We start from the raw sequence: 60,948 nt of genomic DNA, 5'->3' as shown, positions 1-60,948 counted from the left end.
CCAGTTAACCGGCTGAGCATCCCTGTCATGTGAATGGGGCCTAACTAAAATAGACAAAACTAAAAAACACTTAGGCTGGATTCACACAGCGTTTTGCTGTGTTTTTGTGCATTTTTTGTGTTTTTTTAATGGCGTTTTTTTAATTAGATTGTTAGTGCAGCCAGATGTTACATTAAAGTCTATAGTAAAATATAAAATGCACTACATATAACTGCGTTTTTGGTTTATGGCGTTTTTGAGGCAATTTTGTGGTCAGTGGAATTTTTTTCCAAAGCAACATGCTCTAAGTAAGGCTTCTTTCAAGCGTTTTTCCCATAGGCTTCACTGTAGGACTTAAAAAACGGCAGAAACATGTACAAAATGACACAACATAAAAGATCTCTAAAAACGCCACTAAGGACGCATTAAAAAAATGCATGTTTCATTTAATAAAGCTAGCATTTTTAGAATCTTTTTTTGATGCAGTTTAAAACGCCAGAAAAAATCTGTGTTAAAGAGAACCTTTCACCCGCCCATACATGTGCGGCTGAGTGTACCATGTAATAGGCATTGCTTATACAAACCCTGTCTCACTATAATAGTTTTTTTTATTTTTCTTTATTTACATAGGGTCGGTGCCGTTGTATTTGGCGCCCAATATTTAAAAACCCCCCTGAACTGTCAATGGGCGTGTAATTGGCAAGGGGTGTATAACATCGCTGTGACACTGTCCAATCAGCTACGGACAGTGTCACTCAGTTGCACATGTATGGGCAGGTGAAAGGTTCTCCTTAAGGAGGCCTCAGGCCGGATTTAGACACAAAGCATTTACCTCGTATTGCCTTCCACACAGAATAATGTCAAATAGCTGCCCCCACACATTATATTGCCCCCATATCTTCCCCATACAGTATAATGCCCACAGATACCCCCATACAGTATTAAGCCAACACAGATGCCCCTATACAGTATAATGCGCACACAGATTACCTCACATAGTATAATGCCCACACAGATGGCTCATACAGTATAATGCCCCATAGATGCCCCCATACAGTATAAAGCCAACACAGATGCCTATACAGTATAATGCCCACACAGATGACCTCATATAGTATCAGGCCCACACAGCTTCCACCATTTCTGCCCCCATAGCTGCTCCCATACAGTATAATGCACACACAGATGCCACCATACAGTATAATTCCCACACAGATGCCTTATACAGTATAATGCCCCCATAGCTGCCCCTATACAGTATAATGCCCCATAGCTGCCCCATACCGCATAATATCCCCATAGCTGCTCCATACAGTATAATGCCACCATAGCTGCCCCATACAGTATAATGTCCCATAGCTGCCACATAGAGTATAATGCCCCCCACAGCTACCCCATACAGTATAATGCCCCCCACAGCTGCCCCATACAGCATAAAACCCCTATAGCTGCCCTCATACAGTATAATGCCCCATAGCTGCCTCATACAGTATTATGCCCCCTTAGCTGCCACCATAAAGTATAAAGCCCCCTTAGCTGCCCCCATACAGTATAATTCCCAGTGGGCCAGTGCCCACATATAAAGTGCCAGTGCCTACATAGATAGTGCCACAGTGCCCATTTAGATAGTGCCAAACACAGTGCCCATGTAGATAGTGCCACGGTGTCCCCTGTAGATTGTGCCACAGTTCCCATGTAGATAGTGCCACACACCCCTTGAAGATAAAGCCCCTCCTGACGATAGCGCTACCCCCCCCCCCCCTTTTAAACAGCACCATTGGTGCTCCCTTTATGAGTGGAATTCTCAGCCAAATCATCAGCCATGTCCATATATGGACAGTGATGTCAAGGGTTTCCTTGGGGTCAGCGCTTAACCCCTTAAGGACGCAGCCTAGTTTGGGCCTTAAGGCTCAGAGCCCATTTTTGAAATCTGACATATTTCACTTTACGTGGTAATAACGTCGGAATGCTTAAACCTATCCAAGCGATTCTGAGACTCTTTTCTCGTTAAACATTGGGCTTTATGTTAGTGGTAAAATTTGATCCATATATTCAGTGTTTATTTGTGAAAAATTGCAAAATTTAGAGAACATTTTGAAAAAATAGCATTTCTCAGAAATTAAATGCATCTGCTTGTAAAACAGATAGTAATACCACCCAAAATAGTTACTAGTTCACATTTCCCATATGTCTACTTTAGATTGGCATCGTTTTTTGAACATTCTTTTATTTTTCTTGGACGTTACAAGGCTTAGAACATAAACAGCAATTTCTCATATTTTTAAGAAAATGTCAAAAGCCTTTTTTTAAGGTACCTGTTCAGTTCCGAAGTGGCTTTGATGGGCCTATGTATTAGAAACCCCCATAAAACACCCCATTTTAAAAACTAGACCCCTCAAAGTATTCAAAACAGCATTTAAAGTTTATTTAACCCTTTAGGCATTTCACAATTAAAGAAAAGTAGAGGTGAAATTTGCATTTTTCTTGCTGAATTTCAGTTTTATTTAAAAAAAATCTGTAACACAGAAGGTTTTACGAGAGAGACACTACTAAATATGTATTGTCCAGATTCTGCAGATTTTAGAAATGTCCCACATGTGTCTCTAGTGTGCTCGTGGACTAAAACACAAGCCCTAGAAGCAAAGAAGCACCTAGTGCATTTTGAGGCCTCTTTTGTTCTTAGAATATATTTTAGGCAGCATGCCAGGTTTGAAGAGGTGTTGAGGTGCCAAAACAGTAGAAATCCCCCAAAAGTGACCCCATTTTGGAAACTACACCCCTCAAAGAATGAATTTATGGTTGTTACCATTTTGACCACACAGATTTTACACAGCACGTATTTGAATTGGGCTGTGAAATTTTAAAAAATGACAAAATTTCTTATTTTCACAGGGAACAAAATACCCCATTTGTGGCGATAAACTGCTGTTTGGGCCCATGGGAAGGGAAGGAGCGCTGTGTGTTCTTTGGAGTGCAGATTTTGCTGGATTGATTTTCGGGTGCCATGTCGCATTTGCAAAGCACCAGAGGTATCAAAGCAATGGAAACCCACCAGAAGTGGCCCCATTTTGGAAACTACACCCCTCAAGGAATTCATTTATGGGTGTTGTGACAACCTAGACTCCATAGTTTTTTCACAGAACTTATTTGAATTGGGCTGGGAATTTTAAAAAAAGTAATTTTTTTTCAATAATATGTAGTTTTGGCACAATATTTCTTATTTTCACAAGAAATAAAATACCCCATTTTGTTGTCCAATTTGTCCTGAGTGCAGCAATACCCCATTTGTGGTGATAAACTGCCGTTTGGGCCCATGGGAGGGCTCAGAAGGAAAGGACCATCATTTGGCCCACTGGGGATTTTCTGGTGCGAAGTCATGTATGCAGAAGCCCCTGAGGTACCAGTACAGTTGAAACCTCCGAGAAGTGACCCCATTTTAAAAACTACACCTCTTAAGGCATTAATTTAGAGGTGTAGTGAGCATTTTGACCAGATACATACACCCCATGTAATGTGGGTTCTCACGGGTATGGCAATACCCTCAATGCGGCTGTTAACAGCTGCCTGGGCACACGGCAGGACTCAGAGGGGAAAGACGAGAGGGGATAAGCAGTGCGGAGTGCATCAGGGTAAATAAAACTGGGGTAGATTAAAAATCAAGGGATGTATGATACAGCCCTAGTTTTTTGGGACACGTGTCACATTGATATATTGTGTCCTTCCTTATCGCCCTCTTATAGCAGACTTTGCACCTCTTTTGACTTTTGCCCTTCTTGCCAGTTTGGGGAACTTCTCCTGGAGAGTGTTGCCCTGGTACGAAGCGTGTGGCATCGCTTCCAGAAGTACTGGGTGCCCCCCCTTCTTGGTCCCTAAAAATTAGTTTCTTGATAACCACCTCTTGAAGTTCCAGGAAAGTTCCCGTCTGGCCTGCACATCGACGTAGCACGTACGCATTGTACAATGCCATCTGTATGATGTGCACGGCCAGCTTCTTATACCACACAGCATGGCACTGTAGGGCTTCAGGACTTGATCTGACAAGTCCACCCCTCCCATGTACCTATTGTAGTCCAGGATGCAGTCTGGTTTCGGGGTCTCTGTACTGGTACCTCGTACAGGTACATGGGTACTGGTGTGGGCATGTATTGTTGTCAATACAAGGACATCTCTCTTGTCTTGTACTTGACACACAATATGTTGCTGTTAGAATGTGCCCTGCTCTCACCCCTTCTTGTTTGCCCAAGCAGAGTCTTAGGGAGGTTTCCCAGATTTCTTCTAGCGGTGGCGCATGCCGCAGGACTTCTGGAAGCGAAGAAGTTGAAGAGCGGGATGCTGGTATAAAAATTATCCAGGTAGGGGTGGTAACCCTGGTCCAGCAGTGGGTGCACCAAATCCCACACAATTTTTGCATTAACTCCCAGTACAGGGGGGGCATTCTGGGGGCTGAATACTGCTGTCCTTCCTTTTATATATCCTAAATTTGTAGGTATACCCTGATGCACTATCACATAGCTTATACATCTTCACGCCATACCTTGCCCTCATACTCGGTAGGTACTGGCGGGAATTGAAGCCTCCCTTTAAAATGTACCAGGGACTCATCAATAGAAATACATTTCTCAGGGGTGAATGCTTGGGAAAACCGGGCACTGAAACGGTCTAATAGGGGTCTCCGTTTATACAAACGGTCAAAACTGGGGTCATCTCAGTGTGGGCACTGCTCATTATCAGTATAATGTAAGAAGCAAAGTATAGCCTCATTTTTATTTCTTTTTAGGTTCCAGTTCAGTTCTGAAGTTGCTTTGAGGGGCCTATATATTAGAAACCCCTATCAAACACCCCATTTTTAACGATTAACGACACATACAGAGATGAAATACGGCACATACATCATCATAGAGAATGCCAACGGGAGACGTTCTATTCACTATAGCGTACGCCGTCCGTGTGTGCCGCTCCCACACAGACCAAAAGGAAGGTCTTTGGTAGAGCGACATCCGGCACCATTTTCATGTGGACCGGAAGTCGCGGCCGGACAGTAAGATGACGACTTCCGGTCGCGGCTTCCGGCCATATGTTGAAGGCAGCGCAGATGCAAGGACTAGGAGCGGAGGCGGCAGCGGCAGCAGGAGCAGGTAAGTTATGTTTGTGTATGTGATGTGTGTGTATGTTCGTGTTATATACTGTCTGATTACCACTGTATCTAATCCTCCTACACTGTGCATTCGCTCAGAAAATGGCGGCACACAGTGTAGGAGGTTTGAATATTCAACCCCCTCCTTTCTCCTGGCACAAGCCAGGATAAAGGAGGGGGGATTGTGTGAGGACACTAGAGCGAGTGTGTCTACTCCAAATTTGCAGCATAAAGCAATGAGGTTGGGAATTGCTCCCTCTAGTGACCAGCACATGGAAATTTTATAAATTAGAATCTAATTTATAATATTTCCTGACTTGTGAAAAAATGAAAAAAATTAAAACAATGCGTAATCATTTATATACTAACTGTTTAACTGAAAAAAAAATTACAAAATTTCTAGCGACACATTCCCTTTAAGGTTTTAAAGTAGTGCTGTGCACGGGGAGTCCTCGAAGAGTGGACAGTGAATGCTGAAGCAGGGAGCGGACAGTTCCTTGCTTCATCATTATTCAACTGTATGTGTCCTGAAGACGCAGATACAGTTGATACCGGGACTTACCACCAGCTGCACGGGACAGTGTGACACCGCCCGGAATCCAGGACTGTCCCGCTGAACTTGTAGCGGTTGGGATTTTACTTTGCAAAAATGGCTGCTGCAACTAATTAAAATTTGTGATTATTGGGCAGCAGGTTAGCACCTTTGCGGTAGGGTCCTGGGTTTGAATACGACCAAGGGCAGCATCTGCATGGAGTTTGTATGATCTTTCCGTACTTGCATACCTCCAGATACTCTGCTTTCCACCCACACTCCAAAAAACATACTAATAGTTGGCTTCCTATGAGGTTGGCCCTTCCTATGAAATTACCCTACCTGTATTTCTTGAGATAGGGAAATAAAATTGTGAGTCCCACATGGGACAGGAACTGATGTGAATGGTGACAATGTCTGCACAGCACTGCAGAATATGTTGGGGCTATATAAGCAATGATAATTAATAAATTAAATAATAAGCAAAAATAAAAAAACATAATTACCAAACTTTAGCTGCTGCTCTAATTTCTGATTTACTAGCATGTGACCATTTTTACACTTTGGGTAGATGTGTTGTAGAGTTCTGAAATTATATGTGACGGGTGTGATGTAGATTTCAGAAAATCCTCAACAAAGTATAATACAATGCATGTGAATGGGGTTTTTGCAAAGCACAAGGTTGCATATTATTTCCAGATTACCTTCTGTTTATAGCACATGCAGAACTTTTTTCCCCAGGTGTGAACATACCCTAGACGGTAAAACCTGGGCTCTAACTGGTATTTATGTGCAATAACCAATAAGTCCTGTATTTCTAGACCGTTTTGATAAAAACAAAAGTCCTATTAGGGCATATGGACATCATATAGAGGGTATTTGGCTCAGGATCCCTCTTTATCAGCCAGAACAGAAAGCAAAGCACTGCAAACAGCAACTCCCACTCTGACAGACTCAACATGACCTAATTGGGATAAAACAAAAGTTTGAAATCCCATTAAAAATAAAATGTTGGCTAACAAGATTTTCTCTTATAAACAGGATCAAAACTTGCGTTATTTTTGTAGGAACTACAAATTGGAGTTGATTGCAGTGAGCACACTATAGTAGTGTTTAAGTTCAGTGTACTATAGCAGTAGTGTACTCGGCACTCCATGTTCATGCTCATTGCAAACCACTACAGCAGTCCCTGTAGCCATGGTACCAAAATCATTTTATAGGGTATATTGTATGGAGTGCTCACGACAGAGAAACCCTGTTATGTTATAATCATATAATGTGAACTTATAGTATATGAGTTACATTTACGTATATGTAATGACAACCATGGCTCCTCTCTCCAGATAACATAACAAATAATTCCGCTCAGCCTCTAAATAATTGTATATCAAGCAGGGGCGTAACTAGGAAAGACTGGGCCCCATAGCAAACTTTTGACTGGGGCCCCCCTCCCCTGGGTGTCACACAACCCCCCCCCCCTTGTAGATAGTGCCTTTTTTTACAAACCCCCCTTTTGATAACGCCATACAGCCCCCCTGTAGATAACGCCATACAGCCCCCCCGTAGATAACGCCATACAGCCCCCCTGTAGATAACGCCATACAGCCCCCCTGTAGATATCTACAGAGGGGGCTGTATGGCGCTATCTACAGAGGGGCTGTATGGCGTTATCTACGGGGGGACTGTATGGCGTTCCCTACAGGGGGGACTGTATGGCGTTCCCTACAGGGGGGGACTGTATGGCGCTATCTACAGGGGGGGCTGTATGGCGCTATCTACAGGGGGGGCTGTATGGCGCTATCTACAGGGGGGGCTGTATGGCGCTATCTACTGGGGGGGCTGTATGGCACTATCTACAGGGGGGGCTGTATGGCGCTATCTACAGGGGGGCTGTATGGCGGTATCTACAGGGGGGCTGTATGGCGCTGTCTACAGGGGGAACTGTATGGCGCTATCTACAGAGGGGGCTGTATGGCGTTATCTAGAGGGGGGACTGTATGGCGTTCCCTACAGGGGGGGGACGCTGTCTGGCATTACCTACAGGGGGGGGACGACTGTATGGCATTACCTACAGGGAGTCTGTATGGCGATCCCTACAGGGGGGGTCTGTAGGGAACGCCATACAGCCCCCCCTGTAGGGAACGCCATACAGCCCCCCCTGTAGGGAACGCCACACAGTCCCCCCTGTAGATAACGCCAGACAGCCCCCTCTGTAGGGAACGCCATACAGCGTCCACCCCTGTAGGGAACGCCATACAGCGTCCCCCCCTGTAGGGAACGCCATACAGCGTCCCCCCCTGTAGGGAACGCCATACAGCCCCCCCCCCTGTAGGGAACGCCATACAGCCCCCCCCCCCTGTAGGGAACGCCATACAGCGTCCCCCCTCCCAAAAAAATGCGACCTACGGTGTGTCCTAATAAAAGACATGTATCCCCTATCCACAGGATAGGAGAGACATGTGTGATCGCTGGCAGCGATAGGGAGAACGGGGGACCGAAAGTCCCCCTGAAGTTCTCCATGACTCACCTCTGACTTCCGGCGTCTGCGCAGCTCTGTAGAAATGAATGGAGCGCTGGTCACGCATGCGCACATGCACGACCGGCGCTCCATTCATTTCTACGGAGCTGCCGACACAGACCCCGGATGTCCAAGGTTTGTGATGTAGAACTTCAGGGGACTTTCAGTCCCCCGTTCTCCCTATCGCTGCCAGTGATCAGACATGTATCCCCTGTCCTGTGGAGAAGGGATACATGTCTTTTGCTTAATGGCAGAGCGGGGAGATACCTCCCTGCTCTGCCGTACTGTTCAGTGGCGTCCCGCTGTAGCAGCCATAGCGGCTGCTAGCGGAGCCTCCGGGCATGGTGGGGGCCCGTGACGGCACCACGGGCCCCCTCATGCCACGGGCCCCGGGCCCCGTAGCAGCCGCTACTGCGGCTACAGCGGTAGTTACGCCACTGATATCAAGGTTCTATGGGCCACAAGGGCAATCCTGCTATGAGGACTATGTAGGGTGGGATAAGGTAGGCTAAAGGTCCTCTTACACACAGCTCGTTGATCGGCGCTTGTTTGCTCCTTTCATCAGGAGTTAGTATGGGGACGAGCGCTCGTTACTCCGATAACTTAACCACATACATTATTATCATGTTGGCAGCACATCATCCAGTTTACACAGGGAGGTGTGCTGCCGACAAAAATGATACGACCAGCAGATGAACGAGTGTTTTCTCGTTCATTTGCTGATCGCTGCCCTGTTTACACAGGGCAATTATCAGCAATGAGAGTTCTAAGAATGAGCGTTTGCCCGAAAATTAGCCTGTGTAAAAGGGCCTTAAAGGGGCTTTCCAGGGACAAAAGATTTTTGAACTTATACGTTCTATATGGGAAACTGACAAATATTCTATCTGAGAATTGTAGAATTTAGGAAGGGTCCATCAACAATAAGGTGGTAAGAGGGTATCTCCTTGCTGGGACCACCAGTTATCAACTGTAATGTGTGGGGCATCCTGGCAACAGAGGCATTGCAGGGGAAGCAAAGAACTACAACAGTCCCATTGATATTAATGAGCTGCCTGTAATGTATAGGCAGGGCCGCTATCAGGGCAGTACTAGTAGTACTCCCGTCAGGAGCCCGGCCACATGGCTGAAGTAAAGGGGCCCACAGGACTGTCATTGCCCCCCCCCCCCGACTGTCGGCCCCCCCTCGCAACCCTCGCAGATCCCCCCTTGCAACGCTGGCGGCCCCCTTTGCGCCACCCTCGCAATGCTCATGTTACCCCCCTCGCAATGCTCGCGGCCCTCCCCCCCCCCATGCAGACCTGTTGCTTCACGAACTGGACGGGGAAGATGCAGCATGTAAGCAGAAGCTCCGTGTGGAGATCCCGCCGCCCAACCAGCTCCTTCTCTACACCGCCGACTGGACCTGCAGACTGGTGAGTGTCCCGTCCCCCCCCCCCCCTCTGCATCCTGCTTCCCATTCCTCCTGACCCCACTTATAGAATATATAAAGTATGTTAAAATGTTTCTTGTTTTTTTTTGTTTTCCTAGCGTTTTATTTGCTATATTCTCAAAGTACGGTCAAAAAATGGGATTTGACCGTACTGTGTAACTAGACTAAGGCCTTATTCAGACAGCCGTGTTTGGTCTGTGATATAAGGAGTGTGTATCAGCCATATTTCCCAGGCCGACCACAATTCATGGAGCCGGACTCCTAGCATCACAGTTATCAACGCTGCTAGAAGTCCCTGCCTCTCCACGGGAATACTGTCCCATACTGTAATGATGCTTTCAGTGCGGGACCGGGGACAGTGTTCCCATGGGAAGGGAGGGACTCTATGATTATAGTAAAGTGTGATGCTAGAAACTATGGTCGGTCCGGGAAATATGGCCGATACACGGTCCGTATATCACAGACCGAACATGGATGTCTGAATTAGGCCACTTACTTTTCTCCTATTTTTGGTGCGGATTGCGCACTGACAATTCACTACAAATTACAATATAAGGCGATATTCAGACGAACGTGTGTGAAAAACAGACGATTTTCACCCGTGCAGGACCCGTTTTCATAGATCCCTCATAGACTTGATTCTACCCTTCAACGGTTGCTATAGCAGCCTGGGGGCCTAATGAAAACCCCCAGGTCTGCCATCTTTGAACTCCTTTGAAGCTCTGCCTCCGGCAGGGCTTCAAAGAAGACTGTCAGAATCACGATATACTGCAATACATTAGTATTGCACAGTGGCGTAACTACCGCCGTAGCTGCCGTAGTGGCTGCTACGGGGCCCGCGGCATGAGGGGGCCCGTGTCGCCCGCCGGAACGGGCCCCCACCATGGCCGGAGGCTCCGCTAGCAGCTGCTATGGCTGCTACAGCGCGACGCCACTAAACACTATGGCAGAGCAGGGAGGTATCTCCCCGCTCTGCCATTAAACAAAAGACATGTATCCCCTATCCACAGGATCTCCACAGGATAAGGGATACATGTGTGATCGCTGGCATTGATAGGGAGAACGGGGGACTGAAAGTCCTCTGAAGTTCTCAATCACAAACCTCGGACTTCCGGGGTCTGTGTCGGCAGCTCCGTAGAAATGAATGGAGCGCCGGTTGCGCTTGTGCGCATGCGTGACCAGCGCTCCTTTCATTTTTATTGAGCTGCGCAGAAGCCGAAAGTCAGAGGTTAGTCATGGAGAACTTCGGGGGATTTTCGGTCCCCCGTTCTCCCTATCGCTGCCAGCGATCACACATGTATCCCCTATCCTCACAAGCGCTTCCCCCACCCTTCCCCCTTCACATCGTGTTGTTGCCCTAAGTTTATCATGTACAGCAGGAAATCTCCTAACGTACACTATAAACAACGTAGACGATCATTCACAGGGCCCCATTATCTCCTTTTAGCCTCCGTCGGGCTGGTGGACGTCGGTTTACCTTATTTTTGAAGGATGGAATAGCAGAGTAGACTTTGCTATGCCGGAGTCCCTAGGCCGAGCATCACAAGTGCTCTACCCGTGGACTTTGTCCCTGGGAAAGCTCCTGACGTCACTGTCCATATATGTAAAGTGACATCAGGGGATTCTCCATGGCCGGAATCCCTGGCCAGTGCGTTGCCGACGCTCCGGCATTGTACTCAGGCTTTGCAAAGCTTCGGACGTCACTTTACGTATATGGACATCAGGAACAGCGCCATAGTCCCTGGGCAGAGAGCTAGTAGAAGGCTCCAGCCCTGTTCATGGACAGTGACTTCCGCAGTTTCCCCTGGGCCATTCCCCGGCGACGTATCCCACTGTATGCCATACTGTCGGATACGTTTTGGCTAAATAGATAGAAATCCAGAGCATTAAACGGTCACTACATGCTCCATGGTTTCCTTCACTGTAATTGACATCAGCACCAAAATCAGTTACTGCGTATAACGTACAAACGTGAGTGCCACACTTTCCATTGCCCACCCCCGGTAATGGAGGGGGAGCCCAGACATCTTGGCTGTATGGGGCTTTCCACTCAGGCTTAAAGATAAGGGTCCTGAAGCTACTCTTAGGGCTTATTCACACGAACGTATAATAAGTCCATGCCACGCGCGTGATTTTCACGCGCGTCGCACGGACCTATGTTACTGAATGGGGCCGTTGAGACTGTCAGGGAATTTCACGCAGCATATGTGCGCTGCGTGAAACTCATGACATGTCCTGTATTTGCCCCTGTTTCGCGCTGCATGCACACATTGAAGTCAATGAGTGCGTGCAAATCGCTCGGCACACGGAAGCACTTCCGGGTGCCGCGTGTGATTCGTGCAACAGCAGTAAAATAAATGAACGCAAACAGAAAAGCACCACGTGCTTTTCTGTTTGTAAACATAAAACCAGAGTGTCATCATGATGCCGGCTGCGCGAAAATCACGCAGCCGCGCACCATATGCTGATGACACACAGACCTTTTGCGCAAGCAAAACACACATACTCGTGTGAATCCGGCCTTAGGCCGAATTTAGACGAATAGTATACTTCCGTGTGACGGACGTTAAAACAACGGCTGTCACACGGACGCATGTATTTCAATGGGACCCTTCACACGGCGTTATTTCAATGGACCGTGTAAAGGACATGTCCTATTTTCTTCAGTTTTCACAGATCAGACCCAAGTCTAAGGGGATACGTGAAAACGGGACCCGCACGGGTGCAACTCGGAAGTGAAAAATGGCTGTTTTTCACATTCGAGTCTGCACTAGTTCGTGTGAATTTGGGTGAATCTGGCTAATATGCGGTCACAGTTCTTCAAATACAATGCTGATCAATGCTGTACACACAAGACACGTGTAGACTTCAGCACACAACAATGAAAGTGTATGCCTTTAAAAAGGGGCGGGATATTTTCGTGACGCTATTGAGTCAAGCAGCCAATGAGTATAGCTAAGCGTCTCCATGGTAGGACGCTATTTTCCTGACGTCATTAATGCGGAAGTCCCTTGCGTTCCAGGGCGGCCTGGCTGTCACAGTGCACCGAGCTGATGGAGTGGCTGCTGCCGGTGGGGATCGGCTTTCTGCTCACTGTCCTAGTGCTGGGACTCAGGATAGTACTGGTGCTGCGGAGATCAGGACACCACAGACCCGGCAAGAAAGGCCATGTCAGCCTGCTGGTGGTGGCAGGTTCTGGTGAGTGTTGTGTCTAACCAAACTGTGAACCCCGAGCTACAGATGGTAGAGCTGGACTACACAGAGATGTGATGCCGGGCTTGACTATGGAAGTAAGAAGATGGGGGTCCTCTAGGTGAACCGTATATAAAGATGCAGTTCAAGGGTTGATTCATAAACACAGGATTTCTCTTATATAGAGTACATGGACGTCTTCACTTGGGACCCCCTTTATGAGCTAGAATGCTATGGTGGAGCCTGCACGTCCATTTAAAAATGTAAAAGGCCACCATGTAGTTCTACATTTTTCCTGATGGGGTCGCTACAGGGAAAAATTAGAAGGGTTATCCAGTAAAATAAAATTGGATAGGTCATCAATATCTGATTGGTGGGGGTCTGACAAGGCACCCCCGCCGATCAGCAGCTTGAAGGGGCTGTGAGCGCTGCTTCTCCTTAATTTCTTAGACAGCTCCATACTGTAGAACGCCGACACATTCGTAGTGGTGGAGCAGAATATTACAGCTTTCTCCGATTCACTTGAATACTGCTCCCCGCCACTATGATTATGTCGGCGCCGTACAGTATGGAGCTGATACAGAGGTGGAAAAGACATGAAGACCCAATACTTCTCTCATGTCTTGTCCTGTTTGCTGCAATGTATCAGTGTAGGTAAAATGTATCGGCCTGGAGTTTAACTGACAGATGATTGCCATGACTGGGTTCAATTGAAGCAAATGCTCAGTTGTATAAGGCGGGATTCACACGACCGGGTCGTTCCCGAGCCCGAGTGTCGGCCGGCCATGTGTTCGGGGATTCCACTTCAGGAGTTTCCCCTGATGTCACTGCCCAGATATGGACAAAGACATCAAGCGCTCTGTCCAGTAGCGGAATCCCCGAAAACACGGGGATTCCGCTCCTTCAAGGAGCTAAAGTGCGGCTAGCACATAGCAGAGCGGGGAGATACCTCCCCGCTCTGCTATAGTGGCGTTGCTGCAGTAGTAGCAGCAGCAGCAGCTGCTAGCGGCGCCATCGAAGGTGTCGCCGGGCCAGGGTGCGTTTAAAACAAGCAGGGGAAGGGAGCCAGCGCAGCGCTCCCTTCCACCTGCTGTACACCCCGGCCCTGCCACACAGTGTACAGCGATGCCATTCGTCCGAATGGCATCAACTCCTCCTCCTCACATGCACTCTGCGCTGTGAGTAGGAGGAGATAGAGCGCAAGCTCCGGAACACATTCCGGTGATGGCCGTGTAATACCCGGCCCCATAGACTTCTATGGGAGCCGGGCGGCCGGGTACCCGGGCGAAGATAGAGCATGTCCTATTTTTTGACGGCCGGTTATCCCGGCCGTGAAAAAATCGGTCGTGTGAATAGCCCCATTAGGGGTCTATTATTCCTAATGCAGCCGGGTGCCGGCCGATTTATGAACGGCCGGCACCCGGCCGGGAAACCCTGCCGTGTGAATGAGGCCTTAGGCTATGTTCACACGCTATAGTAAAAACTGCTGTAAAATACGGAGCTGTTTTCAAGGGAAAACCACCTCTGATTTTCAGCCCTTTTTAAAGCTTTAAACGTTTGTTGGAGCTGTTTTTTTTTATTGACCCAATGAAAAACCGCTCCAAAACGGCTCAAGAAGTGACCTGCTACTTCTTTTTTACAGGGCGTTTTGTTGTGTGCCGTTCTTTCAAACATCAGCAAAAAAAAACGCCCCTTCTGAACGACACGCTGTTTTCCCATTGAAATCAATGGGCAGATGTTTGTAGGCGTTCAGCTTCTGTTTTTTTCTTTCAGGCATTTTTTGAGGCGTTTACGTGCCTGAAAACACAGCGTGTGAACATACTCTTAGTGTCTTCGTATGTTGATGAATGTTTGAAACGCAGACGTCCAGTCCTTGCATTGATCTCTTTTACATTGATGAAGTCTTCATCTGACGTCTAGTTCTACAGTGGTCAGCGACCATAAGCCCTATAGCTGTTGTAAAACTACAACTCTCAGCATGCTCTGATCTGCCAAAGGCTTTATTATCCCAGCCAAAGGGTGTCAGGGCATGCTGGGAATTGTAGTTTTGAAACAGCTGGAGTGCCGATTGTTGCTGACCCCTGTTCTGCAGTAGTGTTTAACCCTGTATTATCTGCTTCTTAGGTGGACACACAACGGAAGTCTTGAGGCTGCTCAGCTGCCTGTCCGAGTCCTACTCTCCAACCCACTATGTTCTGGCTGAGACAGATAAGATGAGTGAAGAGAAGATTCATTTATTTGAAACATCTAAGCATAAGCCGTCAACCGACCCAATGGTAAGTAGCGCGCTTCACTCAGATACATTGTCTATAAGCTGGCCATATACATGGGATAATTGGTGCCCTAGTCTTACAGAGAGCGTGTGTGTGTGTGTGTGTGTGTGTGTGTGTGTGTGGTGTGTGTGTGTGTGGTGTGTGTGTGTGTGGTGTGTGTGTGTATATATATATATATATATATATATATATATATATATATAGTCCTGCAAATAGATGAACACAGCACTCCACAATAACAGAAAAATCAGGCCATGTGCTCGTCACCTGGGGATGAATCAATTCCCCCTTATTTTGAAATAGAGAAAAGCATAGAACACAGAGACGGCACCAGGACTTCAAGTCAGATTGAAAGCAAAGTGGATTTATTCACCTCAGAAAAAACAGCAACGTTTCGGTTCAACAGGAACCTTTCTCAAGCCATGGCTTGAGAAAGGTTCCTGTTGAACCGAAACGTTGCTGTTTTTTCTGAGGTGAATAAATCCACTTTGCTTTCAATCTGACTTGAAGTCCTGGTGCCGTCTCTGTGTTCTATGCTTTTCTCTATATATATATATATATATATGTTTAGTCCCAGTTCTGGGTGTATGTGCAGCGAAGATTCCCACTTCATAGAGGTCGCCTTGTCGTGGCGGGTGGGCTTACACAATTTGATCAAAATGTGCGGTAAGAACCTCCCTATTGTAGATTTAGCAGTTATTTATATTTAGTGGCTTAGGTGGCATTAGTGTTCGCAGTGTGCTGTCGCCATGTTTTGTGTGCTGTTTATAGGAAGGGCAGGGGAAGCAGGACCAGGGTTTGGGGGCTGTACAGTGAGCCTAGCATCTGTCTGAAAACGATATTTGGGAGGAGCTGGTCAGCTGCCAAGAACACAGCAATGCTGATAGGCTAAGAGTACCTGCCAGTCTCACAATGCTCCTCCCTGATGTCCTTTTCAGCTCGATGACCTGCACATTGTATAAGATCCTCCCCTAACTGCGAGCTGTATAGTGGGAGCTTTCTGCATCCATTAGTTTATACTTTCTTATTCCACTTATAAATGCTTTTGTTTAAATCATCTGTGTCATTGGGGGACACTTATGAAAACTATCTTTGTTGCCCAAACAACCAATCACAGAGCAGCTTTTATTTTTCTAGAGCACTATAAAAAATGTACGGTGTGCTGTGATTGGTTGCTAAGGGCAACAGAGCGTTTTTCTGTTAGGCCGGATTTACACAAGCGTGTGCGTTTTGCGTGCGCAAAAAAGTGCGGCTCCGTGTGATATCCCCGTATGATGCGTGGCTGCGTAATTTTCGCGCAGCCGCCATCATTATGACACTCTGTATGTTTATAAACAGAAAAGCACGTGGTGCTTTTCTGTTTTCATTCATACTTTGTACTGCTTTTGCGCGAATGACGCGCGTCACACGGAAGTGTTTCCGTGTGCTGCGCGAGGTTTTCACGCTTCCATTGACTTCAATGGGTACGTGAGGCGCGAGAAACGCACAAATATAGGACCTGTCGTGAGTTTTACGCAGCGGACACCCGCTGCGTAAAAATCACTGACTGTCTGCACAGCCCCATAGAGTAAGATAGGTCCGTGCAAGGCTCGTGAAAACCATGCGTGTTGCACGGACCTATTATACGTTCGTGTAAATAAGCCCTTAGGCAGTCTTAATAAATCTTCCCTACCGTTGTACTTTAACTCCTTAATGACCAGGCCTGAAAAGGGCCTTAATGACATCTACATTTTTTCATTATTGCCTATTTGCCTTTCAGCAGCAATAAAGTTTGTATTTTTTCATTGACGTGGCTGTATGTGGCCTTGTTTTATGCAGGAGAAATTGTACTTTTCCTTGCGCAGTTTGGGGGTACAAATAGTCTTTTTTTTTTTTTTTCTTTTTTTTTAATACCGTTCACGTTTCCAGCTAAATAACCTGTTAAATTTGTCAGGCTGTTACGGTCATGTCTATTTTTAATATATGTACGTTATTTGTTTTTGTCATGTATGGGCAATAAAATCTATTTTATGCTAAATTTTGACCTTTTGTGGACATTTATTTTAATTCTTTTGTTACTGTTTTTTAATCCTATGAAGGGGTAACTTTTTATTCTTATACTGTATAAGTATTCTCTTGTATGCTAATATGTTATTCTATGTCACTATGACACAGACTGCTGTTAGAGCAACACATTATGCCACTGTCACGGACTGCAGTGATCAAAGGGTTAAACAGCCAGAGTCTGAGGTTTCTCCGATCCCAGCTTTACTCAGAAGACTGCTCTAAGGACAGCTCTGCTTAGAGCATTAGCGCTCACTGTAGTTTTCATAGGCTTAAAGACGTACCCGTAGACTCGAGACCTGCAACACCCGCCATCAAAAGACAGTGGGAGGTCCGGAACGGGTTCAAACAATTGTTCATATTGTCAAAATACAAAAATACATGACAGTCATTGCTACAGGGAAAAGTCTTCACAATCTGGAGCACAATTGTATACTCGCCAGCTGCCTTGTTACATTTCTGAATGGCTCCCACAATCACTACTAAAGTGTATCTCCAGTGCTATAAAGCTAAGTAGTGATGTTCTTCAAAATGCCACATTAAAACACAGCGGTGTTGCCCGATTTTTCTGCCTCTTCATCTCCAGGCTGCTATAGATCTGGTGATGCATGGAATTCAGTGTAGAACCTTACAGGAGGAGCTATAGAAAGAAGGGAAGATAAAGCCTGGTTGGCTCTGTGACAAAACTATAGTTCCATAGTTGCTACAAATGGCTGCTGTAACTTTACTACTCAATAGACCCAACTACAAGAGGAAGAAGAGGTCAGGAAAATGAACCAGTCATATGGAAACTTGTAACAGTAGCATTTTGACATTGATTTATGGAAGAAATTACCAAGCAAGTTTGTGGAGTGATACATTAGTGCACCCCAATGTTCAAACTGGAAAAACAAACTTGCAAAATATGAGCCCTTGCTAATTTTTGGGTCGATTAGTCATTGATCTACATGCGGTAGGTTTCATACGTTGTGATGTCTGTCTTTTCTATGCCACTAGATGGTGCAACATTCTAATATGTAATTTCTGCAAAGGCTGGGCCAGCACTTTTTGTTTAAAAAAAAAAAATAAAATCCCTTTTAAGTCTGGGTTCACACCTGTGTCGAGTCACTGTTCTACTGTGTTCCAGGTAATCTTGGCCAGATCTGCGACAGAGGCCCCTGACAGAGCCTCCGACACAGATGTGAACAGAGCCTAACTCATTTGATCTCCGTCACGGGGCTCACTGCTATTAAGTTGAAAAAATACTCTTCTACGTTCTGGTTATCATTTAGTTACCCACAGTTCTGCCCTCCTCCTCTTCTCATGTCTGCTTACAGCCCCCGGCCTTCCCTGTTCTGCTAATTGCCCATAACTATTGTCCTACCTTCAAAAACTTGTCCCGTTTTCTCCTGTACTACACTTGTACTCTAGAACTTTTTGCTTTACGTATTAGCGTGAAATCCCTTACTTACTTTTTGTCTCGCAACATTTCTGCTGAACATAACTATTACTTTGTTGTTTTTTCTGCCTTCCCCTCTTACCTGCTCTTCTCCTTTTTAAATAATTGATCATCATGTATTTTCAATATTGGGTGGTGTTGCGTTTTAAATACATCATGACTTCCCTCCTTGTTCTGTGCAGTATACTATCCATCGCATCCCAAGGAGCAGAGAAGTCCGTCAATCCTGGAGCTCTTCCTTTCTGACCACGCTACAGTCCCTGGTTTACTGTTTTCCATTAACTTTTCGGTTGAAGCCTGATGTGGTATGTATTACATGTTTCTGGGTGATACAAATATATCCGAGTGAGCTGTGTATGGATTCAGACTTTCTATTAAGCCCGTACAGTGCTCCGAGGAAATCCGATCAGAAACGAAGCAGCACATTGTTCACCCAAGCGCTTCTGCCACTTTGTTTTAGCGATCGGTGGGGGTCTCCGTGCTCGGACCCCCACCAATGAAAACTTCTGACATGTCAAAAGTTTTTTAAAAGTTTAGTTACCCTTTAAGAGTTTGTTTACACGTAGGAAATTTTCATTTCAATAGAAATTTTAGCTAGCGGGAGAAAGAAGCGTTCTGCTCGATCTTCGGCAGATTCCGCCCGAACCTCCCATTGATGTAATTTGAAGGGAGGAATATTCCTGCAATCGGCAGGAATAGTACAGCTGCCGATTTTTGCAACAGGACCCGCCACGCAAAACCTGCCATGTGCACTTGCCCTAAAGATGTTTTCAGGATTAGAAAAATCAGACTGTCTTTCATTTAGAAACAGCGGCACTCTTGTGGTATTGCAGCTTCAAGTGAACGGGGCTGAGATGCATTACTAGAAACCGCCAGTGGGCAAGAGTGGCATCGTTCCTGTAAGAAAGCAGCTACGTTTTTTTTTTCTCGTTTTGTACAACCCATTTAATGAGGGTAGGCTACGACTGTCCTATGATTTAGGGAATTGTGACTGTCTAGTCAGGTCTCGTCACTAGAGTCACAATCCCCCCCCCAAATCACCAAAAAGAATAGTGTATGTACATGGACATATCTCTTATAGATAACATGCAAGTAACAATCCCACCATCGCCTCTCACAACTGGAGTGCTTGAGATCAAAACTCTGGCACTGAATATTTATAGACATTTTACTATATTAGGTTGTTGGATCACAACTTATGTCATTTTAGAGAACCCCTTTATAGTAGAACAAGCACATCATATGTAGAATGAGGCCGTAATGTAATCCAGTTCCCATTAATCTGTGCGACGCACTTTCTTTCTAGGGTTAACTTAATGTTAGCTTGATACCTGCAGCATTCTGTATCCTATATTATATAATATTTTATATATATATATATATATATTATGCACTAACCGGTAGGTACGTAAGAACTTGTATCTTGACACTTTGTATTAATTAAATTTATGCAATATAAAATATTACCCGATAAAACCTTTACAATAAATGTCTCTTTTAATACTATGTTGTTTTTAGGTCTATCATTCTGTGCTAATTAATATATCTTTAGTCCTTGTTCGCACAGTGCAGATTTACGGCAGATTCTGCATGTATTTCTTAAGCCAAAACGTGAATGGAACCTAAACAGAAGAAATATATAAAGGAAGGCCTTATAGGTTTGCTTTTCAGGATCAAATTCTGGATTTTGCTTAAAAAATGCATCAAATCTGCACTGTGTGAACAAGGCCTTACAGTGTTTGGAGCTGATCCAGAGCTCCAAATCTTCTGCATGGACCTAAAAAGAATTTTAAAGATATTTTGGCAATGCCATTGCAGCAAGACAAATTTGTACTGACATTGCTGAATAACAATAAGATGAGCAGTCCACCAATTAAGGGAGAGGGAATGTAAGCGGGAGCACTATATGCAAAATAAGAGTGCCCGCCAGCTGATTGGCTGAGAGGGCTCACATGACCACCTCCTCAATTTTTTATTAGCAATCCACAGCACAAAATAGTGTGGGGGCTCGTCCGGGATTCCGGACGAGCCACCACACTATTTTGTGCTGTGGATTGCTAATAAAAATTTCTTCTATCTACGAAACGATATTGAGTGCCGGGTCTTCTTCTAAATGGCGATGTCATGTTACCATCACACGTCTCTCCATCATTGTTTAGGCGTCCCGTTTTATTTTTTTAGATGGTTTTTGTATATTTCTTTTTTTTGCTCGTTTGTAATGTGACTCTCAGTATCTCCATACTATTTCTACATTGGGAATATCTGAACAGTATAAACCTATGGTATTTTAAGCCAGTATGTTATTCTAAGCCTGTCTAAAGAATCCAAAAAATACAATCTGACTGGAGCACTGAAATGCAGAGGTTCCTGTTCTTGTACAATACATAATACTTTCAGTAAACATACAATATATAAATAGATTCAGAAAAAAAAAATCTGGCTTCCTCTTGGTAGAAGTTTTGCAGATTGAAGATGCTGTTAACCCTTTTAGTAGCTGTTTGGACCACAAGGGGCACTAGAGAGTTTACTTCTTTCTGAGAGAGTACCAGCAAAGTATTGTAGATCTCCACTCCAGTAACACCTTGGAAGGGGCCACTAGAACATTTTTTACATACTTAAGCGTTTATTATTATAGTACTTATTTTTGAATGTGTCTCAGTCTACTCTGTACACCTGATGTAAACTTTATATGCTATATATATATATATATATATATATATATATATATATTGATGGATATCCCTGAAGTTCAGTTTGGATAGAGAGATCTTTTTCTACACGTACTGACCTGCATTACACATCAGCAAACGCTCCTAGATCTAAAACCTTATTTTCCAGCCCATTTTTATTTGATGTGGGGATATGTGTTGAGTATAAGATCATCTACATGTATCTTTGTGGGAACACTATTACCAGCTTCTATATGAAGGCGGCCTCTGTGGTAAGTCTAGTTGCCCTTTAAGGAAAGGAAATTGTAAAGCATGACCTGCTGTTGGCATTTCAATGCTTGGTCTGTGAAACACTGGTCTATTCATCAATTTTCCTCAAGGACCCTCCTTATTTTTAGCAGTACGTGCAGAATCTTCTGCTGTAAAGAATAACACCAAAATCTACTGGACGGTGAATTAGTTTTCTATGAAATAAACTCCTATGTGCAAGTCTCAGATAATGACATTAGATGGTGAGCTCTTCTGGGGACAGGGATTTATATGAGTGATAACGATCTGTCTACAGTGCCATGAATAATGTTACTGCTATATAAATAGGAGGTAAATATCCGAGAAACACAAAAATAATGTCCCCAATTTATAGTGTTGTCATTCAGTTAGATTTTTTTTTTAATTTTTATTTTTATTTTTTTATCACTATTACATTTTGAAAAAAATATTTTGATACTGTTTGGAGGTATTATTTAGACATTGTATGGTACTATTTGGCCATTGAATGGCAGTATCGTGTGGACATTATATAAAGGATAGTTTGGCATGGTATGGCGGTATTCGGGTATAACATTTGGGTAAAAATTGCATATGTCTTTGTGTTTTGGAATTACTACAAAAATAGTGAGCACAGGGTCCTTCTTTGCTCGTTGCACAGACCCCATTCTCTATAAAATCGAAAAAAATTAATAAATAATTATCCCTACATGCTGCAATAAAACCAAATCAAGCGTATTGTAGAAAAATACAAAAAAGACTTTATTGAAGACAAACAACACAGTTAGTCAAGACTCTTTAAAATTTAACACGGCATATACTTCGATACCAGGTGGGGTAACCCAAACTGCTTACGTACCACTTTCCAAGCTAGAACTGTATCTCTCAATACAATGGAGGTTTTGAGACGGCACGGAAGAGAAGCGATTCTACAATGTAACAAAGCTTTCAGGTTCCAAGGTGAAGCATACTCCCCTTCCAGATCTAAATTGGAATAATTGCTTGTTTCATGAAGCCAATCTACTACATGACGCAAAAGACAGACCACGTTATAACCCCTGACATTCGGAAAATTCACACCCCCTTCTTGTTTACCCATCATGAACTTGGTGAGTGCTATACGCGGCCTTTTTCCTGCCCATATAAATTTAGTGAATGAAGCCGTCAATTTCGAGACATCCACATGCTTCAATAAGAGAGGTAGTGTTTGAAAGGGGTATAGCAATCTAGGAAAACTAACCATCTTGATCAGATGACATCTTCCCAAGAGGGACAACGGCAATTGGCCCCATCTAGTGAGTTCCGCTTGTATTTTTTTAATTAACGGGGGATAATTTAAGCCATACAGAGTGTCTGGTACCCTCCCTATTTTGATACCCAGATAGGTAATGCAGTGTTCCACCGGTGATATCCCGCAACCCAAGGATTGCCAAAAGGTCTTTGGCAATGGCCTGCCCAACTCCAGCAGTTCGCTCTTAGCTATATTGACTTTGTATCCCGAGCATTGCCCAAATTCCTGCAAAAATTGAAAAACCTTCCCTAAATGCTCCTGAGGGTTTGACATAAAAAGTATGACATCATCAGCGAACAGGGCTAATTTCACTGCACAAGATCCCACTTGAATGCCTCTGAACATATCCGATTCCTCCAAGAATCTGGCCATAGGTTCCAGTGCTAGATTGAATAGCAGGGGCGACAAGGGGCAACCCTGTCGTGTTCCTTTATGTAATTGGAAGGGATCTGATAGGAACCCCGAGGAGTGAACACGTGCTTGCGGGCTATTGTAGACTCCCTTCAGGAAGACCCGGAAATCTCCCTGAATGTTCATTTTGTCTAGCACCATCCCCAGCCATTCCCATTGTATGTTATCAAAGGCTTTCTCTGCGTCTAGCGCTAAAAGTGCCGGCCTGGTACCTGGCTGGGGATCGTGCCTGACTGTTTCTAGCACCGTCAATACCTTGCGTAAATTTGTCACTGCAGCCCTGCCCTTTACAAAGCCTACCTGAGATTTTCCCACCAGTATGGGTAGATACATAGCTAGTCGATTGGCCAAAATTTTTGTGAGCAATTTCTGATCTTGATCTATCAGCGAGATGGGGCGGTACGACCCCGGGTCAAGAGGATTCTTCCCCTTCTTGGGTAACACCTTTATATGCGCTACCTTGGCCTCTGCTGGTAAAGCTCCCGTTCCTAGTAAAGTATTATAGTATGCCACCAAGGTAGGGCTGATTTCTTCTCTCAGAGATTTGAAAAACTCCCCTGTGAATCCATCCGGACCCGGGGCCTTTCCGTTAGATAATGTTTTAATGGCGCTCCCAACTTCCTCTAGTGTAATCTCCGCGCTCAAATGACCATTCTGCTCCTGGGTGAGCACTGGCAATTTCACCTTCTCCAAAAATTCCCTCCCTTTTTGGAGATCTACGGGTGTTTCTGAGTAAAGGGCTTGGTAATATTTACTTAATATGGTATTAATTTTTTTTGGGTCCGAGGTAGGAGTTCCGTTTGATTCTTTAAGTGTTGAAATATGTGCCGGTGCATACCTCCCCTTTGCTAACCGCGCTAATAATTTGCCCGCCTTATTGCCGAAACGCATTAAATCAGCATCAAATTGGGACCGGTAAATACTCTCTCTTTTGTCTAACCATTGGTCAAACTGTCGCTTGGCTTCCTTCCATTCCTCCCCCAATAGCATTGATGGCGAATGTAGGAATGCTGTGTACGCACGCCGCAATCTGTGGCTCGCTGCCTTGTATCCTTCGGTCGTCTTACGTTTAAGATTAGACATATACTGCATGATTTTCCCTCTTATTACCGCCTTGGCTGTACGCCAATACAATGACGGTTCCGAGCGATGCGCTACATTATCCCCATCAAATTCCATCCACCACCCCTTAAGCTTCTGTGTAAAGCCCTCATCCTTTGCCAGAAAAGCGGGAAACCTCCAGATAAAATCCGTTCCTCTAGCTACTGTGTCAGCCAATGTAATGGTAACCGGAGCATGGTCCGAAATAACTAGATCTTCAATTGCCGCTTCACGTAAACGTCGCGCCATTGCGTCACTAACTAACAAATAATCAATACGCGACCATGACTGATGAACATGAGAGAAATGTGTATATTCCCGCGCATCTGGGTGTAAACTCCTCCACGCATCTATTAGGGCCGTGTGTCTTAAAAAGTCGGGCAAGATCCTATCTCTGCTTCTCTGCGAACTAGTCCCTGCGCTCCTATCCTCCTTTGAAGACCTTACAGTGTTAAGGTCTCCCCCTAAAATCAAAAACCTAGTGCGATCCTGCTGGAGTTGGGTTTCCAAGTGACCAAAAAACCAATGTTAACCGTATTTGGGCCATATACATTATAAATACTGATGGTTTCCCCTTCATGCTCCATCACTAGATGGATCCAACGGCCCTCGTCATCCCGCTCCTGGGACACCAGTGTAAACGCAAAGTTTTTATGTACCAGAATTATAACTCCCGCCTTACCCTCCCTTGCCGACGAGCCAAAAACCTGACCCACCCAGAACTTTTGCAAATACTTAAACTCCGGCTCGGTAAGGTGAGTTTCCTGCAATAGGGCCACATCAGGATGCAATCGTTTCATGTGCCTTAAAAGTTTGGTCCGTTTCTGCGGGGATCTCAGCCCTTTAACGTTCCAAGAAACTATTTTCATGTTATTGGACCGTGTTTAAGATGAGCTAAAGTGCCTAAAAGTCGTGTGGAGTCCAGGGAGTCAGATCCGTCTTTTCCCAAGAGCCATGTACAAACATTAACATTAACATCATAACCAAACCCTGGCTTGTAAGCCAGAACCAACAAGGCCAACCATCCCTTACCTAACAAAATCATAAAATCACCTGCGGCAAGGGTTAGCAGTCCCTTAATACCCACTGGTGTATGTGACTTCACTTTTTTCTGTTATGCCAGAATGCGCCCCTCCCTCCCCCTCCCCCCCAGCCTGCCTATATGGCTCCTTCCATGAGGAAGTAACACCTGCCCTTGCCCCCTCAGTACCTCTTTGTCGCCTGCGCACCCTTATGTACATACCCTTATCATTACTTTAACAGCCTAGAGTCCGTTAGGATTGCATCCTCCCATTTCCCTATGAACCTTGCTTCGCTTCAAGGTTTCCCTACCTCCGTGTCCCCTATCTCCTACCACAATTTCCCTCAGTCTGCCATTGTAACAGATAACACTAATCCCTTGCGTGGGGGAGGCATTGTATCACTCCCGGTCAATCCCGCCCACCAGGGACAATCTCAGATCCTAATCTAACTCCCTCACAAATATCTTGCAGTGAAAATGCAGGGAAATATCAGAATGCATATACTTCAACCTTGATAACATTGTAACAATAGGTCAACTATTGACCGGTACATAGTGCTGTATAAGACCGCAAAATATCCCCCTCAATAACTTTCAGATTATCTGTAAACTTATCTGTAGCTGGTCGGAATCTGCAATTGGTCTACAGCGTCCACAAAATCATCATCACAACAGCTTAAATAAAATGCGCCAAAAAGGACTTCGTCCGTCAATCAGGAGACGTGGATCGGGTGCGGTCCCGTGTTCGCCTCTGCGGCTTCGGAGAGTCCCCTCTATTTCCGGCTCGACCCCCCCCCCCCGGATCTTCCAGGTGTGGGCATTAAGGCTTCTGCCCAGGTACGCTCCATATTTAGCCGGTTCCTTTTGTCTTCTCTTGACTTGCGCTGCGGACTATGTACTGGACTGTGACGCTCCTCTTGCTGTGATCTGCTCCCACAAAGCTCCGCAAGTGCGTCCTCCGCTTCCTGTGGAGTGGTGAAAACCTTATTCCGCCCGTTCTCTTGAAACACCCGCAGGATGGCTGGGTACTGCAGGCTAAAGCGTATTCTCGCTTGGAACAGCGCGGTGCAGATCTTGCTGAAAGCCCGCCTTCGTTTTGCAACCTCCGCCGAGAAATCCTCAAATAGTAGCACTTTCATGCCCATTATTTCCAAAGGACGCGATCTGCTGCGGAAAGCTTTCATGAGTGCCACCTTGTCATTGTAATCCAACAGTTTGAAGATCACTTGTCTGGGACGATGTGAATTGTGGTCAGCTGTTGCTGGGAGGTTTCTGGGGTCCGGCCCCACTCTATGCGCCCTCTCCACCCGGCATGGACGGGGAGACCTAAGGCTTCCGGCAATGTCCTCTCACACACTCGTTGCAAATCAGCAGATATCACCGCTTCTTTCAGCCCCACCAGCCGCAGGTTGCTCCTCCTGGAGCGATTTTCCAGATCCTCCACCTTGTCCCCCAACTGCGTAGTAACAGACAGCACCCCTCTGAGTTTGGATTGCAGGCGTTCATTTTCATCCTCAAGCAGCGTCATACGCTGTTCTAACTCATCAGCTCTGATAGTGACTTGTGCCAGCTCCGCATGCACGCGGTTTAGAGAATCTTGCACCGTTTTTTCCAGCGCCTTTTGCAGGTCTGGCGCTATCTGTTTGGCTACTTCACGGGCCAGCGTTACATAGTCAATGGCTACTGGAAGAGCGGACAGTACATGCTCTGCCGGGCTTGAAAGCTGGGACTGATGGTGCTGCAGCTCATCTTCCTGCGTGTATAGCAGGGTCGCAGTGGCGGGAAGCGCCGCCATCTTACCTCCCTTTACCACGGCCGCGGCTGATTCCTCCATGGCTGGCTTCTGCGCGCTTCTGAGGAGGTACCTGTCCATACAGGCACCACCGATAATGTTGCCGTGTGCAGGGCTGGTGACTTCCCCGCTGATTATCGTCGCCGTAGCGACTATTGCGAGCTTACAGGCTGGACGGGAGCGGGAGCTCAGTCACTCGCGTCCTGCATCCCCAGCGCCGGAACCGGAAGTCATGGGTGTTACATTTTAAAGAGTCTTGACTAACTGTGGTTTTTGTCTTCAATAAAGTATTTTTATATTTTTCTAGAATACGCTTGAGTTGGTTTTATTGCAGCATGTAGGGATAATTTTTGGGTGTTTATGCTATATATGCGGTCCCATATGTGCTATTATACTCATTGATTACATGACCTTTAAACAAATAGGTATTCTTTTTTGGTTTAACTCTATAAAATAGACCCTGACCACTAAATGGCAGAGACCTCATAACACTTGGGCAAGAGTTGTTGATACAGTCAGTTTAGCAATCCTGACACTACTGTGTGGATGAATGAAAGAAGAAATTTGATCAGTAATTTGTTTTCTGTGGGCAAAATGGATTGCATTGACTTGTAAGATTATAGAAATATGATGTATGACTTGTGGAAATGGTGCTGTGAAACGCTTTAGGAACTGAAGACGAGTGTGGTGTTTATCATTGCTGGCCACACATTGCTTGTGGATCTTTAGGAAAGCTGGGACTAGAAAATTAGGATTCATCTTGCCTGCTTGTTTCTTTTTAAATCACTTCGAGACTAATACTTCCAGTCTGATGGCAACAACAAAATGTCTAAAATTGGCTATGTGATCCTGCAGGTCCTTTAATTCCTTTGTCTAATACTTAGACAAGGGCTTTGACAGAAATGGTGACTGTTACAATATAGACTAGATATGGGGCTATATTGGTTGAGGAATTAGTTTAGTGTAATATATATTAAAATGACAATATTACTTTTTATCTCACTCTCTTAAAATAGCTATGCCCTTTTAGATGCAACTGGCTACAGCTTGCCACAACAAAATAATATTTACCTGGGGAGTGCATTGTCCAAAATCATATGAGAAAAAGAGCAGCATACATAAAATATTGTCAGCACTGATTGGACAGTGTCAGAGTGTGTAAGGACATGCCTCATTGATGAGAACACCCAGTTATGAATTTATTCATACATTTCCAGGAGGAATAACAGAGGATAATCCCAGGACAATTCTGAGTTTTAAGGAAAAATTCTCCAGAATTGTTATTTCATTTATGGAATTCTCTGCAAAATCTGGGGCATATTTTTGGAATATCTCGCAGCAAATCCAAAATGTGTGACCTTAAAGTCCTAAATATTTAATTTGAGGTCATCAACAATAGCAAATGTTATCAGTGAAACTTTTTATGAGTAATGATGATAAAATAAATCCCTTCCAGTAGTTTTGGTGGTCCGGCACATACAGTTTGTGTATGAGACTTTTGTTGTCCTACAGAGTGCACTGGAAAAAGTCACTTGCTGAACTGATAATAACATCTTGTTCTGTGCGCTGACATTTGGAAAATCTTATACTCTGTTGTAGATGATAATTTTGTACTGTGTTCTTCCCGGAATAGTCGTGTTCTGAGGGGGGGCTGTTTGTATTTAGAATATGGCCAGTTTTGCCGTTTTAATTTACATATATTAACTGTTTTATTAAAGCTGTTGCCATTTCTGTGCCTCTATAAAGCTGCCTCTCCATAGATCAGCGGTAGGCAATCGTTTTTGTATGGCGAGCCGATAAAAAATTTTCATTATGATGTACTTAATTTGCCATGTAAACATGAAAGTCATATAATACAAACTGCTACCTAGTATGTGACATAAACCAATTAATCCCTGGCTTTTCTTTGGAAAGATGATCCATCTGTGGTGCATATGAAGCTACTGAACACCAGTTGGGGTGGGGTGCACATAGGAGAGACCATGGCTACTGAACACCAGCTTGGGGGGGGGGGGCTGGGCACACAGGAGAGAGCAACTACTAAACACCGGCTTGGAGTGGGGGGATGCAGATAGGAGAGACCGGCTACTGAACATGAGATATAGGAGACTTGTCTTTCGGCTGCATTATGTGCTTGCCGATATTTTAGTAGCGACAAACCCAATGAAGCACAGCTCTCCTGGTGTTCAACGCCGGTGCTGGACACCAGGAGAGGGAAGTGTGCCAGGAAACCATGCCCCAGGTGCTGGCTGTGGCCCCGGTGCCACAGGTTGCTGGCCCCTGCCATAGATGATTGTCAGAACATGTCTTTACTTGCACAAACAGTATTTCCCTAAAATAATGGCAATATCTCAGCACTCCTTTTAGCAGCTGTACCATCTGAAAATAACTTTTTTAAAGATGCTCTGTCACCTCTTTCTTAATAAATTGAGAAATGGGTGTTGCCATTTCCCTTGTCAAAAGGGCCGTGTCCCTACAGTCCCACCTTGTCCGCTCTGATTGGACATGGTCAGTCTGAGTAGGGACCCCCCCCTCAACTGGTAACGCCCATTCTTCATTTTTCCCCCATACATTTCTAGGAGGAATAACAGAGGAACAGCACAATGTAGAGTTCTAAGGAAATATGCATCAGAATTATTATTTCCTGGGAATGCAATTTTGTTTTTGTTTTTTTACTAAAACAGGCATGTCAGTAGAGGTGACAGGTCCTCTTTAAGTACTTTGATCATCTGTACAGAAGAGGGGTTTAATAATTTTTAACAAAAAGAAGATTTTTGTCATATTTTGTACCAGTGTAGTGAATTCTTAAGCTTCCAGATAAAATGGGAAAAGTTGTACTTGGGCCTAGCACCTGCCCATTTATGATGCCATGTGTGGCCACATTGAAGACTCTTCACTGTATAGGATCTGTATATACTCTTCATTTGTATAATAACGTTGCTCATCCTAGAACTATTATTAAATTAGACTATCATATGGTACGTTATTGCTCCACTGTTCTGTTATGTAACATAAAAAAAGTAGGGCCCAAAGTCATAGGGGGCAATCACGTCTGTGATCTCTGCAACCCATATTACTATACTAGTATTTGTAGTACTATTGGTAGGTGGTAAAAATGACCTATAGGCATACATTTTCTCATATCTGATCTCTGTATTTGCTTCGATCAATGGTTTGACAAGCAAACCCTTTTTTGTCAGATCTCGTATGATCGGTCTGATTGCAGACAAAGTCCAAGTTGTAAATATAAGGTCATGTCGCATAAGTAGATCCAAGTGAACAGTAGTTGACAAGTTGTGTAAAGACTCTACATGGTTAGTGGTTGATGACCCGAAGATACAAGTCAGCAGCAGGGTGCTAGGCTAGCTTGCAAAATAATGGCTAGTCTTTTCTGACCTCAGATAACTGGCGTAATAATGCTTATTGGGACAAGTGTGTTGGTTTAAGGATAATACAAGCCCAGCTTGGACTGAGATCTGTCAATGCAATGGTTTAAGGAAACCCAACTTCGACAATTATCTCACTTACATTTGTATAAGGAGTCTGAAAAACCTGAGAAGATGACTCAGAAGATTTCTTAATGACCAGCTGTTGTGTATGGAGACAGTTTCTCCGCTCCCGGACACCACTTGATTGACATATGACCAGTTTCTTTAGATCCGTCTATTAACAACTGGTTTCTGCAAGCTATAAAGTTTGTGAAGGTTTCTACTAACCCTATAATCCAGGGGAATTTTATGTGCACTGTCTGAGAATATCTAGGAGTGGAGTGTAGTACCATAAATTGTTACTGGGGCCTCGATGACAGCTACTTGACATCATTTCATAACTTCAGCAGAATCAGAGAGCTAATGGAAGGCTGTTCAGTAATGTTTCCGCTGTAAATTATTGTCAGGGAGAAAAAACTGGCGTGCTCACTGCCAGTTGCCTAATAATTCCTGCCTTTGTTACCTGTTCCTGGCACTGGAGGAACTTAATAGTTTCTTCTGGTGAGTGGACTTGTAAGCAATCACTATAGTGCCATTATATCCTGACCATAAAATACTCTGCACCACGCTGCAGCGAATATCCCACTCAAATCCCTCTTTTTGTATGTTTTGGTATCGTCCCTTGTCCCTGTTGTCCCCCTCATTGAAATTCTGTATTGGTGACAACCCACGTGATCGACACTAACGTATGGTCACTGGTAGTTCTGTGTAGCACCGAAGACTGCCCATGATGCACTAGAGGATGTAGGAAGATGGTGCCTAGTCGATGAATAGGATGGAAGGGCTGGGTCTGAGGATAGGGTCAGATAAAAAAAAAAAATGCAGGTATTTGTCATAGAGCTGGGGAGTTTTAGCCAAAAATATACGTTCTCATACCTTGAAAATGTCAAAACTCCTTTTGTTTTTGCACATATACATTTTGGGCAAATCATTTCCGTGTAACCAAGAGAGTGCCCGCTATGTGAGTAGTAACTGGGACACTTTAAAGAGGCTCTGTCACCAGATTTTGCAGCCCCTATCTGCTATTGCAGCAGATCGGCGCTGCAATGTAGATTACAGTAACGTTTTTATTTTTTAAAAACGAGCATTTTTGGCCAAGTTATGACCATTTTCGTATTTATGCAAATGAGGCTTGCAAAAGTACAACTGGGCGTGTTGAAGAGTAAAAGTACAACTGGGCGTGTATTATGTGTGTACATCGGGGCGTGTTTACTACTTTTACTAGCTGGGCGCTCTGACGAGAAGTATCATCCACTTCTCTTCAGAACGCCCAGCTTCTGGCAGTGCAGATCTGTGACGTCACTCACAGGTCCTGCATCGTGTCGGCACCAGAGGCTGCAGTTGATTCTGCAGCAGCATCAGCGTTTGCAGGTAAGTAGCTACATCGATTTACCTGCAAACGCCGATGCTGCTGCAGAATCATCTGTAGCCTCTGGTGCCGATGTGTCCTCGCTCGTCTGACACGATGCAGGACCTGTGAGTGACGTCACAGCGTGATCTCTGGAGAACACGGCTGTGTCTGCACTGCCAGAAGCTGGGCGTTCTGAAGAGAAGTGGATGATACTTCTCATCAGAACGCCCAGCTAGTAAAAGTAGTAAACACGCCCCGATGTACGCACATAATACACGCCCAGTTGTACTTTTACTCTTCAACACGCCCAGTTGTACTTTTACTCTTCAACACGCCCAGTTTTACTTTTGCAAGCCTCATTTGCATAAATACGAAAATGGTCATAACTTGGCCAAAAATGCTCGTTTTTTAAAAATAAAAACGTTACTGTAATCTACATTGCAGCGCCTATCTGCTGCAATAGCAGATAGGGGTTGCAAAATCTGGTGACAGAGCCTCTTTAAGTGAAGATTTACATTTAACAACCTATATTTTTACTTGTATGCTTTCATAACGGATATGGGCCGCAGTTACGGCGCTCACAGGGGTTGCCATTTTTTCCGTTTTTTTTTTTTTTGTGGGAAATATATATGATTTTTATTTATTTAAATATTGTTACATCTATAATATCTGGACTGTCATTTACTCCCAGTAAACGTTAGACATCTAAGGCGATAGGTGACTATGCACAATTTATCGTCCATTTGTCATATCCTTTCAACAGTGAAAACCTTTTTCTGTTTTGTTTTATGTAATGGACATATTTTATTCATAACTTTTAGTTCCTCAATATCAGCAAGTTGCCTGTCCAGTAATGCAGGAATTGTATCGGCATGTGCTGAAATATTGACTAATAAGTGATAGGATGGCTATATCCAGACAGCGATTTCACCATCAAGAGCCTGGAGAGAAGAAAAGGGGATTGAGAAGGAATACAATCTTTTATCTTTGCCACTATAAAAATAGTTTTCCGTAGATAAAGGAATTTAATGTGAAACTCGGACATCAAACGGAGATTTCTGGTATTCTAGAGCTGGCCCCAAACATTCGATCGGGATCTGAACCGCCTTTTGGCCAAATGCTACTTGCTACAATGCTTACATTAACATGCATGTTCAGCTCAAAAAACACATTGTTTCAATAGAGGGGGGAGATAAATGGCTGCCAGACCTCTTTTTTGCTGCTTATTTCTTATATAATTATTTGGGTCACAGATACAAGTTCAACCTATTCAGTATTTGTGTACCCCTGACAGTCGACCTTGCGGGACTTTTGGCAGTCTCATAAAACTTTCATTGTCAGGAGATCCTGCTGGAATTGACTGGGTTTCCTGAAAGAAGTCTAATGTCTTTGGCAGCTTTACTTCATTGCCTGCACAGATCTGTCTTTTGTAGAAATAATCCCTCTGCTAGCTGTGACAGGATCCAGGGTTTATTTATTTTTACGTAGGACTGCGTGGATCACGACACGGCTCCTTGTAGACTGCTGGGCCTCCTGTAGGTGGGAGATCAGCAGAACTTAACATTTTTTAAACAATCTTTTTGCTGTAAATTTTTTCATTTTTACAACTACTACCATTTGGTTGAAGCTTCTAGTTACCGTTGTATATGAAGACTGGTGTCTTACTACATAGTTTGGTCTCTGATACTGTAAATTAAGCTTGACTAAAATAACATAAAAGCTAAAACACAATGGGCACATTTATCAATCTATTTACGGAAGATTTTTGTTTTATGAACATAAATGCCTTGTTTTTTGAAGCATCACATTTTCTGACGTGTCTAAATATGTTCCAAAAAATTAGGTTGGGGGCAAAGCGTTACTTTGTGCCACTCGTTTATCAACTTTTTCTGACCTGGCATTGTTCAAAGAGCTAGCCATATATATAAAGAGGGTGCGTTAAATATGGCACATGCAGGGGGTAAGGCCAACGCACCATTCAATCAGTTTCCCAGTAATTCATAAATCTCCCCCCAATATTTTATTTTATTTTCAGAGTCCCCTACCTTAGAAGCAGGGTATATGCATGGTTGTTTCTGATGTGCTCCCGTCCATTTCAAACCATATTAATTATTATAATATGGTTGATTTTAAGACTCCATACCAACTCGTGAACCTGAATCTCCCCTAGATAGCAAACGTTGGAGATGCGGAACCGCGGTAGGGACCTTTTTCGTACTCATGGTTTCATTGCACTCGTATTTATAATTATTGGGGTAATGTGATGATGCATATAAATCTAATATGCAAGAGAACTTTACAAATTTCACCAGAACTAGTGTTAATGTGGCTACCCAATTCCTCTTTCCAGTCATCTAAAAATTATCTTCAACTTTGTTGTTGACGACCGCTAAGCTGCTCATTCCCCTCAAGTGGAGGTCAACTAAGCCTACGACTGTAGCACAATGGCTTCATTAAGCGAGACGAATCTCAAGGATGGAAGAACTTGCTAGCTGGGAAGTGGGAAACCATCCTAAATATCTACATTTTGTGGCAACCCTGGCTAGAATTCCTCAAAACCCACTGCAGGCCCTGCCTAATGCACCTAACATTATATCCTAGGGCGTTTTAAGAAGCCTAAGGCTGTGTTCACATCACCGTCGCTTTCCACTGAGTGGTTCTGTCTGAGGTTTCCGTTGTGGTTAACTCCTCTGCGGAAAGGCAAACGGAAACCTCAGCTTCCGTATCCCTCACCGTTGAACTCAATGGTGACGGAAACCTAGCTAATGGTTTCTGTCTGTCACCGTTTTGACAGGGTTCCATCGTTTTGACAGAATCCATAGCGCAGCCGACTGTGCTATTGGTTCAGTCAAGCACAACGGAACCCTGTCACAACGGTGACAGACAGAAACCTTTATATCAATGGTGAGGGAAACGGAAGCTTAGGTTTCTGTTTGCCTTTCCGTTCAGGGGTTAGCCCGACGGAAACTTCCAACGGAACCCCTCAACAAAAGGGTAATGGTGATTTGAACAGGCTGTTAAATATTTATCACTCTGGTCTTTAAATAGCATTCCCTCAAATGGCTATTGTCAAAGGTATTTGGTCTTGTTATCTTGCTTTAAGATGAAGATGATATTTTTTGGATGCTTCTATCTGAACATATGTATAACTTTTTATTAACAGGTTCCATTGTTGGTTTTTTGGCCTATTGTATGGCATATGGCTTTCTGCTTCTGTTCCTGCTCTCTTCCTATGGTTTCTGAAACGTATTCTTTGTCTGAATCATGAAAAATTTGAAGATCGTCCTAGCCAACACATGCTTAGTAGGCCAGGTTTTGTTTTTTCTGAACACTCTTAGAAGATGTGTTTTTACGCTGGAAGTGCACAGTATACAGCCCAAACCCCCTCCTTCCCCACTCTGGTTCTAGGTAAATACTCAAACCTGTGTTTGGGCTTCCAATGCCTCGGTCTTTCTATTCCTCGGTCTTATGACATAGGTGATGTTAATCAGTGGCGTAACTACCGCTGTAGCAGCCATTTTGGCTGCTACGGGGCCTGCGGCATGAGGGGACCCGTGCCACCTGCCGTAACGTGCCCCCACATACCCGGTGGCGCCGCTTTGGTTGCTACAGCAGTAGCGACACCACTTTTAATAGTATCTGCGTCCTTAGGACGCAGATACCTTCCTGCTCTGTCGTAGTGTTTAATAGTATCTCCTTGCTCTGCCATTAAAGGGGTTGTCCCACAAAACAGATGTATCTCCTATCCAAAGGACAGGGGATTCGTGTGTGATCGCTGGGAGTCCCACGGCTGAAACTCCAGCGATAAGGAGAACAGGGGACCGAAAGTCCCCTGACGTGCTCCATAAGAAGCATAGGACTTCTGGGGTCTGTGTCCGGCAGCTCCACAGAAATGAAAGGAGCGCGCTTGTGTGCATGCGTGATCAGCGCTCCATTCATTTCTATGGAGCTTCCGGACACAGACCCCAGAAGTCCTATGCTTCTCATGGAGCACTTCAGGGGACTTTCGGTCCCCTATTCTCCTTATTGCTGGGGGTCTCGATGGTCGGACTCCCAGCGATCACACATGTATTCCCTGTCTTGTGGATGGGGGATACATGTTTTTAGGGCGAAACGCCCTTTGAGTAGACTACAGGCCGTATTTTTTTTTTTTTGCGGGGGGGGGGGGGTGGTTGGGGGTGTATGATGCTATCTGCGGATCCCTCACTGCTCCACCAACACCTAAGTATCAACCCTGCTTTCCACGTGCAGCAGCAGCTGCATTTAACCCTTTATCTCCCCCTGGACAAAGAGCATTACCCCGGCTTACCCTTTCTACCCCTGTACAATGAGCATGTCCCCTGGTTAACCTTTTGCACCTTTGCCCATGATATCAACCCTTAAACCTCCCCTAGCCCTGATATTTAACCCCTACTACCTGCTCATTCCCCCGGTATCATATTCACCTCCCAAAGCACTGCACATTAAACCTACACTATTTGCACATTGGTTTAACCCTTAAACCTCCCCTGGCCCTGCACATTGCACTCAAATACAGCAGAATCTGTATTAACCCTACACTACCAAAACCTCCCTACTGTAACTCTTTCACTACCATACAGCTGCAACTCTTTCCCTACACCCCTTTTTGTGTACAAGATTAACCCCTTAGTTACAGGGACAGTTAGAAGCAGGTGGGGGTGGGACATAGAAGCGTGAGTGTACTGTATTTTATATGTATGTTTAAGTACGTGGGTGGGCATTAGGATAGTATTGTAATATATTGTACTAGTACTGTGTGAATCACCACACACACACACACACACACTTAGTAGCCAGGCAAATAGCGTTATACAAGGAAAAAGGTAGGGGTGCTAGGCATAACGCTAGTGACCCTAATACAATAAGGTAGTAAGAGTGGGGGTCAGAGAACCCCACTAAATACGACCTCCTTTTACATAAAGTTGCCTATTTTAACCAATAAGTTACAACATGTTGAAATTGTAACATTGATCAGATTGGTTGCTATGTGGTATGTCTGTGTTCCTATAAATTCAATACTCCATACTTCTAGCAGCAGACACGTTCTCCTGAACACGACTTATTTAAAGCAGACATTTGCTGATCCCTATAACTACAGAACATTTGTCGCACAGATCTGAAAATAAAATGAGCTCACCAGTATATTCCCTTATATAGAAAGCAGAGAGGTTACTCGTCATTCAGATACAGACTCCTTATGTGTTAGCCGACTGTATATAGAACAGACATATGGTCCCGATTACTGAGAAATGCTAAAAATGTAACCGTTCTTACGTTCTATTTTTATTCATCTTTTTGCAACCGTTGTCAAATCTTATTAAATAAAAAAAACATGGAACTAGTTTCTCGGTTACAGTAGCACAATATGTCATTCTGTGACATAACAGTAAAAATCCAAAACAGCCCTTTTAGTATACATAAAAAAAAATGAGATCAATTATTTATAATCTCTTTTTACTTGAATTCAGTTCTTGAAGTTACAGGTCTGAAACCTTCACTTTTTATTCATGACCAAACCAAACGTTCTTTGTGTGCCCTGGTCTTTGCCGCCTTACTGGAGGGACATTGTGAGAATCCTAATCACCATCCCTATCAATATCTACATAATAACTAGATGGTACATTGGCAGTTATGTGCACACAATGCTGCAAAGTATTATTTTATAAAAATAAAAAACAGAGGGGGCGTCTGGCTTAGACTTTGCGTGAAGTTATTAGAAATAATTTAAAGGGGTTTTCTTATTGGTGGGATTCATACAGTGGCCACTGGGTCATGGGATAGATATGTAGCTTTGATAAGTCGAATACCAAGAAGGACCAAAAAGAGCCAATAAAAGTAACATTTGATTTATGTCAACAATAAAAATATATGTATATTAGTCTAAAAAGTTAGTACTCACACAGACTGGAAGAAGTACACTAAAATGGTGATGTCATAGACCGGTGTATAATTCCATATTAATAATCATGTATACAGGGAGTGCCATTTATATGGATACACCTAAATAAAATGGGAATGGTTGGTGATATTAACTTCCTGTTTGTGGCACATTAGTATATGGGAGGGGGGAAACTTTTCAAGCTGGGTGTTGACCATGGCGGCCATTTTGAAGTCGGCCATTTTGTATCCAACTTTAGTTTTTTCAATGGGAAGAGGGTCATGTGACACATCAAACTTATCGAGAATTTCACAAGAAAAACAATGGTGTGCTTGGTTTTAACGTTACTTTATTCTTTCATGAGTTATTTACAAGTTTCTGACCACTTATAAAATGTGTTCAAAGTGCTGCCCATTGTGTTGGATTGTCAATGCAACCCTCTTCTCCCACTCTCCACACACTTATAGCAACACCGCAGAAGAAATGCCTCCCGATCTGACCCCCTTAGACTTTTATCTTTGGGGTCATCTGAAGGCAATTGTCTATGCTGTGAAGATACGAGATGTGCAGCAACTGAAACTACGGATACTGGAAGCCTGTGCTAGCATTTCTTCTGCGGTGTTGCTATCAGTGTGTGAAGAGTGGGAGAAGAGGGTTGCATTGACAATCCAACACAATGGGCAGCACTTTGAACACATTTTATAAGTGGTCAGAAACTTGTAAATAACTCATGAAAGAATAAAGTAACGTTAAAACCAAGCACACCATTGTTTTTCTTGTGAAATTCTCGATAAGTTTGATGTGTCACATGACCCTCTTCCCATTGAAAAAACTAAAGTTGGATACAAAATGTCCGACTTCAAAATGGCCACCATGGTCAACACCCAGCTTGAAAAGTTTCCCCCCCTCCCATATACTAATGTGCCACAAACAGGAAGTTAATATCACCAACCATTCCCATTTTATTTAGGTGTATCCATATAAATGGCCCACCCTGTACTTTGAAAAAGTATCTATGAAGAAACAATTTGAGTAAGGGTACATGGCAAGCAAAAGACCCTAATACATGATGTAATCATCAATACTAAATAAGGCCCGTATAATACACAGAGAAACAAACCCCCACGGGAACAATTATACTCATGCAGCAATAAAACGATCTGGAATATACCAATAATTCTGGCAGTGAAAACCGAGACACGACACTAAGAGTGCCCACCATGCCCGATGCCCATTTCGCAATGACTGTATCGATCTAGAGACCAGGTGTAGAGGAAGATTTTTGTTTGCATACATCGTTTTTATTTGGATGGGATACATACATCTTTCTTCCTCGGTGCTTGGAAAATACATTTGAAAACCATATACAGCCCTATTAAGTACACATGGCTTCTTTAGGAACAAGAAGGCCTTCCAAATGTCCTCCCAAAAAATGTTTTTGGTCGGGTGGAAGTAATCTTAAGGATATAATTGTTTCCTGGTGAGAAAATAATTGGTGGAATGTCAGGTGCTAGTATAAAGCTAGTGTTGCTTCTGATATCTGGTACCCCCAATCTTTTCCATCAGACTTGAGATGCTCATCATTACGTACTTCAAATGCTGGTAAACGTGTTATCACAGGGATCGACGTATCCAGGATCCATTTTGACCTTCTCAAGAGAAAAAAAGAGGCACCAGTAGCAAAGTTCTACCAAGAAAATAACAGTCTAGAGCCCCCATTGGGGTCTGTATATGGCCCTGTATCTACTTCACACACAACCGTTATAGAACTGGACGAAGCAGTTTTTTAATCTTTTGTATGACCATGTATCTAAGGATCTCGCTGTATGACCGTAAGATAAATATCCTCGCACATTCAGTGTAGGAGGTCACCAGATGCCCTTACTAAATAAAAATGAACAAAACCGCAAAGTGCTGCACATAGATGGTCAATGATATTAGTCACATCCTCCAGAGTCTCCAAACATGGAGTGTTACATTTATTGGCTGGTCGCTATAAATAAAATATTACTCGATCGATATATATATATATATGTGTGTGTGTGTGTATATAATAAGTTTAATTTTCTAATATTTATATTCTACAGTGCTGTACAATATACAAAGTCCTCACATTTACTTTAATCACCAGATGTCTTTCATTAGGGGCAGTGCCATATTGTTTTTCTTATTTCTAAAAATAGTGGCATGGGCCATTCTGAGAATGACGTTTCGTCAGTACTTGGAGAAATACTGATATCGCTCCCATGCTTTTCTGCATTCCTGAAACCCCTGGATGCGATAACTCACTTTCTGTGACCTGACGTCATTCAGCATATCCATGTTCTGGTTTCAGAGATCTTGAAGTGTGTTTGAGGAACATTATTTGTGTGTGTGTGTGTGTGTGTGTGTGTGTGTGTGTGTATATATATATATATATATATATATATATAATTTATTATTTTTAACACGTGCTTTACATCTCTAGAAGATCTTGAGTTACTCAGAGTATTCTGAATTGACATTTGTTATCCTAGTGGTTAATATTTGGTTACTGATAAAAACCCATGGCAGGGATTATTCATTAACTTCTTGTGCAGGTTTACCTGGGTTGACAATACCAAACCATTACTCTTACTACATAACTACTCCTGGATATGTCTTTTTTTTTTTTTTGCCTGTAGTGCAGTTTCTCTTGCTGATTAGGTCATTTTTCTCATTGAAAAGATGTTTTGTTTTCTTTCTAGAAAGAGTGCCCCTGTTGTCTATGGGCTGTATGTGGTATTGCAACTCCGCTACTTTCACATGGCTGGTGAGATGTTTTTCTGTCCTCCGAATCCTCTGGCAGCGCCCCAGAAGTGTCTAATCCGTTTATTGTGCCATGTATTGTCAATTGTTCAAATGGTGGAGCTTGTGTACATATTAATGGAAGTAAATTACTTTTTCTGGGAACTTCCTAGCATGTAATTATTTTGTCATGCGACCAATGTGCACAGGTCAGTCAAGCAGAGAAAGAATGGGGTCAATTATTCTTATCTTAATTGTTGATTTAAGAGAAGCTCTGCATACTGATCTGTTTGTCGGGTGGTTAGTAGAACATTTAGCAGTCATCATGTTAGTTTAATCATATATACATATAGGTCAAGGTATGACCCATCACTGAATAGACCATGTTACACGAGCCAATTATCGGGCAAACCATTGTTCACATGAACACTCGTTCCCAATCATTGCCCCTTGTAAACAGGGCAACGTTCATCGGCTGATCATATAGTTTATGCTGCATGAAATATTATCGTTGGCAGCACATCTCCCCGTGCAAACAGCTGCCAAAATGATGGAAATGTATGGGGATGAACGCTCTTAGTAACTAGCGCTCGTCCGCGTGCATTGTCCCTCGTGAAAGGCGTAAACGAGCGCCGATCAAGCTGTTTGTGTGATGCCTGTAGGTGCAATGAGTAGATGTCCCAATACATCTGTCCATATAGTGTAGCATATTTATTTATTTCTGTTCATTGTAAATTATATATTACATAAAGTCAATGAACACACGGTTACTGGCTTTTTTGCACTTAAAGAGGCTCTGTCACCAGATTATAAGTGCCCTGTCTCCTACAGAATCTGATTGGCGCTGAAATGTAGATAAGTGGTTTTTATTTAGAAAAACTATAATTTTTTAGCAAGGTATGAGCAATTTTAGATTTATGCGAATGACTCTTAATAAACAACTGGGCGTGTTTTTACTTTTTACCAACTGGGCGTTGTACAGAGGAGTGTATGAGGCTGACCAATCAGTGACCAATCGGCGTCGTACACTTCTCATTGTTCCAGCCCATTGTTGCAGTGCGATTGTGCAGTGAAGGAATCTGGGCTGGAACAATGAGAAGTGTATGATGCTGATTGGTCACTGATTGGTCAGCCTCATACACTCCTCTGTACAACGCCCACTTGGTAAAAAGTAAAAACACGCCCAGTTGTCTATTAAGAAACTAATTAGCATAAATCTAAGATTGTTTATAACTTGGTCAAAAATGAAAGTTTTTCAAAATAAAAACCACTGCTGTTATCTACATTACAGCGCCGATCACATTATGTAGGAGACAGGGCACTTATAATCTGGTGACACAGCCTCTTTAAACTAATCAAAGGGCCACTTTGTATAAACACGCACATACTGGTATTGACGCTGGACTTGCACGCTAATGGGTGGCACATCACTCATTATACAGTGGTATCATGCTAAGGAACGTCAAATCCCTAAATTGAATAAATGGTGTGACTGATGGATAAATGACTTGTCATTTGTCCCTTATTATAATGTGTGTGAGACTTATTTCTCTTTTAACCTTCTAGATCTTATGCAATGGACCTGGCACATGTATCCCTGTATGTTTCTCTGCACTACTTCTTGGCATCTTGGGCATAAAGAAAATCATCATTGTCTATGTGGAAAGTTTATGTCGAGTAGAATCTCTTTCATTGTCTGGAAAAATCCTCTATTGTGTTGCAGACTACTTCATCGTCCAATGGCCCCTGCTCAAGGACAAGTATCCAAACTCCATATTCTTGGGAAGAATAGTTTGATCACTCTGCTAAAATGCACTGAAGTGAAGATTCATCGTGTCCTGTATGCTTGTCTTGGATCAATAAGTATTACCTTCATGTGCCGATTTATTCCAGCTTGTATTAATACTTTTTAATAAAAAGTTCCCTTTTTTTAGATTAGTTAGATATGTAGAGATGTATTTTTGTAATCCAATTTCTGTCTACTCTCCACATTCATGACTTTGATATTGTTGATGGTGAATACCTTGGAGTATGTATATAAAGGGGCTGTTTAAATATTTCCCATTCATTTCTGAAGAACGATGACGGATGCATAGTCAGAATGGAGTCCTTGCACTTGGGACTGGTAGTGGTCCCAGCGGACGTACCCCACTACCGGTTTATGGCATATCTAATTGACATGAAGACCCTTTCAGGAGACACATGGGCCTCATTTATCAAAACTAACAGAAAAACAGGCTTTGTTGCACATGGCAATCACAGAGCAGCTTTTATTTTTCCAGAGCAGGTAAGGATATGAAAGCTGAACTCTGATTGGTTAATACGGGTAACAAGGCCAGTTTTTTATTAAGACTGTTTTGATAAATGAGGCCTATAGTCCACATGTTCTTTCTTTTTCCCACAGTACATTGTAATTAATGAAACCGTGCATTCAGTCATTGGACACATACTGTAACAGTCCCTATAGCATAGGGATGTGAAGAATCGGTGTGAGAGGTCTTGTCGTCTTCCCTGTATCGATATGGTCTGCTCATTTCAATGTATGCATGCATTGCTCCATATGGAAAAACATGCAAATTCTCCTTGCACATCAGTCCAAGAGATGAGCTCTTGGGCCAAAATTTAAAAAGAATCTTCCCCCTTGGCTGTATTCCTTTTAAAATGTATTACATCTATAAAATGCCTTAATAAGACTGATCTAGATCGATCAATTATACTAAGAGGGAGATAGCTCACTATATATGCCCAGTCCTACTGAAATCGCATTACTCCACCCAGCAGGACTGAGAGAGACCTGATTTCAACCATAATACGGACACTAAAATGTGCCCGTATTACGGCTGTGTGAAAGTGGACTGAGGAGTTAGGAGTGGGGCCGCTTTTTTTGTGACCCGATAATTGGCACTATAGAGGTGCTGTTTTAATTTGTATATTAGAAAATTGCAACACTACCCATGCTCTGTTGGGCTATGTTCACATCTGCGTTCGGTATTTCCATTGCTCCTCTCCGTCGTAGGAGCAAAGCAACAACAACTACCGGATGCAACGGTTCCGTTGCACCACGGACACCACTGACGGCTGATGGAACCCATTGACTTGAATTGGTTCCATCGGGGTGTCAATGGATTTACCGGAAACAATTTCGCAGCCTTAGGGCCGGTTCACAAATGCGTTGGAGGCTCCGTTAGGGGCTTCCGTCACATATCTGGCAGAGATTGCCAGCCGCGCTAATATTTCCAGTAGAACTATGGATCAATATGCACCGTTGGCTGCCGGTGGTGTCGGTTATTCCCTTGTTCTGCTCCACTGACCAAGCAAAACAATGGAATGACGAGCGCAGGTATGAACATAGCCTTAGTTAACTTGTGGTATAAGATATTTTGTATTTGTACCCCTGTATTCAAAGTGTGTCAATAGTAAAGCAACAACATCCAAATATCTGTAAGATACTATAACGGATCTCATGGTTCCCATTTATGATTTGGACCCCTCTACTGTGATAGACCTTCTGCTCACTCCATTCAGGATTTACAATTCCTTGCAGCCGCTTTCACCTGTATCACCCGCACTGTCAAATGGATCTGGGAACTATACGTATTGTGGAGAATGGCTGATAATACATTTCACTGTATTGAACAAACAGAAAATATCTTTTGTGGTTAGTCTCTTTTCTGTTTGTTCAATAATCTCTTGACACTGGTTTTGCACCTCTACATCGTCTGCAGTGCCCGCCATTTCTTCATGGTGTCTTAATATGATTAAAGTGGCTCCCCCGTGGAGCCACTTTAATGTGACATAATAGACATTTCTGTGTTCTGCACGGAGACACAATGCGGTCACTATGTCTTTTATAAGAGAATCTCTGTTTCAGAGAGAAAGTATTATTAAAATAATTGTGATGCTTTTTGTATCTAAGCGTAGTCTTTCGGGGAAATTATATGTTGCTCTTTTTTTTTTTTCATAAGCCTGTCATATGTTATTCCCAGTGATCTTCTGACTATCTATTTAAGTCATATGTAATTAGATTTCGAAGACAGCTGAGCTTTCCATATAAATATCATCATCATCATCATCATCATCTTCATATTTCTGGTTATAGGGGTTTTCCCACTAGATATGGCATAAACAGGAGGACGAAATATTGGGAGGAATCCTCCAGCTCACCATTAGCAGGTTTCAACCACGGGCTGTGCCAGGATCGCCGTGACGGCACACGGCAATGAAGCAGGAAAGAAGGAAAAACAGTGATCCAGCGCGGTGAAGTTAAAATGAAAACTCTGTTTCATTTTTATTCTGAAATCTTAAAAAAAAATATATATATATATATATATATATATATATATATATATATATATATATATATATATATATATATAGCTTCCAGATACAAGGATGTAAACTCTGACTGTTGCCTACGCGTTTCAGACGTGTACCACGTCCTTCCTCATGGCTAACAAGCGTAGGCAACAGTCAGAGTTTACATCCTTGTATCTGGAAGCTATATATATATTTTTTAAAGATTTCGGAAAAAAAATTAAACAGAGTTTTCATTTTAACTTCACAGCGCTGGATCACTGTTTTTCCTTCTTTCCATAAACATGTGGACATTCGGGTTTCCCACTGCTGCTGATGTAATCCCCACAAATTTTGAGAACGAAGGTGTCCGGTCCCTGTATTTGGCATTCAAGTAACCATGTGTAACCAGTCTCTATCCATTAAAGTGAATTGGAGATATTGGAAAACCTAAATGCGTACAATTCTCTCATTGTAAAATTGTCAAGTGTTTGCTGGATCGGTGGGGTTTTAGCGGTCAACCCTCTCAACTAATCTTTTTGATGTGCCATAAGTGTGTTATGGTGAATACCTCTTTATGGCAGGTTTGAAGCAATTCGTTCTATGTATATGTGCATGCATTACCATGTGATCACCACATTATAGCACGTCCGCATGGCTCCACAGCGCAATACCCACATCTACAAACCAGCAAAGATTTCAAGCATACAATATATTAGTAAATGGTATAACAACTTTTAAGTTAGATCAAAAAGGTTAACCGGTCTACTACAATTGTGCAAGTGGCTCAGCGGTAAAAGGTTGTCTATGTTTTAGAGAATTCAACAGTTTTTCATCATGGGACAGCAGAAAAAAAACAAACACAATCTCTATTTCTTTCCCTGCAAACTTGCCAGCAGAATACAGGCTGTCCGTTTTCTCCTGGTGGATCTGGATCCCATCAGCCTTTCACCTGTACTATTAGACTGTTTGTACAGATACAGTAAGTAATTCTCATGATTTTCTACTAGGAATTGCTGTATATGCAAATCTCTAATATATTGCTCAAATATATTACATTATAGTGTGTGTGTGTGTGTGTGTGTGTGTGTGTGTGAAGACCGGAAGATGGGTCTGTGTTCTGCTTGAAAACATTTTGACTATTTTGAAATGCTACATATTTATTTTGCTGTGACCGGCTAAGCAAGAAAATTAAGGTAAATAGTCGCAGTGGGTCAATATAAACATAACTGAAATGGGACAATGATGTTTATTTTTAATTATTATGGACTATGTTTGTTTTGTTAGTTTGTGTCGTAGATCTGGTAAGCAGTATCCTGGAGTAACTAGTTGTAGAAATTCAAGTTTGTAGTGAAAGTACACAATCTAAATTAAAAAAAATTAAAACCCAGCAACTCCTTTCTGGCCACAGACATGTATGGAATATCCACAGAATATGCCATAAACGTCTGATAGATGCGGGTCCCAGCTCCGGGTAAATGGGAGTTGTGGAAACCCGCTTAGCACAGAGAGGAACTTTGCTTCCGTAACTTCCAAGTTACCGAAACAGCATAGCTCGCTGTGCTATTCTGTTTCCCAAGTTATGGAAAGCTGCAGTGGCCTCACTAGGTCGGTCGGGGAGCCCCCATTCTCGAGATAGGTGCAGGTTCAAGAGGTGGGACCTTCATCTATCAGACAGTTATGGCATATCCTGTGGATCTGCCATAAATGTCTGTTGTAAGACAACCCCTTTAAACACTTGCTGACACAGGACGAGAATACTCGTTCTGAGCGGCAGGTACTTCGCGCATTAGGACAAGTATTCTCGACCTGTGTGACAGCCGTGTCCGTAATACACGGCCGCAGCCCCGCTCTAACGACAGAGTGAAGAGAAACCTCTTCGCTCTGCCGTTAACCCCTTGAATGCCGTGATCAAAGCTGATCACAGCATTCAAAGTATAGAAGAGAAGGGCGGACTGCCCTTTGATCGCGTCACGAAAATCCCTGTGACGCGATCAAAGCCCATAACTTTCATGGCCAGACAGCCCAGGGTCCATTGAAGCACCCCAGTGCTGTCTGACCATATTTATTTTCTGTACACAGGCTAATGTACTGGCATATAGATCTATGCCAGTACATTACAGTTAAAAAATCAAAATTAAAAATCGCTCTATGGGATTAAAAAAAAATGTTCATGTTCAATAAAAAAAAAAAGATCGTTAAAAACCCCCCCACAGAAATCCTTTTTTTTTTTTTTTTTTTACAATAAATAAACTCAGAAAAGACCTTTTGGGGATTTTATATAAATTTTTCTTTCTTTTACACCATCTTTTTCCAATGTTACAGGGGAAATCAGCCCTCTCATAGTGATTATTGTCACTAATAGGGCTGCGCTGGGTCTAGTAAGACCCAGCAGCAGTCTGCCAATAACGGCACCCAGGGATCATGTGACCAGTCACATGAACACCGGGACCAATAGAGACAGCGGCGCGGCCATTGCCTCTATTCCTATACACAACGCTCATTGAGCGCTGTGTAAACGAGATCGGAGAAGACAGAAGCAGTGAAAGCTGCTTCTATCCTCTCCTCAGGGTCCCGGCAGTCACTGACATTCAGCTGCCCGATCGTTCAGGCAGCAAGCCAAAACCCACGCCGTAAATAGTCTATGGCGCGGGTTTTAAGGACCCTGACCGCTGGCCGTAAATACACAGCCAGCGGTCGGGAACCAGTTAATAAAAAAAGCTTGAGGGCCCTTTGATTCTAGGCTGGACCCTCACCTATCAGTGCATTACATACATTATTAAGGGCCTGTTCACGTCAGCGTCAGGGTTCTGTTGATGGGTTCGGTCACACCTTGCCGTTGGAGGAATCCATCAACGGAAAGGCAAACGGAAACCATAGCATTTTTTTTGGTGGAATCAATAGCGTAGTGTGCTATTGATTCTGCCAAAAAAACGGAAACCTTGCGCAACGGAGACAAACGGAAACCATTTGCAACGGAAGCATTACCATTGAAATTAATGGTAATGCAAACGGAAGCTATGGTTTCCGTTTGCCTTTCTGTTGATAATACATTCCTCCGATAGAAAGGTCTCCCGGAACACATCGATGGAACTACGACGCAGATGTGAACGCACCCTAACTATAAGTTCAGTGGTAGTTTAAGCTGAAATACGCTTATAACGTTTTGTTAAATGTTACAGGTGTCACTGTACTCTTTACTGCATAGCGTACGTGTTTTATGATGATAATCTGCAGTGATAAATTTCTAACATGTTGGCTAGAGTTGCTGATTGATTGATTGAACAGATCTAAACGACACATTTTTAGCACGAACGCTGTTGGCCATTCCACCAGAATAATTTATACATCGATGACACTGTTAGGACATGCAGTGAGTTTCACTCACTGCGTGAAAAACAACGCATGTGTGAATGACCCCATTGAAATCAATGTGTCCGTGTGCTGTGCGTTATTTCAATGCACAGCACACGGACGAGAATCAGGCTTGTCTGAATGAGCAGAAAAAAAGAAGAGTTGGTTCCTGCGCTGGGTTGTGTGTGTCCGTTTAAAATAGGAAACTTCTTCCAAGTTTTATTTGAAGATGATTTAAAAATGGTGAAAAAATGTGCAAATGTTTCCAAAGTACAAAGGGTGGTTCGGTGGCATAGAGCGGTGACTACGCGTTTCAGACACCAACTGCGTCCTTAATCATGGCTGGTTGTGATTAAGGACGCAGTTGGAGTCTGAAACGCGTAGGCACCGCTCTATGCCACCGAACCACCCTTTGTACTTTGGAAACATTTGCACATTTTTTCACCATTTTTAAATCATTTTCAAATAAAACTTGGAAGAAGTTTCCTATTTTAAACGGACACATACAACCCAGCGCTGGATCCACCTCTTCTTTTTTTTTTTCTGTCTATGCTGCCCGTGTGCCGACACGAGGACCCGTGCGCTATCAACAATCCATGCCTGTGATAAGGTGAGCTGGAGGATCACTCCCATTTCTTTGTTTTGTCTGAATGAGCTCTTAGGAAGAAGAAAACTGAGTGTAAAGTGTTATGGTTCCTCAAAGAAAATATTTTCTGAAAGGGATGAATCCAAATCCTATTGTCATTTGCCCTTTTGACTGTAAGTGGTTTGAAGGATTTACAAGGTGTTTTCCCTGTTAGGAGTAAAACTGTTTAAAGTGAATATCATTAAAAGGGTATTTCCATCTTGCACTTTAAGAGCTGATCCACAGGATACGTCATGAATGGCTGAAAAGTGGAGAGTCTTCCTTCTAGGACCCTCAACTATCAGGGGAAAGGGGTCCCATGGCCCCCTTTCAGCGATTCAGCAGCTGCTTTTCCCACTGAAATAATTGGAGAAGTGACAGTACTTGCACTTGGCTCTCTTGATTGAATTTTATTGGGGTTATGCAAAGTACTTGCTTGCTTGGCTCTTTCCATAACGCCCGTAGACTTCAATGGGAGAGGCGCACAGAGGATTGACCACCTCTTCATTGATTTCAGTGGCAAAATTCAGCTGCTGTCAATTGACAAATGTGATTTATGTCATATCCTGTGTATATTCTATAAATGTGTAAGGTGGGAATGCCCTTTTCCTGTATACAGATTGTATGGTCCCATAATATGGCCCCCAAGACTATTACAGGCCATACTGTCCCTGTCTCTGGAGGCACACAGAACATTTTTTCCTCTTATGGATTCTGTGAGTATCCTCAAGAAACAAATTATGGCATGTTCCAACACATGCCACATAAGGCAGGGTATTGTACCCTCTACCCTCACAGAGGCACCATATGGCAGCACACAGAGTGCCTACGGCTCTGTAATACAATCCCATAGGTACTCAATGTGCCTCCACATGGGGCTTGTTCATGCAATAGGCACAATAATCGTTTTCCTTTAGGTGAGTATTTTGGTATTTTTCATTACCGGGGAGGTCGTTTTGAAAGAGCAATAATGTTTTACAACACTTGTTAAAAAAATTTCTATGGAAAAATATCCATGTTCTTGGCCAGTTGTTAAATTAATGTTACAAAAGAAGTGATGGCTTCCAACAAAGAAGCACCTTGAAGTATAACTGGTAAAATGTTCTAACTAATGGAACAGATTCCCATTAGTTGGAACCAGTTGTTTTCTACCATAGATGTAAAGAATATCTCTTATAATCATCATTATTTTATTTCCTTCAGAAAGGCATTAGTTGTATGGCAGGACTCCTTAAGACCATATTGTGTTAGTGCTTTTTGCCAATGTCTCAACCACTGGTTTTAGAAGAAGATGACAAGAGTTGTCTTGACTTAGATCAGATGATCAACAGATGTTTTGGCCGAGAGGCCTGTTCAGAGCTGGGCAGGTTGTTCTGGATCCCATATGAATATAGAAAGCATGGTGTCTAGAACTTAGAAAAAACCTTCTGTACAATTCATAGCCTTACCGGGCAGTACCTGACTGAAAAAGGGTAACATGAGACCTCTCTAGGAGGCATGACCTCTGCTTGGCCAGAAAACATTCAGGTATTTTCCCCCTTGAGTTTCATCTGCAGTTTTCCACTTTGACCACTAATAATGACCACATATTCTTGGCATTCAGTTGCCATCATACCTTGACTACAGACCGCAAAGTTCAACTGTGTACAGGGGTACAAAGTTTGCAACTGAGCCTTGGATCCTGAGGGGGCCCAAAAAAATCTATTTGCCCCAAATAAGGAGACTCTCTCTTTACTGCTGTGACATTTTCTCCATCGTACTTCCCATCAATAGTGATGTGATCAGCACTTTAAAGGAAAAATAACAGTGGCACACCAGTCAGGGGTTTCTTATAGTTGTCAAGAATATATATCGGGCTGTATAGAGAGTTGTTGGATGGAAGGAGGCCCACTTACTGATCCTGCACAGGGGCCCTCTGCTTCTGCTGTCTTTGTCCACCTCTCTCAGTAGTAACATACATATTTGTGACATTTGCATATCTCTATTCTATTTGTAGTAATCATTTTACCTTTGATCCATCGAGTATTTCTGAATAGGAAAGCAGATGTCACGAAGGCTCAGGAAGGAAGATAGCCGAGTAAGACCAGAGCTGGTATTCCCATAGCAGACTGAGGAGGCCTTGCTGGTCTGTGCTACGCTCCAGATAATATGTATTCGTATAAGCACATCCATTATTGAGTCGAGGTCTGAGAATTTTCACACTTGTCAGGCACATTGTATAGACACCATGAAAAGTTTTACAAGTTTGGTTTATCTCATAACGTATTTTCTATAGAGGACTTTTCCTCACCATAAACCTAGAAAAAAAAAGTATACAAGTGATAAACATCCCCACAGTGTTTGAGAGTCTGCAGGATTGTCTGCCTGTTCCTGAGACAAACAATCTTGTAGAAATCCTGCAGAGAACACAAGGGTTAATTTCCTCCTGATCTCTTCCACTGTCGGCTGGCAGATGGCTGAAGGGGCGGAGCTTAAAACAGGTCGGGGCTTAGCATTGTTGGTCTCCTATTGCAGATAGAGCAGTGGGGGAGGGCTCCTTCTGTAGCCAGTGGCCTTACAGTTAGACACGAGTTTGGGAGAGGAAAATGGCGGATCTCCTGATATATATATTTTCTTCTATGAGTGTGAACTAGGGTGAATGGATAATATATTTTAACTTCAGACATATCCAATTTATAACTGTTCGGACCATTGGTGATATAGATTACTATGTTTTACATTGCTTTTGTTCACTAGAAGTATTTATGTTGTCAATTTTTCTGAATCTAAAGTCTAAGTTCTCATGTAAAGGATATGCCAGCATGTTCCATGCTTTTACTAAAACCATTATGACTTCTTCTACTTAAAGAGGCTCTGTCACCAGATTTTGCAGCGCCTATCTGCTATTGCAGCAGATAGGCGCTGCAATGTAGATGACAGTAACGTTTTTATTTTTAAAAAACGAGCATTTTTGGCCAAGTTATGACCATTTTCGTATTTATGCAAATGAGGCTTGCAAAAGTACAACTGGGCGTGTTGAAAAGTAAAAGTACAACTGGGCGTGTATTATGTGCGTACATCGGGGCGTGTTTACTACTATTACTAGCTGGGCGTTGTGTATAGAAGTGTCATCCACTTCTCTTCACAACGCCCAGCTTCTGGCAGTGCAGCACTGTGACGTCACTCACAGGTCCTGCATCGTGTCGGCACCAGAGGCTACAGATGATTCTGCAGCAGCATCGGCGTTTGCAGGTAAGTCGATGTAGCTACTTACCTGCAAATGCTGATGCTGCTGCAGAATCAACTGTAGCCTCTGGTGCCGACACGATCCAGGACCTGTGAGTGACGTCACAGATCTGCACTTCCAGAAGCTGGGCGTTGTGAAGAGAAGTGGATGACACTTCTATACACAACGCCCAGCTAGTAATAGTAGTAAACACGCCCCGATGTACGCACATAATACACGCCCAGTTGTACTTTTACTTTTCAACACGCCCAGTTGTACTTTTGCAAGCCTCATTTGCATAAATACGAAAATGGTCATAACTTGGCCAAAAATGCTCGTTTTTTAAAAATAAAAACGTTACTGTAATCTACATTGCAGCGCCTATCTGCTGCAATAGCAGATAGGGGCTGCAAAATCTGGTGACAGAGCCTCTTTAAATCAATAATGTATGTGTCCCTTTTAAGGACATAAAAATCATATTCACATTACACTGGATGTCCGTAAACCTAGCATTGCATTGTACAAGGGTCACATTAAGGATCATCAGAAGAAAAAGTATTCCCTAGTATATTCTTATAGGCAAAGTGCCCTTGTTGTGCTGCTTGCATTTGAAAACATTACACAATATGCTTTGGTAACCATTAACACAATTACAATATCTTACGTTGGTTAGAGGTAATAGTGTAAATGTTATGCGCATTCTCCTCCGTTGCAATTCATTTCAAATCTACTCCAAGCCGGTTACTTGTATATTTATAATTGTGTCCCCTCCTGCTCCATATGGTAGTGATGAAAAGTACAGCAGGTACAGAAATAATAGGATGCTATTGACAGAATTGATCCCATTACCCAAGCAAACAATGGAGCAGAGTTGGTGGTAATATTAAAATTTCCTACAATTGCCCTACAAATCAAACAACAACAGAACCCGCTTTTCCTTTTCTGCACCTTGGATGTGATAAGCTGATAAGGATGGAGTCCTGAATAAGTAACCCAAAATGTAAAACCAAGGAAAAGGGGCTTCTGGATAAATTTATAGAAAAAAGATGTGGTTATTGAAAACCATACCTAAACATACCCAAATTTGCAATATAATATAGCACGGTGCCATTCCTGATAAAGAATATTGAAAAAGAAAAAGAAAAAAATGATCCAGGAATATAACTAGGCACTCTTGGGTTGGATAAAATTTAACAAAATATTTTATTCATAAATCCAGATAATACCGGCAGTATAAGTTTATACAACAATAATTTAAAACATTTTTCTCCTGGCCAGGAAAAGAGACATATAATAACACCTCTATGCTTCTATACTGTCACCTCATGAGTATGTATATAAACATCATATATGCACAGAACAAATTTGAAAAGATAACAATTTTCAAAGCAAAAACGCTGGGTTATGTTCACACTTGCGATTTTCGACCATATATGCTGTTTTTGTCACAAAGTGGCCAGAGTTCCTATGTAGAGTGATTAGTAATGAAATTTCGAAGACATTCTTTTTATAAGAAGTATAGATCTCAAAATAGGAAGACAGTCCCATATGTTAAGGGGATATAGTTTACAACATATCTTTTTCCCTCCTAGGCGGATCCTGATTTTTATAAATCTTATAATGATAGAGAGTCCTTTCACAGACCTGTTAAGGTCAGATATGTAACATATAGATCTTATAGTGATAGATGGTCTTTTCACAGACCTTTAGGGTCAATATGTAGCCCTTAGACTTAAGCCTTAGAGGTTTTTACCTTGAACAGCCAGCGAATGCCAGGAATCCTTGCATGAAAGCAGTCGGTCCAATAGATGGAAGGTCAAGATCTTCACAAAAGGCAAAATTCACCTGTATGGCCATACATTTCATTTACGCCTCCAAATCTCCATCATCATATCAGTTGAGGATTTTTCTCCTCGGTCTCCACGGGCATTCGCCACTGCAGTCAGAGAGACACGGGCCCGGCAATGCAGGATCACACGCTGGCAGCCAGGTAAGTTTAAAATTTCAATCGTATGTCTCCTTCCACGTGGTATCTCCAACACTGGACAGGAATTCACAGGGCAAAGTGTAGACGTCACTACCCGCCCTGTCTGATTGAGACAGCTGACGCGTTTCATCCAGTACAGGATTACTTCAGAGCCGTTTGACAGATACTGCCAAACCTGATACCTTTATAGTATCCCAAAGTTCATTCATTGGTTCCATGGTTGTACAAGTAATCTTCCATGGGGATGCAATATTAATTCTTCTCCCTATGAGAGCACTAAACACATTGTCTATACATATATATAAATTAATGGACAAATGTACTGTTTACTTGACCCAAAAAAATACCTCTATCTTTTATTGAAATTGGTCATTGTACTTTTTGAAAGATCTATATATGACTCCTATAATGCTTTTTGGATTATCCCCATGGAAGATTACTTGTACAACCATGGAACCAATGAATGAACTTTGGGATACTATAAAGGTATCAGGTTTGGCAGTATCTGTCAAACGGCTCTGAAGAAATCCTGTACTGGATGAAACGCGTCAGCTGTCTCAATCAGACAGGGCGGGTAGTGACGTCTACACTTTGCCCTGTGAATTCCTGTCCAGTGTTGGAGATACCACGTGGAAGGAGACATACGATTGAAATTTTAAACTTACCTGGCTGCCAGCGTGTGATCCTGCATTGCCGGGCCCGTGTCTCTCTGACTGCAGTGGCGAATGCCCGTGGAGACCGAGGAGAAAAATCCTCAACTGATATGATGATGGAGATTTGGAGGCGTAAATGAAATGTATGGCCATACAGGTGAATTTTGCCTTTTGTGAAGATCTTGACCTTCCATCTATTGGACCGACTGCTTTCATGCAAGGATTCCTGGCATTCGCTGGCTGTTCAAGGTAAAAACCTCTAAGGCTTAAGTCTAAGGGCTACATATTGACCCTAAAGGTCTGTGAAAAGACCATCTATCACTATAAGATCTATATGTTACATATCTGACCTTAACAGGTCTGTGAAAGGACTCTCTATCATTATAAGATTTATAAAAATCAGGATCCGCCTAGGAGGGAAAAAGATATGTTGTAAACTATATCCCCTTAACATATGGGACTGTCTTCCTATTTTGAGATCTATACTTCTTATAAAAAGAATGTCTTCGAAATTTCATTACTAATCACTCTACATAGGAACTCTGGCCACTTTGTGACAAAAACAGCATATATGGTCGAAAATCGCAAGTGTGAACATAACCCAGCGTTTTTGCTTTGAAAATTGTTATCTTTTCAAATTTGTTCTGTGCATATATGATGTTTATATACATACTCATGAGGTGACAGTATAGAAGCATAGAGGTGTTATTATATGTCTCTTTTCCTGGCCAGGAGAAAAATGTTTTAAATTATTGTTGTATAAACTTATACTGCCGGTATTATCTGGATTTATGAATAAAATATTTTGTTAAATTTTATCCAACCCAAGAGTGCCTAGTTATATTCCTGGATCATTTTTTTCTTTTTCTTTTTCAAGCTTCTGGATAAATGGCGCAGCAAAAAAAAACAAAAACATGGCGGAATAGGCCGCTGACAAACGCTGGACAGATAAGTAACTGCGTCTCGGCACTGCTTGTGAGCCTGGAATAAGACTGACTTCTCAAGCAAATACATACAAAATAATTCTGCCATATATCGATGACGGTGTCTGTCAAATCAATTAAAACCGGCAGGGTCAATTTCTAGACTTTAATGGCCACATTTTGAGCGCTCTGGCCGTCTTTATTTACACTTGTGTGAAATTTAATTTGAACTGTACTTGGTCACCTCTGGCCTAAGGTTTATTTGGGTCTGTCTGTATTTTATGGTATTTATAGGTTTCTTGATAAGTAAAAAAGTAACTGCCTAAAAAGAAACATTGTAATATGATGAAATAAAAATGTGAATATTTTCTATGCATAACAAGTGCTGGTTAGGTCCTGACAGTTATTTTCTTTTTTTGTTTTTCTTTACCTTCCAAATTTGTCAGCAGTCTGAAGTATGTGAATGGGATTTAGGCTATAGAGTGTCATCATAGTGACTACTGCTTGCTGACAGGTAGTAGAGAAGATGTGGGGAATTCAAAAATCTCCCAGTTACTACGGCTAATGGAAGTGAGTATTTTAGTGATATTTTATTAAGGCATTAATGTATCATTAAAGTGTACCTATACTTTCAAAAAACTTTTGGCATGTCATAATGACATGTCAGAAATTTTGATCGGTGGGGGTCCGAGCACTGAGACCAACCATCACTAAAATGAAGCGGCAGAAGTGCTCAGGTGAGCGCTGTGCCGCTTCGTTTTGGTTCGACTCTGCTCGGCTTTCCTCGGAAAGTCGAGCCAGCAGTGTACGGACTCAAACATTTTCTATTGAGCCCATATGCCACTCACTCAGCTTTTTCAGGAAAGCCGAGTAGAAACTAAGTGGCACAGCACCCACCTGAGCATTTCTGTCGCTATGGCAAGCAGTAGTTAACTGCGCTATTGATTCCGTAAAAAAAAAAACGAAACCATTAGCAACGGAAGCATTACCATTGAAATCAATGGTAATGCAAACGGAAGCTCTGGTTTCTGTTTGCCTTTCCGTTGAGGGGTTCCTCCGATGGAAAGGTCTGACGAAACCAAACACTGATGTGAACACGCCCTTATTTAGATTTCCCATTATACAGAAAATGATAGCAGATCTCCACATGTAATAGTAGCAATTATGTTATAATTTGTACGACACTTAATATCTATACATATTTGTGTGTACCTTATAGTATACACCGATCAGCCATAACATTAAAACCACTGACTGGTGAAGTGAATAACATTATCTCATTATATATTAGGCAGTGAGTGAAAAGTCAGTTCCTGGACTTGATGTGATGAAAGCAGAAAAAATGGGCAAGCATAAAGGTCTGAGCAACTTTAACAGGGCCCAAATTGTAATGTCTGGATGACTGGGTCAGAGCATCTCTAAAACAGCAGGTCTTGTGAGGTGTTTCTGGCATGCAGTGATTACCAAAGGCAATCCAAGGAAGGACAACTGTTTACCAGCAACGGGGTCATGGGTGCCTCAGACTCATTGATGTGTGCGGAGAGTGAAGGCTAGCCTGTCTGGTCCGATCCCACAGAAGAGCTACTGTAGCACAAATTGCTGGAAAAGTTAAAATCGGGATATGATAGAAAGGTTTCAGAACACACATTGCCTTGCAGCTTGCTGCATATGGTGCCCATTCTGACCCCTCTCCACCACTGAAAGAACCTTCAATGGGCACTTAAAGAGGCTCTGTCACCAGATTCTCAAATCCCTATCGTTCATTTTTGGCCAAGTTATGAGCTATTTTATATATATGCAAATGAGCTTTGAAATGGACAACTGGGCGTTTTTTTTTCGTTATGTCCAACTGGGCGTGTATTGTGTTTTTAACTGGGCGTGTTTATGTGTATGATTCTGACCAATCCGTGACCAATCAGCATCATACACTCCTCTCCATTAATTTACACAGCTGCACAGCGTTCTTACTAGAACGATGTGCAGCCACATACACAAGTGTCCTGATAATGAATACACATGAAATCCAGCCTGTACGTCATGTGTGTTCAGAATCCTGACACTTCTGAATCTTTTCTGTGAGATTCCAGCAAGCCACTCGTAATCTCGAGAGATTACGGAGGTAAACGAGATTTCGTTTCCCTTGCTGGAAATCTCAGAGAAAAGAGTCAGAAGTGTCAGGATTCTGAATACACATGACGTCCAGGCTGGATGGTCATGTGTATTCATTTTCAGGACACTAGATTAACGTTAATCAAGTGTCCTGATAATGAATACACATGACCATCCAGCCTGGACGTCATGTGTATTCAAAATCCTGACACTTCTGACTCTTTTCTTTGAGATTTCCAGCAAGGGAAATCTCGTTTACCTCCGTTATCTCGCGAGATTTCGTTTCCCTTGCTGGAATCTCACAGAAAAGAGTCAGAAGTGTCAGGATTCTGAATACACATGACGTACAGGCTGGTTGGTCATGTGTATTCATTATCAGGACACTTGTGTATCTGGCTGCACATCATTCTAGTAAGAACGCTGTGCTGCTGTGTAAATGAATGGAGAGGGAAAGGAGTGTATGATGCTGACTGGTCACTGATTGGTCAGCGTCATACACGTAAACACGTCCAGTTAAAAACACAATACACGCCCAGTTGGACATAACGAAAAAAAAACGCCCAGTTGTCCATTTCAAAGCTCATTTGCATATATATATAAAATAGCTCATAACTTGGCCAAAAATGAACGTTTTTAAAAAAAAAACACGTTACTGTTATCTACATTGCAGCGCCGATCACATGCAATAGGAGATAGGGATTTGAGAATCTGGTGACAGAGCCTCTTTAAACATCAGAACTGGTCCATGGAGCAATGAAATGATTTTTTTTCACATCATGTGGACGGCTGGATGCGTGTGTGTCACTGAGCTGGGGAAGAGTTGGCAACCAGGTAGGGAAGAAGGCAAGCCGGTGGAGGCATGGAATTCATGTGGATGTTACTTTGACATGTACCACCTACATAAATGTTGTTGCAGACAAATTAACCTCCTTCATGGCAACAGTATTGCTGAATGGCAGTGACCTCTTTCAACTGGATAATGCACCCTGCCACACCCCAAAAATTGTTCAGGAATGGTTTAAGGAACATGACAAAGAGTTCAATGGGCTGACTTGGCCTTCAAATTCCCCAGATTTCAATCTGATTCAGTTTCCATGGGATGTGCTGGAAAAAACAATTCTGATCCATGGAGGCCTAACTTTGGATCTAACAGGATTTAAAGGATCTGCTGCTAATGTCCTGGTGCCATATACCACAAGACTTCTTCATAGATCTTATGGAGTCCATGCCTCGACAGGTCAAAGCTGTTTTGGTGGCACAAGAGGGATCTACACAATGTTAGGCAGGTAGTTTTAATGTGATGGCTGATCGGTTTATATACAGTATATTAGAAAGTCTCAATGTAGGATTGGTGCAGCTTTTGCCAGATGTTCTATATCCAGTCTCCAGGACACAGACGACTTCTTCCCCGACTTCTTCCCCTGGCAACAGAACTTCATGTGCAATCTATATGATATGAAAACAGCAACTGATATTTAATCTGGCATGTTCAAACTATGCCAACAATGTCCGCATAACTGGGATGTAAACTATTCTTGATCCATGAAATATTTGGAGTTCATTTAGAGTTCCAGTCTCTATACATACAATTATAAGTAGTGGCCAGATGGTGGATATTTTACAAAAGCCAGTATATGGCTGTTTCTATATCTCCTATTGAGTAAAACTAAACTAAATCTCCTATTTAATAAACAGTTACCGCAAATGCACAGATATTTCACTACTGAGAACGGGGAAACGGCACACACATTTCAGTAGGAAACATCAACTGATATGAGATTTATGGCATGAATAGTCAATATACCATAAAATTCTTTCTTAAAAAAACCCTCTAAAGTGGATCTGTCAGCTGAATATGCTACCCTAGGTAAGATCTGCGTATTACAGGGACAGATCCGTTCTCCTATTAGCCATAACGGCACAAAAAGATATTGTGCTTGGCTGATAGAAACGATCAAAGAATACACCGGACTCGTAGTCAATGATTTTTTCTTAATGATTCATGTAGTTGTGCTGTGTTTTATATCAGCATCGTCATTTCCATATTGTGTTCTTACATAATGTTCTGACTTTTGTAATCATTACTAAGACCTCAGGCCATACTTACAAAATGTATTGTACACCAGTTCCCAACATAATGCAGACAACTCAAAAATGCTACAAAAAAATGGCTTTGATTAGAAAGCATAAAACCTGTCTAGGCTCCATTTATTTATAGAATCACTGAAACATATGACGCCATGGACTTGGCAGACAAAGTCTGACAATACTTCAGACATCTGCAGATGTTAAAGGCCTCTGGGGTTATAACTTAAATTAAGTGATGACTGCTTTTGTAAAAAATTCCTTACCATTGCTTGACACAGAGAACTTCCTCAGTATGATTGAAAAACTAGTGTGGTCCAGACGATGAACCTGCTCATGGGATATGACAGAACGGTGACTTTACTATAGCTACAGGAATTATGCTTCATTGAAATCAATCCCCTTCTTGGATCATGATCATCTCACTATTCTGTTGTTTACAAATAATGTGCAGTATGCAGAACATAGAACATATTGATCATTTTAGTTGCTTCCCCAGTTCAATATCATTATCTATTAAATTTCTTATTATAACCCTGAGACCTAAAGATGACAGTGGATCATTTGCAGTTTCAGATTGTTGTCACCACTAAAAACTACTTAGATGCTATGTTTACCTTCGCTACCAATTTCAGTTTTTTTGCTCCAATGCATTTCAATATTAAAAATTAAGCTACTTTGCAGCCTTCATTAAAAATGGCATTTAGTTCCTATTGAAAGCTATACATCTCCATGGTAACAGACAACAAACAAACAAACCCTGTGTAGTCTGATCCTGCAGTCATACTCCCTGCTATCTGTGTCCAACTTCTTTCTAATTTGTCAAATGTATGTTGGGAAGAAGCAGGGGCAATAGACGGGAGTGTAACGCCGGCGCTCTGTGCTAGTTGGCGTACTACTGCTCCCAGCAAGCACAACAGCCAGATTACCTTTGGTACACACTATCCGGTTCCTGAATCGCCACACTGCTGTGCACGTGTACTTCCTTCTGTGGCTGGTGTTGCTGGGTCTGTCCACTTCCTGCATCTTATATGGCCAGCCCGCGCACCCAAATCCATGCCTAGCCGGTCCCTGTCAATCACCAGGTATATTAGTCTGCTTCACTAGACACACCCTGCCT

General features: G+C 42.8%; 1 protein-coding gene across 2 annotated transcripts; it reads left to right on the top strand.

Annotated features, from left to right (window-relative positions):
• The first annotated feature begins 12,585 nt into the window (after window positions 1–12,585).
• Window positions 12,586–42,532, top strand: ALG14 (ALG14 UDP-N-acetylglucosaminyltransferase subunit). Of its 2 annotated transcripts, XM_075833169.1 has the most exons (4): window positions 12,587–12,790; window positions 14,909–15,060; window positions 18,721–18,843; window positions 42,161–42,532. In XM_075833169.1, exons 1-4 carry the CDS (start codon window positions 12,646–12,648, stop codon window positions 42,389–42,391), a joined length of 651 nt encoding a protein of 216 aa, XP_075689284.1. In that variant the 5' UTR covers window positions 12,587–12,645; the 3' UTR covers window positions 42,392–42,532. The 2 variants fall into 2 exon arrangements, with proteins under 2 accessions (XP_075689285.1, XP_075689284.1); XM_075833170.1 differs by lacking the exon at window positions 18,721–18,843 and having other exon boundaries at window positions 12,586–12,790.
• Window positions 42,533–60,948: the final 18,416 nt, after the last annotated feature.

Source organism: Rhinoderma darwinii, chromosome 7, assembly GCF_050947455.1.
Source record: "Rhinoderma darwinii isolate aRhiDar2 chromosome 7, aRhiDar2.hap1, whole genome shotgun sequence".
Taxonomy (NCBI): Eukaryota; Metazoa; Chordata; class Amphibia; order Anura; family Rhinodermatidae; genus Rhinoderma; species Rhinoderma darwinii.
The sequence above is the reverse complement of the archived record's forward strand: the minus strand, read 5'-3'. Positions and strand labels throughout refer to the sequence as shown.

What these genes read in the sequence shown, in the direction of transcription:
- ALG14 (XM_075833169.1), top strand. Translation starts at nt 12,646, where the DNA reads ATGGAGTGGCTGCTGCCGGTGGGGATCGGCTTTCTGCTCACTGTCCTA. An exon ending in AGCCGTCAACCGACCCAATG is followed by an intron (nt 15,061 to 18,720) that starts GTAAGTAGCGCG and finishes TGTTCTGTGCAG; the next exon opens with TATACTATCCATCGCATCCC. An exon ending in TTCGGTTGAAGCCTGATGTG is followed by an intron (nt 18,844 to 42,160) that starts GTATGTATTACA and finishes TTAACCTTCTAG; the next exon opens with ATCTTATGCAATGGACCTGG.